General features: G+C 36.9%; 5 protein-coding genes and 1 long non-coding RNA gene across 7 annotated transcripts; 3 read left to right on the top strand and 3 right to left on the bottom strand.

Annotated features, from left to right (window-relative positions):
- Positions 1-6,840: 6,840 nt before the first annotated feature.
- LOC113335465 lies at positions 6,841-8,629 on the top strand. Its single transcript, XR_003353361.1, has 2 exons — positions 6,841-7,183; positions 7,888-8,629. It is a non-coding gene; the product is annotated as an uncharacterized LOC113335465 (long non-coding RNA).
- A 30,250-nt stretch (positions 8,630-38,879) lies between these two features.
- Positions 38,880-42,012, top strand: LOC113335428 (phospholipase A1-Igamma1, chloroplastic-like). The gene is made up of 2 exons (XM_026581479.1): positions 38,880-40,374; positions 41,539-42,012. Exons 1-2 carry the CDS (start codon positions 39,047-39,049, stop codon positions 41,807-41,809), a joined length of 1,599 nt encoding a protein of 532 aa, XP_026437264.1. The 5' UTR covers positions 38,880-39,046; the 3' UTR covers positions 41,810-42,012.
- LOC113335427 (protein transport protein SEC23-like) lies at positions 41,515-45,875 on the bottom strand. Of its 2 annotated transcripts, XR_003353325.1 has the most exons (3): positions 44,873-45,875; positions 42,332-44,078; positions 41,515-41,643 (listed from the first exon to the last, which is right to left on the bottom strand). XR_003353325.1 is itself a non-coding variant. In XM_026581478.1 (2 exons), the coding sequence occupies exons 1-2, from the start codon at positions 45,578-45,580 to the stop codon at positions 42,420-42,422; spliced, it is 2,367 nt and encodes a 788-aa protein (XP_026437263.1). In that variant the 5' UTR covers positions 45,581-45,875; the 3' UTR covers positions 42,218-42,419. The 2 variants fall into 2 exon arrangements, 1 of the variants encoding a protein (XP_026437263.1); XM_026581478.1 differs by lacking the exon at positions 41,515-41,643 and having other exon boundaries at positions 42,218-44,078.
- Positions 45,876-47,299: 1,424 nt separating this feature from the next.
- Positions 47,300-48,454, bottom strand: LOC113335462 (photosystem II reaction center W protein, chloroplastic-like). The gene is made up of 2 exons (XM_026581506.1): positions 48,227-48,454; positions 47,300-47,786 (listed from the first exon to the last, which is right to left on the bottom strand). The coding sequence occupies exons 1-2, from the start codon at positions 48,321-48,323 to the stop codon at positions 47,482-47,484; spliced, it is 402 nt and encodes a 133-aa protein (XP_026437291.1). The 5' UTR covers positions 48,324-48,454; the 3' UTR covers positions 47,300-47,481.
- A 3,452-nt stretch (positions 48,455-51,906) lies between these two features.
- LOC113335449 (dachshund homolog 1-like) lies at positions 51,907-52,392 on the top strand. Its single transcript, XM_026581494.1, has 2 exons — positions 51,907-52,123; positions 52,205-52,392. The coding sequence occupies exons 1-2, from the start codon at positions 51,907-51,909 to the stop codon at positions 52,390-52,392; spliced, it is 405 nt and encodes a 134-aa protein (XP_026437279.1).
- A 29-nt stretch (positions 52,393-52,421) lies between these two features.
- On the bottom strand, positions 52,422-56,050 carry LOC113335448 (probable galacturonosyltransferase 6). Its single transcript, XM_026581493.1, has 9 exons — positions 55,831-56,050; positions 55,718-55,752; positions 55,572-55,616; positions 55,367-55,481; positions 55,208-55,278; positions 54,432-54,661; positions 53,473-53,830; positions 52,600-53,150; positions 52,422-52,464 (listed from the first exon to the last, which is right to left on the bottom strand). Exons 1-9 carry the CDS (start codon positions 55,931-55,933, stop codon positions 52,422-52,424), a joined length of 1,551 nt encoding a protein of 516 aa, XP_026437278.1. The 5' UTR covers positions 55,934-56,050.
- Between the last annotated feature and the right edge of the window lie 16,039 nt (positions 56,051-72,089).

Here is a 72,089-nt window from a genome sequence, read left to right as displayed (position 1 = left end):
CATTACATGTATCGCAAAGCAGTCTCAACCATCCATCTTCGTAGGCATAGATGGACGGCGTAGATGTAGATTCAAAGGGCCCAGAGCATGTCAAAACAATCACCGTGGGCCCGCCTACATACATGACCAATCGGTCAGGACCAACTATAGTTGGTCGTTCCAACTCGTACGCCCAAACAAGGCATGACGCACGGCCGGTGAAACCCTAATTAGGGTTTGAACATCACGAGCGTCCATTTTCTCCTGCACGAATGAAGGGTCCAGGAATAGACTAGGCAGGTCCGGTGCGCATCAACATGATCACCGTGGGCCCATCTATCTCCACACCGATAAGCCAAGGTATATCATGCCTGGTTTCCTCGATTCGCACGCCCAAACTAGGCATGGTCACACCTCCCAATTGCAAACTAATCTCGACCACTCAACTTTGCCAGACAAATTGAGTGGCTTAGATCACGTTTCTATGGGACAATGAATACAGGCGTGTGCACCAGCCCGTCGTCTGCACACCAGACTAATCGTCCAAGACCGACCAAGCTTGGTTGCCTCGAAACGCGCGCCCAAAGTTTGCATGACGCGCGGCCTTTGCGGCACAAAACCTCTGTCGCAAATCAATCCTAGCCGCTCCTCTTTGCCGGAAAAATTGAGCGATCTATATTACACTTTCACGAGACAATGAGGTATGGGCATGTACACTGGCATGCCGTCTACACGCATGCCCAATCGGCCTTGCCAAAACCGTGTCCCAAGCTTGGATTCGACCAAGCTGAAGAGTGATGCTTGCGCACCTCTTCATAAACCCTAATTCCACTAACGGTTGCAGATGAGTGTCTCAAAGATCATCTCGTCCGTTCAACTTCACTTGCTTGGTTATACAACCCTGGTTAGGAGTTAGCTGGTCAATGAGGTGTCGTGGTGATTATCATCCGCCACTCTACCATACCATGTGGTCGGCCAAGAGAGGACTTGCTTGCGCGGCCTCCAAACCATCACATGAAGTAGGCTGGACATGATGCTATTTTGAGACGCTCAACAACGATACTTCATATATGCTGAATATATTCAATGCATTAATGCATAGAATTCACGTGATATTTTACAAGTATCAAATTCCCAAGTAACTTAGTTATTTAACCTATCATTACATGCTACTTCCTGTGGGTCCCACGATCCACACAATCGAGACATCAATCATGTCACAAACTGAGGTATTGGTCTGGCGGTTTACAGCGTGCAGCACACAACGCGCCATCACAAGAACGTGTCAGGAAGTCATGGACGGTTTGTGATGATGGGAGAAGTGGACAAGACTGATCGTGTAACACTAACACTTGCAACTCCACTACTCCATCACTCAACTTTCTCCACTTCCCATGAGAGACGTGGGTTAGGCTCAATGACTTGTATAAATAGGTTCTCCTCCTTATTTTCAAACAGGACAAGACAACAGAAACAAGTGTTGATACAACCATATCCAAACACCGGAACTGATAGCTTACATTCTGCAAGCCAGTTTAGCTTTCTGATACAAGTCATAAACAGCCAACACCTCCACATTCTCAACACCTTCTTCGCTTCCCTCCCTAAGATCATCCCCATCTCCTTCACTTTGTGACCTAAGCAAGTCTGGAACGACCATTTCTTGGTTTAGGCCAGAATTGTACAGATTGATTTCTCGAATCACAAAGCACTCCCGTGCAGTGCATTTGTTTAGGGTTTAGATTCATTCCTCATCCACATATCCCAAATTACCAAATTCGGCAGGAATATTTTTCACCCATAAACAATCTTAATATCTCGATTTGATCTTTACTCAAGCAAATAGAAATCTGCGAGTCTTTATCAAAGAGAGATAACTTGGACGGTACCAAAGACCAATGTCCAAGGATCAATCAACTACAATCAACAACCAAAGGTTGGATTAGAGAAGTTGATAGTCACGAACGCACAACCTGTATTATTTCAATTATATAAAATATAATGCGGAAAAGAAATAACACAGACACCAGGAATTTTGTTAACGAGGAAACCGCAAATGCAGAAAAACCCCGGGACCTAGTCCAGATTGAAAACACACTGTATTAAGCCGCTACAGACACTAGCCTACTGCAAACTAACTTCAGACTGGACTATAGTTGAACCCCAATCAGTCTCCCACCGATCCAAGGTACAGTTGTACTCCTACGCCTCTGATCCCAGCAGGATACTACACACTTGATTCCGTTAGATGATCTCACCCACAACCAAGAGTTGATGTAACCCAAAATCACAGACTTGATAATAAACAGATCTGTCTCACACAGAAAAGTCTATAAGAGGATAAATCTGTCTCCCACAGATAAACCCTAGGTTTTGTTCCGTCTTTAGATATAAAATCAAGGTAACATGAACCAATTGATAATCTGGTCTTATATTCCCGAAGAACAGCCTAGATTAATCAATCACCTCTCTACAATCCTTCCTGACTACACAAGCGGATTGTCGAGGAATCACAAACAGTGAGACGAAGATGTTTGTGACTTCTTTATCTTGCCTATCGGAGAACTCTCACGATCTCAAGCCAATCAATCGATTGTACTCGTACGATAGAAGATGCAAGATCAGATCACACAACTACGATAAAGTAGTATCAGTCTGGCTTCAAATGAAGTCTTTAAGTCGTTAACCTGATTTTAGAGAAGAAAATCAAAGGTTAATGGAGATCGACTCTAGCGGGCGCACTAGTAGCACACAGACGTGTGGGGATTAGTTTTGCACAATGCTAGATGTCTCCTTTATATAGCCTTCAAATCAGGGTTTTGCATTAGTTACAAAGCAATCCTTATTCACCGTTAGATGAAAACCTGATTTAGATTCAAGCTAATATTTCTCAACCGTTAGATCGAAAACTTAGCTTGTCACACACACTTGGGTAGACGTTTATTGGGTTCGTGAAAACCATGCCCAAACGTGTACGTGTATGTTGGTTCAACATAGTAACCCAAAAGGTTAACCATATGAGCATTTCATATTAACCTTGTTCTTCTTCGCCATAACTAGTTCAATTAACTCAAATGAACTAGTTAAAGAGTTGTTCAATTTCTATGAGATCTTATGTAACTACACAAGACACAATTAAAACAAAGATGATTCGATTCGATTGAATCGGCTCATGAACATTATAGCCACGGTTTGCATAAAGCATTCCTTAGTAATTTAATGTTTCATGTTCAGAGCACATCTTTAGATCATAACCTCTTAAGTTCACAAACAAGTTCGCGGACTTAAGTTAATCGGTTGAGTTTTCCAAACTCAGCAGAAATTCTCGATAAAAGAACTTCCGCCAGTTCGCGGACTGGGTTCACAAACTGAGTTCGCGGACTTAGCACACAAACGAGTTTTGGAAAATCCCAGCAGAAATTCTCGGTCGAGAACTTCCGACAGTTCGCGGACTTGGCAAGCCAATTCCACAATCCTCCCGATTTCTCTTGATCAACAAAGTTCGAGAATTTCGGTTCAAGGAATACATGGTTATGTAATCTAAACTCTCATTTCAATCATTGAGACATTCTCAGAGGACGCTATGTAGCCGTTATTCACAGACCGATTAACGTCAGAGCAATTCTCAAAGTGATTGAAACTTTTCATGACTTTCGTCACTAGGTGAAGATAAACTTGATCAAAGCGAAACGCTTTACCAACACACGATTTCGAGATAAAAGATGAGCAATGAATGCTCAACTCGAAGTGTCAAATGTGTATGATCTAGTCTATATAACATACGACTTTTGTCTCATAAGAAGTAGGAGATAGAAGAGATAGACTTTTGAGTGATAGATAAGTTCAAGTCTCCACATATCTTTTTGTTGATGAAGTTCCACGGTTCCTTGTATAGATCTTCGTCGTTGTATGATGAATCGCCATGAAGTCCTTGAGCTCAACTACACTTTTCTATCCTAGTCCGAGACTTAGCTATGTAGGCTAGAAATCAAGACTTATAGTTTTCACTAACATTGACAAACATGCTTGAGATAGCAACGCATGCGAGGTTGACCGAGCTATGCTCTAACAAAATCATCCGAGGACATGTGCTAAAGGAACCCCTACTCTGGATAGGGGTAATCCAGCTTCTTCCCCAAATTTTTGGCGGGAAAAACATGTGTTTGAAAAATAGATTAAACAATGATTTCTGAATTTGGTTTGAAGAAGATTTTTGTGGAGATATTCTAGGGGATGATTTGGTATGTCCCTGTTACATCAAAACAGGGTAGGTGATCGAGTTTGAATTGGAAAAGAAAGAAGATTCTCACGTATTTTCTATAAAACAGAACAGTAAGATACTCTCGGGATTTTGAGTTATATTTGGAAGATTTTCGTGTGGTTGCAGTGTGTTTAACTTTACCTGGGACATGTAATCAACGAGAATGGAGTGTGTTAGCTACAGAATAACACATGCAAAGAAGGAAAAGGAAATTATGTCGAGATAAAGGAAGATGATTTTGGAGTTATGCCGAGATATTTTAGCGATGTCGAATGTATTAAACGGTGTTAGAGGTGATTAGAAAACACACAAAGAGTTTGGGAGGCTTAGAATTGAGAGAAAAAATAGTTGCTGAGAATTTCTGCTACTACTGATGAAAAAGAACACGAAGAACATTTTATGTCAAGAATTTTCGCAGAAATTGTGGTCTAATCAACCATAGAAGAAGGTAGAAGTTTAGTGTTCAGTTGCAATAGTTTTTTAGTAGCAGAACTGTGTTGGTCGATGAATATCTTTTGCGACTACAAACCATTGTAAACAATTTAAATTATTTTTGAATACAATGTTTAATCAATTTTCTTCCAATTTTCGATTCAAGAGTAGATAAATTTAATTTCTAGGGTTATGAGGAAGCTATTTTTGATGTGTAATTTTTAGTAATTATTTTTTTGACATATTTATTCTCTTTTTTGTGCTATTATTTAATTAATAATTTTCTCTTCTTTAAAAGTTTCGTTTTAATTGTCTTGAATAGATTTTGAGCTATTGATCCTTGATAAGCGAAAGAAAATTATACTATTGTGTAATGATGTAAGTCATATAAATATTTTTTCACTTTATTTTCTCAGATATGGGATTGGGTTCGAAACTTCCTTAAATAATCTAAGTGTGTTAAAATTATTAAATATTGAGTTTACAAACTTCAAAAGTAGGGGAATCAATTAAAATGTTAGTGAAAAATGAATTTTCATTTGTCAATTAAATTGAATTTTCCGCCGTTACCATACGGCCCATAATAAGTCCCATAATAACAATGCAAAAGTTAATGTTGATGACATCATTTCATTTGGATAGAGAATTGACCAACCAACGCTCAAATTGTCAACTTTTATACACATAATAACTACTAGCTAGTGACGACTGAGAAACGGTAGCAAGTGACGTTCAGACACAAAGTCTTGTTAGTACATGCGAAGGACCATGGATTCCTGTACTCTTAATTAATTAGTCGGCCTGCTTAATTATTCATGCAAAAATTTTATTTTTATTTTTCTTTTCTTCTTCTTCTTGGTACCAAGCCCTGAACCCATGACCCTCCCGGTAATGTATCGAGTATAAGAAATTAAACCATGTACTAGTACCACTAGGGCCAAGGAGGTGTTGGTTTGCAAAGTTAGTGAATGGGTGATATATGGGGAAGCAGTTTTTGGGCTAAATAGACCTTGAATTTGAAATCCTGGATCTAAAAAACAAGTAAAATATCAGAACCTTTCAAATAACCACAAATCCATAATTCATGGTTTTCATATCCTCCCCGGATATTTTGCCCAGACTAATATTAATTTAGGTAGTGTTAAGTTACCCATATGTCCCTTCTCTTTATAGTCCCGTAAGAAATCATTAAATGGATCTGTGGTTTCTCTTCTTCCTCCGATATTCAATTGGTTCCATTTTCGCCGTTAGAAACAATTGTATCAGACAATTCGTCGGTATTGGAAATCAAGTTTCTCAAATTCAATTAATTATTATGGGGGTTCTAGCTGTATTCGATTGGAGTATGTTGATTATGGGGTTTTGCTTTGCGTTTGAATTTTTTGTAGGAATGATGATTTTAAGCATCAGTGAAGGTCTAAGATTAACTGGGTTTTAATTTGATTTCATAGATTTTTGGGGAAGATCTTAATACAAGAAACAACGGGGAAGGAATTGAATTGCTTCCATAAACTTGTGGTTGTGTTTGAGATGCAAAGAGACCATGTGTTCTGTTGGTGATTGATTGTTGCTGCCGTGAAGAAGCTCATTGGTGATATTGATGGAAATTTCTTGATATGAAAACTCGGATCAAAAACGTCCGGTATATGTTGGTCTTGGGTCAGAGAGAAATCAGATGGATTTAAGCTATCAATTTTCTTTTACAAATTAAGCTAGGCTATAAAAGAAATCTATCAGATGGGTATACGAAATCATGAAAGTGATAGAATTATTTAAATAGGTTGTAACCTATGCTCAATATTATGATATTTGCATCAGTATACAGTGTTACAGTAAGACCTTGTTTGTTTGCAGCTGACTCGGCGTCTGAATCTGAGTCGACCCTTGACTCGGACCGAGTCAGCAGTCAGACCGTTTGTTTTCCATTTTGAGTCAGATCTGACTCGATCTCTGATTCAGACATAACCCCTGACTCGGACTCATTTGAGTCAGGTAATAAAATACCCCTGACTCATGAGACCAAACCACTGACTCACTTATTTCCGAGTAAGATGAATCAGATCTGACTCAAAACAAACATATCGACTCAGATCCAGATGAGTCAGGTGATTTCACTCAGATCCAGATGAGTCAGGTGATTTCACTCAGATCCAGATGAGTCAGGAGTAAACAAACATGGTGTAAATCTCTTTAGCTCTACTTTTTTTAATGGAAACCTCTCGAACTCTTATTTACACCAAAAATGCTTTCGTAAATTGCGAGTGCAAAACCTCTTTTCCAATGAGAGTCGCTTTCCCTTCTCAAACCGGTTTATCTTCGAGCTTTTTCAAAACCCTAACTAGAATCTTCATGTTTCCAGCAACTTTTCTCGGCTAGATCTTTGATTCCACCGGCCCTTCAAGTTCGTCTAGGTTTTGTTTACTATATTGTTGTGATACCCTCTCCTATATCCATGAGATCTCTATTCTAATCAAGGTTTCTGCTGCCATGCTGTGTTTGGTCTCAATAGAGGTAAGCTTTTATCCTCATCAGGTTACTTATTTGGATCTTAATCATCTTTAATCCTAAATCAATCAATTTTATCCATCGATTGGCAAGTTTTCCCCTCATCTGGTTATTCATATTGATCCAATCCGGTCTTCTTTGATTAATATCAAATCAGATTTATATCCCCAAATTAACTCCAGATCTATTTTCATCGTTCTCTTAATTTTTCATATCAATACCCTTTTTATCCCTTTCTTTTGTCTGCTATTAATTCTTATTCAGGCTCTCATAATCCAAAACTGATTTCAATCCCTAAGTTCTTCTAGCTGTAATTAGCTTGCTTGTGGTTGTTGTGTTCAGGTTCTGTCTTGTTTTCTATTGCTCACCAGGGTCTTTCTCTGATCTGGTGGAATCTCTCGGCTAACCTCTTTGTCTCTTTGAACCTGTGTCTTGTGTTTGGAAAAAAAAAAAATTTGTCTGAACCACCACCAGATTTTCCTGTTTCAGTTTTTCTCGTTTGGTTTTTTCGTTTTGTTGGTGCTCTCTTGCATGTGTTTTGTATGTCGGTTTGATGGTTCATTCGGGTTATCTGTTAGGGTATCTGGTTTTTTCCCTTTTCTTTTAGATTTGAATTCTATCATATGATTTATGTCTTAAGGCATGAAGCTAGTACTGCTTTTGGTTTGGAATTGTTAGTATTGTTTCTGAGGATGATTTGGGATTTTTAGGAGGTTTCTACTTGAACTTCTTAATTCTATAACTCTATCAAAAGAAGACTGATGAAAATGCATGAGCATTACTCAAAGAAGATTCAATTTAGTTACATTGGGGGCTTCTCATACCAAATGATGCTAGACGAAATTTATATAGCCAGGGGTGAACAAACTGATGAGGAATTGATTTCTTACAGCCAAGTTGAGATTTAGGCCACTTAGATGATTACTTGCTATGGATTTCCTGTTGCTAAACGATCAAGAATAGGAATTTTGACATCGTCATTCAAGACAAAGCTCATTGCCATAATTCCTCAGCAGGCAGCAATAATTCATCTACACTGAGTTTCTCCAAGACATTGGATTCCAAGGAACCCTATGGGTATTTTCTTAAGTTTACTTTATCACAACATAGTGCAGCAAATTCTTAATTTTGCTCTATGGGCCGGTGGAATCTCACCTTTTATTTGACTACTGCTTTAGCTGTTTATTTGTTTCGTTCAAGTTGTAATTTTGCTTTTTATAGTTGTCTTAGTGTGATAGATCTTAAATTGTGTTGTTTAAGCTAGATTTTTCCTTTTGGGCTAGCTTTTCCTTTTGTGTATTAGCGCTAGCCAAGGATTTCTTTCTATAGTATTAGGTCGTTGTTAGTACAATCTTAGGGTAATTTTCTTGCTCTATCTCTGAATTGTAAAGTTATTTAGATACTCACATCTAAATAGCTCCACAAACAAGGATTTCATTTTTCCGCATGTCATATGAAGATTCAAGCACAAAAAAACAGAGATAGACCGGTAACATATGAGCTTTACATCTCAGCATCCGGATTCAAATTCCAGAACAACACTTCGGACCAATCGCATCGAAACTCACTATCAACAACCAAGTTCCACCGGGCACTATCGTGTCCTTCAAAAATACAGTTTTTCTTGTGGAAAGCTTTGAACGAGGGCCCTTCGACACTTTGACCCATATCCAACTCGCCAAGATTGACATCTACCCCGATACAGTTCTGATCCGGAGACCGTTGCTCACATTCTGCTTCACCATCAAGTTGCTGAAGATTTTAGACACTCTGATGCAATTGTAACTGATAAATCTTTTGGTATCTCATGCCCTCATATAATAGCTCTTTAGTAGTTTAATAAATTTTATGCTTCAAAAAAAAATACACCAAAAAAGAGTTTTGACAAACATTGCTTGCAATTTCCTTTTTATTTTTTATTTTACGGTCCGCGGGTTATAACCCATCTACAAAAAACCCATCCAAACAAAAGTGATACAAAAACCCCAAATATCATAAACTGTCTAAACTACCCTCCCCTAATTCAACCCAAAAGAAACTGAGAAAGAAAACGACCCACTAACGGAAAAAGTTTCTTAAAACCTCCGCTCCTGTTCGTTCAAAATCATTCTGTTCGTTCAAAAATCAATCCGCTCCTGTATTGATTCAAAATCAATCTGCTCATCCCTAAGCCAAAATCGTTCAAAATCAATCTGTATTCGTCATCATCTTCTCGATTTTACCTTCTTCTCTTATTCTAAGGTTGCGTATTTCAACCACTGCTACAAAATCTGACCTAATTTTTCAACCACAAATGGTGAAGAAACAAAATCAACAGGCGAAAAAGAAAGATGAAAAGCTAAAGAAAATAGCGAAACCATCTCCTAAAGGTAAGAAATCGAACTTGCTTTCAAGTTGATTTCGAGTTTGAATTCAAAAGATTATTAGGTTTCATTTGATTTATGGGTTGGTTTTCTGTTTGCTTTTAGGTTTCATTTCTTAGGTTAGGTTCTGTTTTCATTTGGTTACATCGTTTCTTTGGTTTAGGTTTAGGTTTCAGTTTGTTTGATGTAACCAAATGAAAACAGATTTCAATTGTTTGTATATTTGATGCAACCAGATATTTTTTTTTCTATTTGATGAAATCATATTTCATTTGTTGTTTATTTGATGAAACCAAAGTATAATCTGTTTTTTTTATGAAACAATTCTGGGTTTCATCACTTTTCATTTGTTAGGTTTAGGTCTGCAAGAATGATGTAACAGATTTGCGATGAAACCAGATATCATTTTCTGTTTCTTAATGAAACCCAAAATTGGTTTCATCATTTTTAGTTATTGGTTTACTTCTAGAGTTGTTATTGGCTGTTGATTTGAATTCAAACTGTGGAGATTGGCGCTATGTTACGTAATCTTATGGTTTCATACAAGTTTCAATTATGCTTATGGTTTCATCACTTTGTTCGTGCTTATGGTTTCATCATTACAAGTTTATGTCTTATGGTTTCATCATTATTATTTATTATTCTCTTATGGTTTAATTTTGGTTTCACAATAGGTAAAAAAAGAGATAAGGAACCATACAGGTGCTCGTTGCATCATTTGTGCGAGCTAGCAGTGAAAATTAAGGAGTTGATAAAAAATAAGCAACTGCATTTGAAAGCTCTTAAATCATGTCCTTTCTGGCGTTTCTTTGAGCCGTTCTATGATGGCGTAATGAGCAAAGATGAGCTCATCAAAAAGACAAAAGCAGTAATAATGTTTTTAAGTACAATTGAAAACAGACTTGATGGTAAGCTCCCGTATTGTTTCAAATTAGCAAGATCAAGGAAAATGATTTTGCGGACAATTCCAGAACATTTTGCTGTGACTTTTGGTTTCCAAATGGTGAATTATGTAGAAGCAGACGACATTGATGAAGATCTGGTTAAAAAGGTTAACGTCTTTGTGGCTAATTATTTTGCTGGAAATAAAAAGACAAAAAAAACCGATATTGAAAAGCGTATGCTGGAAGCCGCAAATGATGAAACCAGAGCGGATGACTTTGTCAAGTTTTTCGTAATGTTTCTGTTGGTTTCAGTATTTGTCCCTAACAAATGTGGGCAGACTCTCGCAGCAAAGTACTTGTATATGGTGTTTGATATGAACAAGGTGTGCTGGCCGGAAGTCTTCCATGACTATGTACTTGATTCGATAATGACAAACAGAACAGACGTAGAAAATGTTGTTGGTTGTGTAATATACCCTCTGGTAAGTTAAGATTTGTTCTTTTTTTCATAAGTTCAGTATTTTTTTCAATAATGGTTGTTGAATATTAAGCGACTTGTTTTTGATGATTAATTTGAATATTGGTTGTTTTTTTTTTTTGCAGTATTGGTTGGCAGAGATGACAAAGATCGCACAAAGAAAGCATGGGCTAGACAAGTATCCGAGGTTTGCTAGATGGAACCTTAGCAACATCTGTCAACAAGTATTGTCTAACTTTGAGAATCTTGAAAAAAAACAGAACTTTGGTCTAAGGTAAATATTTACTTAGAAGATTTACTTTTCTGATGGAACCAATTTTGGTTTCATCAAAAATTCTAGCTGAATTTTTGTTTCTTAGATAACTTCGAGGGTTTTATTTGATATTTTTGTTAGACAATATTCGAAATCTTCGAGGGTTTTATTAGATTATTGCTATGAGTTGTTACCATTACTTGTTACCATTAAAAATGCTATGCTTGGTATGTCGTCTGTTTTATTTTAAACGAATTTTGGTAAATATTTTCTTGTTCAGATTTACTTTTTTGATGAAACCAGTTTTGGATTCATCAAATTTTTTAGCTGAAACCAATTTTTCTTGTGTACTGCAGGAGAATATTGGTCACCGAAAGGGATCATTCTTGCTTCAGTATGACGAATCAGAAATGCGCTTGGCTGATCCCGTAGATGAAGTGGAAATTGTTGTGCCAGATGAAGAAAATGAAGTGCCGGTCAAAGTGCAAGAGAAGAAAATGTTGGTGCTAGCAGTGAAGCTAACTCCTTCAAAGCCAAATACCAATTTGCGCGATCATTGATTGAAAAGCTTAGGACCAATGCTACATATGTTCTTTCTGAAGAAGAAGAATCACTGCTAGCAAAATATGATGCCGAGGACAGGGAACAACAACTGGTACAAAGATAGATTTGATTTTTCTTAGTAACAATTGAATTACTCGCATATATTACAATTTTCTTATACATTTCATCATTTTTTTGATGAAACCAGATTTGGTTCCATCATTCTTTTGATGAAACCAGATTTGGTTTCATCATTTCAAGTTAATGTTTGTTTGATGAATTGGCCAGTTCTTTTTATTCTTTCAGAAGTTTTTGATTTTTACAGCATTAGGTTTTGACACAGGAAGATGAAAAGTAAAATAACTTAGGTATCTTAATATTGCAGGTGATAACAAGGGATGTTAACATGATAAATCAACAAGAATCTGAACAAGAGCAGGTCATATCTTCTTCGTCGAAGACAGTCACCGATGATGAACAAGAAGGAGATGGTACTGAGTTGACTCCAAATAATATCGAGGATATCAAGGTGGCAGAGCGGGTTGAATCTGAAATGGAGAAAGCTACTTCATCGATGCCAGTCACCAATGATGAACAAGAAGGAGAGGGTACTGAGTTGACTCCAAATACCGTTGAGGATATCAAGGTGGCAGAGCGGGTTGAATCTGAAATGGAGAAAGCTACTTCATCGATGCCAGTCACCAATGATGAACAAGAAGGAGAGGGTACTGAGTTGACTCCAAATACCATTGAGGATATCAAGGTGGCAGAGCGGGTGGAATCTGAAATGAGCAAAGCTTCTTCGTCGATGCCAGTCACCAATGATGAACAAGAAGGAGAGGGTACTGAGTTGACTCCAAATACCGTTGAGGATATCAAGGTGGCAGAGCGGGTAGAATCTGAAATGAAGCAAATTATTGAACAAGAAGAAAACGAAACTCAATTTGTAATTGATGAAGATGTTATCAGGAAAATGGAATATGAATACAATAAGAAAGGTTGTTCGTCGTCAAAGCCAAATGTTGGAAGCGTATACTACTACTCAGCTGTAAAGATGGCGAATGATTTACTTGAGTTAGAGAATGAACAACCTGGATTTGATTTAGGACTGTCGCAGTGTGACAGTCAAGAGAAAGGACATGGAGAACTCAGTGCTGCGCAAAGGATGAGTAACATGGTTACAAGAATGAGGGAAGACAGAAGGAATTTGGTTCCACCTATCAGAATGCAGGATTACAACACCAGTGTGAAAAAAAGAAGAAAGGTTACAGCTCGTAAGTGCAAGGAGAACAAGAAGGTGCAGGAAGTACAGGGGGTGAAGTTGAAACCAGTTGATAACTTGAAGATCTTGAAAGTACTCAACAGAAATGAGAAACCCCTCGTGACCACTTTTTTCAGAAAGAATAATGAAAGGTAATTGGGAAATAACTGATGTAACCAAGACTGGTTTCATCAAAATTTTGTTCCAAGTTATGCATTGTTTCTCCTTTTTTTATCCATCATTGACTAGCTTTTTAAAAATAAAATTAACAGGTCAACGGCGTGGGAGCATTTAAATCTTCAATTACATATATCGGGGAAGATGATGGATAATTTGATGAGAGAGGGTGACGTCGCAGGAGACATTATAGAGTTCTACATTTTGAAGCTGCAAAACAACATCAAAAAAAATAAGTTGAAACAAGATGGTTCTCCAAAGTACCAGAGAGCTGTGTTTATAAGCACATTTGCCTATGTAAGTTTACTCCGAAATTGTTTAATGTAAATTTTTTGGCATAAAAAATAGTTGTGGAAAACAAAAAATGATGTTGTTTATATGGTTAATTTTGATGGAACAAAGTTTGGTTTCATCAAACTTGCATGTTTGTAACTAATTAAGGAGCTTTTATCTGGTATTTTGTTTCAGACATGTCACTCATTAGGAAAGAAATGTGGTGCTGTAATAGAAGGCTTCATCGACAAAATGGATTATAGCGTGCGGTTTTTGTTCGTTCCGTTGCTGACATCACTTGGAGATGTAAACCATTGGACATTGCTTACTTTTGATTTTGAAACCGGGGAATTTTATCACTACAACTCCTTGGCTTCCACGGGAGAGGAATGCAGAAAAAGTGCTGAAAGCATGAAACAACGTATAGTATCAGCATTTGCACAGCACGACGCAAAGCTCCCCTGTGATCAGCAGGCAAGTCAGCCAACAACATACTCTTTGCACAACCCTACATGTTGTGAACAAATAGGGTAAGTTATGTTTGGAAGTTTATATTTCACATATGCATATGCTTGAAATCATTACATCACTTGTAACCGAATGCTTTACATATAGATACTAATATCAGAACACTCTCAGCTAGTCACTTTGTAACAATTGAGACATTGTTTTGGTTTTTCAGGAACGATTGTGGCCTGCATGTTTGCTATTACATGAAGAGCCTCTTGAAAGGAAACATGTCTAAAGATGATATACGAGAAAAGGTGCATAATATGAGACCAAAGTTGGCGTTGAAGATACTCCTTGACAATATAGAATAATACTCGCATGTCGTGCCAGTCCTATTGAACATTCAGTTTTAGTTGAATTTTAAATTACTTTTGAAATGGTTATTGTAATGATGATACTCCTTGACATACAGTTCTCCTTGCAGATTCAAGTTTTAGTTGAAGTTTAATGTACTTGTGAAATGGTTACAGTTTATATAAAAAACGATTTCGTGCTATTTCAGTTGTATTTCCTTAAAAGCTTATGTCTACAAAAATATGATGTCTCATTTTTATAAAAACTATCCATAAATGATGTGTCATATATTTGCGGCACCAATAAACAGTAGACAAAACATCATCTACTGTGTTGTCAAAAAATATAGAAGAAAAAGTGACAGTAAAACAATGGTTCCACCAAAAATAAGATAAAACCCTTTCTGGTTTCATCAAAAAAATGATGAAACCCTTTGTGGTTTCATCAAAAAAATGATGAAACCTGATTCGGTTACACCAAACTATAAAGGCCTGTAAAAATTCTGAAAAACTTAAACTTAATCAAAATTATTATTCTTAGTCAAAATATAAAATGAAAACACCTGCAGCATATTAACTTCTAAAACAAAAAATATGAAATAGTAAATGAAACACATATTGTAGTCTAGCAAACGAAACTAAGAGTAAAATTCGATGACTTGCAGGAACCACATATTGTAGTCTAGTCGAAATGGCCCCAAGTTCTCATGAAATCTGACGAGAAGGGCATGTCCGTTTATTATGGGTGGTCAAAACATTGAAGGAACCACAGGTTCTCATCTTCTTATTGGCAACTGAACCTGTATTAGGAATCCTCTTCTTCTTCGATGGACGTCCTGGTTGTGGTCCATTATTCGGACCAAAAACCATCGATTTCGGCGACACTGTCACGGGCTTTTCGACTGTGGGAACACGATTGATTGCATGTTTATACGATTCTCGGTAGAACTTTACTGTAAAATAGTGCTCAACATAATTGTAAGGATCTTCTCCATTCACCATGATGCAACGGACAACATGGGCACACGGAAAACCGTCAATACGCCAACGGTTGCAAGAACATGTTCTTCTTTTCAAATCGACAGTCTGTGTTAATGAAGCATGAACTTCAAACACATATTCCGACGACTTGGTGACTTGGTAGTTACATCCATGCATCTTGTTGTCGTGGAGTAGAGCTTCATATTCTGGACATAGAGTTTGACGCCATTTCATTAAGTTAGCAGAGTCCTCACGACGTTTACACATTTGGTCCATTAGCTTCACCCTGATCTCATCAACCATGATGGCTATAGGCTTCTCTCTCTCTCTTCAACGACCGAACCATTGAAACTCTCAGCAATATTTGAACACAACCTACCATATCGTCGACCCTTGAAGAAAAAACTTGCCCATTTATCAAGAGGAGCTCTACTTAGATAGTCTTGTAACTTCTGATTTTGAACCTTCCTCAACTTATCCCAATTCTCTGAAAATTCTTTATGAGTAGAAGCATACGCACATTTCTTAAACAGTCCCAATACATATTTGTTATAAACTTTGCAACTCTTTGGTAAGCATGTATTGATATTGCATTCCATATGCCAGTAGCACCAACCATGAAAAGCCTCAGGAAAAACAATAGGAATTTGTGTTACCAATCCAATACCTCGATCACTCACAAAAGTAAGCTTTGGTCGCAAAGGAGAAAGGACTTTCTTCAAATTATCCAAAAACCATTTCCAGTTCGCTTCATTCTTCGATGAAACCACACCATAAGCAAGAGGGAAGATTTCTGTAACATGAACAGAAAGCATAACACAAGCATAAGATGGGATGAAAACCAAACATAAAAAATGATGAAAACCAACATAAAAAAATGATGAAACCAACATAAAAAAATGATAAAAACCTTACCATCATTTCCGGTTAGACCTGTTGCTGCCATCATATGACCAAGGTACTTGCTTTTCAAGTGAGCCGCATCAACGAATAATACAGGACAACATAAATTGAATCCACGACTACAAGCTTCAAAACAGATAAACATCCTCTGAAATTTATGGATCCCTTCTTCAACTTCCAAAACCACGTGAGAACCAGGATTGGTTTCAATCAACTTGTTTTTATACCAGTTCAAGAACATAAAAGATTTCTCGTTCTCTCCCCATGAAGTATTCAGTGCATGCTTCTTACCTGCGTATGCATAATAACGACTAATGTCAAAGCCGAAGTCTCTCGTAAAAGATTCCATAATATGCTTAGTTTTCTTATTAGGATCCTGTTTAATTTCATCAATAATCAAGCTACTAACTAGTTTCTTCGATATCCGTGGCATGTTAACAAATCCACCAACACAAGTATGCTGATTATTTAGTTCCTTGATAATAAAAGGACTTCCTACAACACCATCAACAGACACAGCATATAAATGCCAGTCACATTTCTCCTCTTTGTTCTTATTAGCACAACGTGCACCAATCCTCAACTTCTCATTCCTATATACCATGTATTCATAACCAGTTGCTGCGTGATACTTCTGTAAATCACAACGAACTTGTTCAACACCTCCCGGAAACAACTGTTCAACTCCTTGAAAGAGATGTAACCAGTGAGCAGACTTCAACGGTTCCTTAATTTTATCTGGAACATCATAATCAATCCGTGGCTTCTCAAAAGGTATAATTCCAGAACTTTGTGGCTGGTCATCAAAAGCTATAATTCCTGAACTTATTGAACCAGAAATCTCAGTTTTATGACTAACGAGTAACTCCATAATCCCTTCTTTATTATACATACTAAATAGAGCCAAACATTGAAGATCAAAATCAGAATGAATGACCTTTTGCTGATCATCAACCATGTGAAAAATTTCCATAGAAGGAGGAGAGAATTCACACCAACTTGAGCATATACTAGTCTTCAAATTAGCAAAAGACTCTTGGAGGCCAATAAGAAGAGTTAAACAATCTTCTTTGTGACATACAAGTGCGAGAACAGAATCCATAATCTACAGAACAAAATGATGAAACCAAAAACAGTTTCACCAGATGTGAATATCAACAACAATTTTTTTTTTTTTTGAAAAACAGTTCCAAAGAGATGGAATCCTTCATAAGAACATCAACACAAACATAAAAAAAACATATGCTAACATCAATTCAGTTTATTCGACAAGAGTGACTAGCAAATTCACACAAACAAAATCAAAAATCAACACAAAAAAGAGAATTGAATACCTGAAAAGTTGATTGATTCTTTGAAGACGAAGATGATCAACACGAAGTTGATTGATTGTTCAGCTGGATTCTTCAATTCGAGATTCAATTTCAACTTGAAAAGCGGAAATATGATTTCAGCTAAACTGAATTGCAACCAGATCTCGAATAACGAATTGGATTCTTCTCTTCTTCGAAGAACTACGTTTATCTTCTCTTCTTCGAACAACTGAATTGGATTCTTCTACGTATCTCGAATAAACAGATCTCAAAACTTGTAGCTTCTCCTCCGGTTCTTCAATCAAACAAACCTAAAATTGCTCTCTCAATTTTTGAATTGAAATTGGGAGAAGATGATGACGAATCTTTGAATTGAAACGAAAAAAACGAAGAAAACTAGGAAAGAAGAATCACACTTTCATCTGATATGTTCGGTTCAGAGAGGAAATTTTTTTCTTTCTTGTTTCCGCCAAACTTTCCTTTGAAAGTGTTTTTATATGCGGAAGGTTAATTTTGGAATTTAGAAATCAAATAAAAACTGAATTTTAAAATTTTTATTTGAATTGGGGTTTTTGTCCCAGTTTTGTTTGAAACAGTTTTTATTTGTTAAAAATAAAATGACCGGTTTTTTCTTATCACTAGTTTGTTCACCTAGGGGTTTTGTCACTAGTTTTGTTTATTTTAATGATATCGATTTTCTTTTACAAAAATAGGCTTACTTGAACCACTAGTTCTACAGAAAAAAAAAATGTGAAGAGGCAGTGAAAATTGCCGGTTGTTGGAGGTGAAACTTGGCAACGAAATGTATGTGTTTTGAGCTGTGAATTGGATAGGGCTATACAAGATGCACCCGAGTGCATAATACATATTTTGGCACAAAAATATATTTTGGTCTGGTTGCATCTGAGTGCATAATGTATATAGTTTTAAAAAAAATTGCATTCCTCTTCTTTTTCGTTTTTAATAATTGTTTTTTGCTTGATGTTTTGGTGGTGAATACGATGGTAATGCTGGTGGATTTACGGCTCGAGATCGTGAACTAAAGATTTCGATTGTGCATAATATATTTCAGGTGATTGTGAACTAAAGATTTGATTGTGCATAATATAAACCTAGATTTATCCACGAAATACACAAGATGCACCTGAGTGCATAAGGTATGTTCTGGTAGGAAATAGGTTTTGGTCCGATTGCACCCGAATGCATAATGTGTATTTTTTTTATTCTTATAGGAAAAATGGTTTGTGCAGGTTGCACCTGGGTACATAATGGGTAGTTTTATATGAAATAAATTTTGGTCAGGCTGCACCTGGGTGCATAATGCATATTTTATAAGAAATAAATTTTGTTCAAGTTGCACCTGGGTGCATAATACATATTTTTATAGGAAATAATTTTTGACCGGGTTGCACCTGGGTGCATAATGTATTACGAATTTGATTTAAAAAAAAAATCGAATTTCATATCAACAATGGATCTTGTTTTGTAGAGATTTTCGAGCCCTTTCTAAAAATATAAATTTTATTAAAATACGACTTATATTTCGGAAGTTAAGACATTTTTCGCGATTAATTTTAAATTAGAAAGGAAAAATAAATAGGAGAGAGAAAAGGATATGATTAAGAATAAATTTTAAGTAAAAGGTATATAAGACTAAATTTCATTGTGTCTTTTTCACCCAGATCCATAATTTGCTTGTCCATTACTCCCATGCTTTATGAATTGTGGTCATATGACCCGTTTTCCGGATGGGGAAATACTACACCTACTGCAATTTATCCCGTCAAAAATCACGATATGAAGAACTAACGGTTCCCGAGTACCCAGGAGTAAGCAAAAATGGGATCGGGCAGTTGTGAGGGTTCGGATTTTTGAAGGGATTTCCGTCGGCCAAAGTAACATTTCCGGTGGTAAATCACTATCTTCGAACAAGAGGCAGTGTAACTCGAAATGGAGTTTTTGTTGATATAACAACCGCGTTATCACTACATTAAGAATATTCCTTGTCCGAATTTTTCCACCGTACTGACAAAATTTTTGAGAAAATCAATGCAGTAGTTCAGAATCTCAGATGACCCATCGCCAAATAATCTGGTGAGTTATGCATGTCTTTTCCAAAGCCTAAACATGCATCGGTCAACTGATGTTCAGGGAAAATAAAATAAAATTTGATCCATATTCCTTCTCTTCCTAGGATCCTCCTAGACCTGTTTGAATCAAAGGACTAGTTTAAATCTTGACTTTTGTTAGTTAACTAGGGTTTGGTCAAGGACCGTCAAGATCATGTTCAAGTACCAGGTACAAAGCTGGACAAATATGTGATCAACACTAACTTTGGACAAAATGTCGGTAGTAACGATTAATTAACCCCAATAGATTAATTAACCCCAACAGTATGTTTGGTTCGGGTTATCAAAAGGGTCATTTACACATATGTCCCAGTTTCTTAAGTTGTTTACAAAATAATCCCGTTTTTTTTCAAAACTTACAAATTAATCCCGTTACAAAGATTTCCATCCAGTTACAAGTTAACTGGTGTTAACTGACATGTGGCAGATTTAGGATGACCTGAGATGCCCAATATACCCTTCAGTTAAACTTGTTTCCTCATTTCTTCAGGAGGATCTCATCGACAAACTTTGTCTTCTTCACCTGTTAAAATCCAGATAGAAAAAACATAAAATCGTAAAAATAGAGCAAGGCAAGCTAACGACACTAACACTACCATTTATTGATAACATTGAATCAAATATCCAATACTCAAAACATCCAAAAACAATATCTATGGAAGATAGCTAATATCCAAACAAAGTAAAAGCTAATCTAAAACATAACCAAATAAACAGAGCAAATGCATGAAGTTTTATAGGTCTCACTTGAAAGAAAACAAAAGACATCCTAGCCAAAACTTGTTTCAAGTAAATCTTCTTGGCTTCTTCGTTGCAGGCATAGAACCACCAGCACTTCCAGCTTGTGATGATGATTGGGATTGAAATGCCAGTCCGCCTTCTTCAGATGTAGACCCATTTCTCTTTGTGTTAGAGCCAATTGCACCACCAGGACAAGTTGTCTTGTTGTGACCAGGCAGCTTGCATTTGCTGCAGCACCTGATTTTGTTCTCGGATAGGATCTCATTATAGGCCTTCCTTCTGTTCTTCCTAGGCCGACCCGGTTTCCTAATGAGCAATGGAGGAACAATAATTGTTCTTGGCTGTATAAGAGAATAACAAAGGAAGTTAATATTGCATAATACTAAAAATGATTACTTAGCCGCCGCAAAAATTAAACATCCTAAATATCTACACTATATATGTTACTGCAGGGTCTGGAATCCGGCTTCCAAACACTAAAATCCATTAAGTAGCTAGGTACAGGGTTCATACAAGAACTGAGAAGAATTGAGTTCAGATATTTCACAGAGTACTTTGAATTCATGTATCACAATTGTACTTTTAAGTAGATACACACGGATATTTAAGGTAAACCTAATAATGTAATGTAAAAGGTTGTCTAAGTTCATAGTGCAAACATAAATCAGATCCAATTAAGGACAAGTAAACATGAATAGTTGAGAGTTAGGAAAAAACCTCATCCCAGTCCTCAGGCCCTTCCAATGGCACCATATCAGGGGAATAGGTGGTCCTGTAGTTATCCACTGAGTAGTATCTGGCACAATACCTATAAAAATGCACACAAGAAAAACAAACAGGTTTAACATTTCAGATATTGGTAATAAAGAAATAATCATACATAAAATTACATGTGTTCTGCACACTTACTCAACCCAATTGGGCCTGATTTGCTGCAGAGCACAGACTGCGTGTTGACAGGGGAAACCCCTCAGCTGCCATTGCATGCAGCTGCAAGTATGTTTCTCAAGGTCAACAATGAATATTGTATTATGTATGCTTGTGACTTCATAAAGCTTGCCAGCAACCGCTCCTTCTACCTTATATTCCCCTGTTTTCTTAAACATCTTCTTCAATAATTTTTTGGCAGTAGGAACCAAATCCCCAGAATCCCATCCAACACAAGCATTTCTTCTCTTGTAAAACAGCCCCATCACTAGCTGTCCATACATCAAAACTAGCTTGCAGACAGGTTTCTCCCTAATGTTGGTTATCATGTTATTGAAACTTTCAGAAAAGTTGTTACTCAAGTGTTCACAAGCGCTCTTGTGGTCAAAAAAGGCCCTGCACCAGCTTTTAGGATCCTCGCCCATCAAATACTGACAAGCACTAACATTCTCTGACATCATACTATCCATGTGTGCCTACAGTTGAAACATATTTAGTGTTACAAGAATTTTACTTTCTAAGAATAAAAAATGTCACTCATTTCATTTACGGACTAAAACAAACCTGAAAGTGTTTAGGCTTATAAGCTCTAGCAGCATTCCAAATAGTGTGTGTACTTTAGATCCCTTGTAGTGCATTTTGAAGTTTGCATACATGTGCCTGCCATGAATATAGAACATACTTTATGTATTTTGTAACAATAAAATGATCAGGTTGGAGGTTAGTTTGTAACCTGAAGCAGAACCTATGTGGTGAAGTAGGGAACAACTTTTGGACAGCGTCTCTCAAACCCTTCTGTCTATCAGATATGAAGTTGATTGGCTCAACGGGATGATCAGCCAATCTATGCTTGAGATTATTCAAGAACAAGAACCAGTTCTCCGCACACTCGTTTCTACAAACCATGATACCCAAAGGAACCAATCCATTCTGCCCATCAAGAGCAGTGGCAGATAGTAGACAACCACCATACTTTCCCTTCAGGTGACAACCATCCAGCCCAACCACATTTCTACAACCATTTATAAAACCCCTCATTGGGGCATCAAAAGATATAGTCACAGATTCAAATCGATTGTCTCTGCACGAAGAAACAAGGAAAGTTTTAAAACTAGAACTCAAACTAATCAATTTTACGAACAATTAAAGAAATAATATTACCTTCCGTAAGTGAAAGTAGCAATTGATCCGGGATTAGTCCTTTTGATCATTTCACACAGACTTGGTATGAGTCTAAAACTCTCATCAAAGCTTCCGTTTATCCTCTCCAACACATTGTTTCTAGCCTTCCATGCAACGTGATACGGGATCAAGGTGTTGTGGCTTGTCCAAAACTCGGCAGCAATCTCAGAAGGTTTAGGTACATTCTTTCCATGTGACTCCCTTAGCTTGTTAATCACATGTTGAGCTACAAATTCTGGATTTGCACATGAATTCCTCCCATAAGGATCCCCAATACAAGTGTGGTGCAAGTGAAATCTCTTATGCTCCAAGTCGCCTCACCAGGGATCCTCCTTGCAGATATATACCACGACGGACATAGAATGGGCTCTCCAAAGCCTTTACACACAGCCTTGATTCTAATATTATCACTCTTACTAAACCTGCATTCTGTCCTAGTAGATACACAGTATTTTCTGAGATGTTCTTAAAAGCGGTCTTGTCTGGAAATTCCATCCCCTCATCAATTCTGTCATCAACTACAACTTGTATTTCATTTTCTGGTTCAGGGAATAACTCATTATCCACTGAATCAGCAGCAACAAGGAAATCTTCAAAATCACTGTCATCAAACCAATGTTGCCCATTATCAACCACTCTAACTTCATGATTAGGTAATGGCCTACCAACCATTTCAGGACCATAATGATCTTCCGATCCATTAGCAATTTCCTTCCCTTTACCCTTTTCAATCTCAAAATCAATCAGTGGTTCCTTAACTTCTTTGAAAACTTCAAGTCATGACAATCAACAAGGAAAAAGTAATTAACACATCGGGTATCATTATATCATTGTAAAAACCAATTTTAAAAGAGAAACCAACACTACCTTCAACTTCATCATCCGTCTCCAACAACTGGTCATAATGATCATCTACATGTTCAGAGGCATATACAAATACACATTAATATCAAATTGTAAACATAACATAATCGATGAATTCTAAAATTTCAAAATATGAACATTACCTTCATCGTCTTCCTCACTATCCTTACCAGCACTGCTTTTCATACTAAAATTGTGTAAAAACTCCTTCCAATCAGCATCATCTTCACCCTCACTGTATATGAGTGGTTGGCTCCATGGTTGGTCTTCCGGGTGACAATCATCTGCATTAAGATTCTGAAGGTGCAACACTGATTCCTTAGTCGCATTGACAGCTTCTTCAACAACATCTACTTTATCCGCGGCTGATTTCCAGAATTCAGTACCTAGTGAATCATCATCTAGATTCACAATTCCCTGACTGCTAGCCTGTGTCGGCTCCTCAACATGGTTCTCAAAATCCAGAACCATCTTAGTTAAACTAACACCAACCGTCCTCTTAGCTTTTTCAATCAGCCTTGGGCTTTTCCTGGGAGATAAAGTTGCCGTTGGACCTTTATGAGGTGTTGAATCCCTGTTACATAATAGAAGATTATTATCACTAAAATATATTCATCATATGCTACAAAAAAAAACCTAGTTTATGGCATGGTTTACCACAACAAAATATGATCCCTTACACAATAGGGGCTAACTATCAACTAATAGAGAAAACATCATCTTTCACTAGCATAATAAGACAAATCACCTGTCATTTTCTTTGTCCTGTCTCCAAGTATTTGCAACCATATGTCCAGAATTAGGTCTCATGTAACTGCAAGAGAACAAAAATAATAAGTCACTAGTATTCAAAATAAGTTATAACAGATTTGCACTAGAAAATTCACACACAAAATGCCAAAGAACTCTCATAAACTGATACATACATGATCAGTAGACTTCTCAAATCTCTGTGTGCATCAGCCAATTATTTCAAGACACGCAACAAAAAGAAAAGATTCGATTCAGGAACTCATTAATCAAGTGACAGATATCCCTTCCTCTATAAGCATACGAATCTCGGAATATAACTTCTCAATCAAAATCATTTCTTTGAACCTTTCCGAAAATAAGACGATTCTTTAAAAAGTATTTTGGACCAAACTACTAAAACCACAGTACACATACAACAAACAGGATATGCACATGGCTCATAGAAGTGTAACCAGAATTCTCTTATATCAATGTAAGATTCAACTCTTATGACTTATATACAAACATAATTGACTATATGAAATTGAATTTTTTTTTTCTATGAAAAACCAATTCATTTAACGACAACCCTTGCAAGAGGATCATCTTATCTGTATACATGCTTTTTTGGAGAATGGAAAAATGAGGGTTATCACACCATTTACAAAAGAAGTAGATAATTTTTTTTTTATCAAGCACAGCTTCTAGACATGATCACATTTCTGCATCCTCTGAATTTTAGTTTTAATTCAAAATCTCATACTAAGCCACAGAGGCATATTATCCATACAAAACCACCAAAGTACCATTAATAGACCAATTCAGTAACAAAATTCATGTAATGTTCATCAACAAAACACTTATCATTCCATAAACTACTGTAAAGATCTAATTGTGATTATCCCTAAATCGAAAACCCTAATTTTGAAGTCGATTTGAAAAGCCTTAAATTGAAAAAATTGAAAACCCTAATTTGAACCAGTAAGAAATCCCTAAATCGAAAACCAAAAATTCATAATAACAAAGATGAAAAGCATAGTTAGCTAATGAAAATATACCTTTTAGTATATGCAGCAGAGTTCTTGTTCAGTAACTCTTCATCAACCATTATCTCCTTCCCCATTTCTTCAAAATACAGAAATCACTCGCCTAAAATTACTTAGGTTTTCTCAATAAACTTCACTCTTATCAACTGGTTTACGGATAGAAACAAACTTAGACCTTGATTCTTTATATACCGATAGAGTAACAAAATTCTAAGAAAAACCCTAACTAATTTCTGGTGTGAAATATCTTGATAAGGATACATTAGATGCAGTTGTTTGGGATATATCCTAAATTCATGCACGTAATCTTCCCAAACCATATCTTTCTCACCACTCTCCCGCCATCTTCTCTAACAACGAAATCTACATCTGATACTAACCTATTCGATGGAGTTGAAACGAAGAAGAAAGGCTATATGCGTCTTTTCCCATTACAAGATATTAACACTTGGACTAACACCTGGACTTTCAATTGACAGCTCAACTAGGTCCCACTTATCAAACAATTTTGGCTGTTTACTTTAAACGGCAGGATAGTTTTAATAGTGTAGAAAAAAACGGGGCAAGAATGTGTATCGGCCCATATCTTTGGGATAGAAATGACTAATTCCCTTATCGAAATCTTTGTAATCAGATTACAACAGAGTCCGGAAAAATTAATTGGATTACAGGGAATCCATTTCTTACACATATTTTTAATGTTTGGTTCAGGTTTTGTAGGAAAGAAAATTAAAAATGAGATTATACAGTGTAAAATGATCTTTATCTTCCGAAAAAACTGACTTTCATATAAGCTCCAATCATCAAGGACTTCAATTTTTGTATAGAAGATTTTTTAAGAGCGAGAAAAAACAGAGGTAGAGAGAGTTTCATAGAAGTGTGAGTAAGCATTGTGAGGTTACAGAAGACAGGGGAGAAGATAAAAGAGTTTCGAACATTTTTCTCGGTTGAGATATTTGAGGGAAGAAAATATAGTTATTTCATCTGAATTACCCCTCAATTCCAGGTAATCGGATTCGTTTCCTCTCCTGAATGAGTGCAATCGGAAACCACAATTTTGAAGCAATCCGATACCTCTGAAATCCTACATGTTTGGTTCAGGTAATTGATTGGATTCCCTTGTAATCCGATTAATGGGATTCCAAATCGATGAACCAAACACGTTGTTAAATTAATCCAGCTAAAGCCTACTCATAAAAAAGACAGGGAAACTATCGGGTCCTACAGACATGTTTGGCTTCACTTTTCTTTCAATTATGTCACATATTTCTTCCATGGTCAGAAATTGTCTTTTATTTTCTCGTCGGAAATTCTTTTGAAAACACTAAAAAAAAAATGTTTATGTCTTCCAAAATAGGACTAGCAGAAAGAGCTAACAAAGTAGCCTTTCAAAAAAAAATTGTTGTATGTGATTTTAAAAATTGAACCTTTCATTCAGAGTCTGAAATATAATCAATCGTATTTTTTTTTCATCCTTTTTAGACTCTTGATGTGGAAACACATGTATTTCTTTCGCCAAGATTAACCATATTATTCCTATAAAGTTGTAATTTTCAAACTCTGAAATCTTATTAATAACCATTCCTTGAGTTACTAAGTTAAATGATATTTTAGAGAGAAGGTCTTTAGTTTGCTTTTTGGCCAACCAAAAATATTTTCTTTTATAAAAATGAGTTCATTCCCTAAAAAATTTATTTTTATCATATTTTCTTGAAGAGTATAAGATAGACGTATCCCAACAAAAACTAATTAATTCAAAGCCAATTGTCAAAGAACTTAAAAAAAAAAAAAACGCCCAAATAATCTGTTTTATCTCCAAATTTTAAGGCAAAGGAGTATAGTCGTATCCCACGGGGACCAAGACCTATAAAATTGAATCAGGTATTGATTTTGCTAATCAGCATAAGCCAGGGCCATTTCTAGTTATTCCTGAATGTTTATTCTAGCTTTCCTATGGCTATGGTTATCCTAAGTAAATTCATTTGATATATAAGCCAAAATCATCCGAACTAATTTTTTGGTAGAATTTTTATAAAAGATTCAACTTCACTTACAATGAAAACGGGTATCTGAGATTCATTTTCTACTGCTTTACTTGGCACATGCCAATAGTATCACACCTAAATATCTAATGTATATTTTCTTATATCATTAGATTTTTTTCTTTCTGAAATAAATACTGGTTAAAATAATATATTCACTTTTAAATATTCTATGTTAATTGTGGTTTGTACTCTCCTCAAATGGTACACATGGGGGATACATGGACTTCTCTGTAATTGGAAAAAATATATGGCTTATTATATTAACCTAAAATGGCTTATCGTAGAAGCCGAAATACGACTAATCGTGGAAGCCAACATGACTTATCGTAGAAGCCCATTGTGGATTATTTTTGGAACACCAATTTTGGGCATGTCTAAAACTTTCAAGGCATACAAAGGACTAGTCCTAACTTGGGTGACCTTATAAGGGGTATCCTATGTGGTGGTTCAATTACCTATATGCCCTTAAATCCATTAAATTACTACTAATCTATCCCTAACCCTAATACAAAACCTATAATCAACTACACCTAAAATCAGTTTCATTCACCTTCTTTTTCTTCCTCTCCACAGCCGAACTCCACCCTTCCCTTTCTTTTTTTTTTCATCGCGGAAATTTAATTGTCGATTTGTGAAACTATATAATGGATCGTCGTAAGGCAGTATCTCGTTCAAATCGATCGATTGAACAACCTATTCATGAAGAAGAAGATTTAGAGAGTGAAGAACAAACTCAAAATCAACCACAAAATCAATCGGAAGAAGAGATTGAAAAAGAACCAACGCCGGAAATGAAAATAAGAAGGTTAGTTCTACAAACCCATCTCATATTTGATGTTTTTGATTGTTTTGGTCGATTTAATTCGTCAAAATCATGTGTTCTGCGGCGGTTACAGGGTATGGTTCGGCGTAAAACAAATGTTTGATGTGCGCCGAGCTGTTCTTGAAACTGAACTCTGAAAGTGCATATGAACGGCTCGGCGTATATCTGAAATCTGTTTTGAGCCGAACTTAGTAAAACATAGACTTATATTTAGGATCGGCTTATTCGATGGTGTTAGTTTTGTGCCGAATATGTTTTGTGAATTTCAGAAATTTTGCATGTGCGTAGGATCGGCTTGTATGGTAGTATTAGTTTTGTGCCGAATAAATGTTGTTTGAAATTCAGAAATTTTGCATGTGCTTAGGATCGGCTTGTATGGTAGTATTAGTTTTGTGCCGAATAAATGTTGTTTGAAATTCAGAAATTTTGCATGTGCTTAGGATCGGCTTGTATGGTAGTATTAGTTTTGTGCCGAATAAATATTGTTTGAATTTCAGAATTTTTGCATGTGCTTAGGATCGGCTTGTATGGTAGTATTAGTTTTGCGCCAAATAAATGTTTCAATTCATAAGTCTACATTCGGCTTATTCGATAGTATTAGGGCTGCGCCGAATATCATTGTTAAAATTTCATAAATTTTACAAGTGTGTAGGATCGGCTTATTTATATGATATCATGTTGCGCCGAATACATGTTTGAGTTCATAATCATAGGTTCGGCTTATTCGACAATATCGGTTGTGAGCCGAATACAGGGTTCGGCTTACTCGACAATATAGGTTTTGAGCTGAATATTTAGGATCGGCGTATAATTATTTTTTGGTATGAGCCGATCCAATCTCTGTGTAAGCTAATAAAAATTTCAAGACATGATTCATACTTGCGCCGAATTAGTCTTATAACTTTCATACTTGTGTCAGGACCAATGCCGCGGGTAGGGAGATGTTGAAAAAAATGAAGGACAAAATTGATTCCAAAACACCAATGACCGTGGAAGAACAAAACTACCTCTACAAAAAGTGGGATGCAATCATCAACAAAGGAGAAGGACCCGAGGAACCCGGACAAAAGCATACCACTAAGAAGAGGGGTCGTGGTTAAATGTCCTTTTATGTTTCCAATTTCCTTTTAATGTTTTTCTTAAGTTTTAAGTACACTTTTATGGTGTTGCAAACACCTTTGCTTTTAGGTGCTCAACTTTGTTTTTAATTGTGCTGGGTTTGGTTATGGACACCTTCAATTTCATGTTTTAATGAATAGATTAACGGTTATGCGCCGAATTTATAGAGTTCGGCTTATCCTCTAATGTTACTTTTTTCACGAAAATCTAGGAACGACTCTTTTTTTGAAAGATATAGCCGTTGTAAAACTATATTCTATATATACCTACATGTTTTTTCATATTCTTATCCACATATGCTCAACAAATGGCACCCCCAACTCCTAAGTTTACTCTAGAAGAAGATTTATCTCTTTGCACTAATTATGTAGCATAATATCCAAAGAAGGGTGAAGAACGACGAGTAAATGGTCTGATGAGTATGTACTACTTGGTTAGAATTCATGAAGCCTTCAGCACGGAAACAGGTAATCCTCACAACTGGGATAGTGCGTCCTTGTTTTACCGAATTATAAGTATTAAGAAAAAAGTCTCAGACTTCATAGCTTTAGTTCGGATTGTGAGTCGATATCGACTCAAAGGTGAAAAAAACTCTGAGATTGAAGTTCGAGCTCTAGAGGAATGGCGACGATGGAAGGGAAAGAATTTCAAATACAAAGATCACTACCACATTCTTAGAAGGTTTCTCATTACCCGTTTAGGATATTAGAAATTAATTGCAAGCCTACTATGTAGCAGGGATGTAATCCATAATTTCTATGAATTTGAAAAGTCTATTTGGAATGATATGATAATTCTTGTTTTCATGAATTTGAAAAGTCTATTTGCATAGTCGACTTGTTATTGTTGTTGTCCGCCTTCAATTTGCTAAGAATCCTAGAAGGTGGCAAACGTGCTCGTGTCATTTTATCCATTTCTAGCATCTCGTCGGGTTTGAGTCGCGCTACTTTCTCATGTCCATGAAGGTCTTTGGGACGTGGGTGGTTATGACGACAATCCATATCTTTATTCATTATCCAATATTGATCTTCTTTGTTCATGGACTTATTCTTGAGGTTGAAAACGATCTTGAAAGGGAAATTTCTTTTCTTCGTCTTCGTCCTATTCTTTCTCCCGGTCTTCCCAACGTATACAGTACCCTTTTTAACCTTGCTAGCGCCGGTTCCACTACGCTCACAAATTATTTCAAACCGATCCCATCGGCTTTGTTGTCCTTTAACTAGTACACAATTTATCTTCATCGCGTGTTCCTCAAGCCAATCCAGAACTTCTGGTTTAGTTTTCCATATCTACGTTCATTCCAAAACAAGTAATTAGTAAGCAAAACTTTGGAATATTCCGACAACATTAAGGTAAGTAAAAGGTTCTTACATTCCAAATCATTTTGGAAGTGATCCTTGGTATCCTCGTGAATTATGTCTACTGGATCAGGTTGATTTTCCATGGGTCCAAGCACGATCTACAAAGAATATCACAAGGTTAAACACTAGAAAGGGAATATAATAACAAGGTTCGGCGCATTCGATAATCACATTATGTGCCGAACTATAAACATTTAGAGGTTTCAGCTTGTACGATATCCTCAATATGTGCCGAACCACAAACAATATTTTAACCCAAAAATTAACAAATGCATGTTCGGCTCAGAAGATAATCATATTATGTGCCGAACCTTGGACATAAGAGATTTCGGCTTGTACGATATCCTCAATATGTGCCGAACCTCGAACAATATTTTAACCCAAAAATTTACAAATTTATGTTCGGCTCAGAAGATAATCATATTATGTGCCGAACCTTGGACATAAGAGGTTTCGGCTTATACGATATCCTCAATATGTGCCGAACCTCGAACAATATTTTAACCCAAAAATTTACAAATTTATGTTCGGCTCATACTATAATCAAATTATGTGCCGAACCTTGAACATAAGAGGTTTCGGCTGATATGATATTCTCCATATGTGCCGAACCAGTAACAATATTTCAACCCAGAAATTAAAAAATTATGTTCGGCACATACGATTTTGGATATGTAAGCCGAATTAGTAATGATTTTATTCCGGGCTATTCAGGATGTTGTTCGGCTTACTATGAAACTTTCATATAAGCCGAACTAGTGTCTAGCAAAAGGGTTGGAATTGGAAATTATAGGTTCGGCGCATGCAGTAAACAGATTCAGTAAGCCGAACCGTTCATCAATGGTAGATTCGGCTCATAGATGTGAGCCGAACCTCAACCTGTTTCGCCGAACCATGATTCAAAAAACCTAACTTTTGATAATTGAGAGCTATAGAAGTGAGATTAAGTATAGGATATAAGTGTAACTGTGTATTAGAAGAATTGGGTTCCTCATCAATGTATTCATCATCAGGATTTGGCTCATAAAAATCATCATCTTGAGTTTGTGTTTGAGTTTGAGCTTGAGTTTGAGTGGGTGTAAAATCATTCTCATAATCTAAGAAATCAGCCATTTCTGGATCATTGTTGTAGTTGATGTGTATTTTCCTAGGTTTTTTAGATGAATGATGACCCTCCTCATCCTCCATTGAATCAAAAATTATAATTTTCTCACTTTCTCCATCTCTTTCTCTCCTTCTTAACCAAACCAAAACTTTGATTTTTTTTTCCTCAAATTTTTCATCTAAACAACTCTTATAATTCTGAAAATTATCTTAATCACTAAACAAAATATTTAATCACTAATCAAGATTATTAACACTAATACGTAAAGGGCAGATTTTCCATTAAAAAAATTTGGGTTAAGGGGTTATCCGATTTTGCTATTCAACAACCTTTTTTATCTTCATTCAGTATGCCTTGAAAGATTTTGGTATGTCCAATATTATGGTTCTATTTTTGAAGACCAAATATGGTTTATCATCGCTGCCCAAAATGATTTACTATATCAGTCCAAACATGGGTTTATCTTAGAATCCCAACAAGGCTTATCATAGAAGCCCGAACTTGGTGCATTTCCCGAAAGGACTTTTGGCTACCGATAGACCCATTGGTTAATGTTTATACCCATGGCCCGGTTTACTAATCCCAACTTGTCCTCTAACAAAAATGCAAAATTGGGTGAGGGTTATTTGTTAGGACGGGGACTAAAACTATTAAGACGTATCGAAAATATTGGTGGCTTCGCTTAATATAACAACAAATCCTAACATAGAGAGGATATATAGATATGGATCGTTGGTAGTTATCTATGCATGAATATCGATAGTTATTTAAGAGGACTAAAATACTGTATGGTATACATGAATTTTGAATCTTGGTAGTTATTTAAGACAACTATAAGTCCCAACATATTGAGGATAAGATGGACATGGATTTTAGGTAGTTATTCAGGATGACTACAAATTTCAACTAAAAAGGATGTTGTGATATAGACTCTACCGATCGATAGAGAATCCACCGCTCGATAGTTAGCATGGCGCCAGTGATATCGATTTTACTGCTCGAAGTTATGATCGTCGCTCAATGGTTCGTCATCCAATACTCAGAAATCAACCCTTTATAAATATCCAGCTTCAAATTCATTTCAATTAACACCAGAATTTATCAATCACTCGATCATATTTCTTCTAATCTAAAACAAAATACACTAATCATACCTTCTGTACGCTTTATGATTTCCTAATATTTTGTTATATGGTTCCTCAATCTCAATTTGGAAAAACGTACCAAAGTTCCGGGTTCAAAATTCACTGTCGCAGAAGATGAATGTATTTGTCGGAATTATGTTTTTTTTATACCCAAGATTGTATCAATGGTGCACAACAACAACGTAACACTATGTAGGAAAACATATTTCACAAATATGAATATCAATTATCGTGATGCAAATGGGTTGTGATGAGTGCCAAATATTGTATATATTTATCCCTTTTTGTTGGCATTTAACTCATCTTTTGATCATTAATTCTACATTTTATCCCATATTCTGTATTTTCATTGTTTTCAAGAATAAATATTTTTCTTACTTAATTTTGCATTTTTAGGTAATAAATAAAGTCTGGATGACTTGCGGAGCGGAAAAGAGCCGAAGAGTGGTGAAAAGCCGCAAAGAATGGAGCACAAGACCAAAAAGTTAGGAATGGGCTCAAGAAGGAAGAATTGTTCTTAAAGAAGATATGGGCTTGGCATACCCAAGATCCAAAATCCCTACCCAAACTCATTTCCAATATCCAAACCCGCTTCCCTCTCCAGCCGTCCGATCCGATCATCTCAACAATCCAATGGTCGCTGCATTTTAGGTCATCAAGATCCGAAGCTCCCGACACACATTACAACAACTAACTCCATCTGGATCCGTCTATTTAGTTGTACCAAAAAAATCCTACGGTCGCTTCCATCCCCTTCCTTAAAGTCGTTCGATTCCATCTGAACTTAATGATCCGATGGCCCAGCTCGTGAAACATCATCTCTTGATGAACCCGACTCACACCAGAACATCCCATACCCTAAAAAACCCATCGAGAACTACCCATTCCATTTCTCTTCTTCTCTTTCTTCTTCTTCCCATCTTCACCGACAGTTGCAGAGCTGCAACTGCAACTCCTGCCTCCACCGTACCAGCCTTCACTTCACCTCCATTTCCACTGCCACCACCACCTTCCCAAAACCGACCGCCTCGACCATAACCTCAACTTCTCTCTTCCTCGGTTATAGCTTCTCCATCAGACGCTAAAACCTAGAAAGACAGAACTAGGGTTCCATCAGAAGACAACATTGAGGCGTGTTTCAAGAGCGCATATGCAAGTGGAAGCATGGGTATGAGCTTAATCGCAGAGGGGACAACGAAATCAGAAGAGTATGGTAATTTTCTCCCAAGTCTGAAAACCCTAATTTTTCTTTATAATTTAGGGTTTTTCTAGAAAACCCCAATTGATGTAATAGAACTGCTTAGGAGAGGATGAGAGTAGGGTTATGGGAAAAATTAGACCCAGAACACTAGAAAAAGGGGAAACCCTAATTGTACTGTCGATTGGAGATTTTTGGGGAAAATGGGTGTAAACCCTAATTTGATAATTTGGGTATAAAAGGGGAACTATTAGGTGAAGAGAGATTCATGCTGGACTAGCCAGTGTCCAGAACTTTGTTCTGTTAATGTTCATTTTTTTTTGCTGTTCATATTATGTTCTGTTAATGTGTATGTTCTCTGTTAATGTGTATGTTCTGTTATGTCTTGTAATGTTCTCATGTTGTTCATGTCATTCTTAGATGTGTGAAATGTTCTAGGATAGAATTGAATCAAGGTAAACCACATTTTACTCTCACAGTGCATATCATGTATGCTTTGTAGTTAGGATAAAACTATGTGATATTACCACAACTCATACCTTATTGACATTGTCAAATTCTCTGACTAATTGTGCTTTAGTCAGACATTTAGTGCTTAGGATTGACACTTTAGTTGTGATTCAACTATCCATTGGTGAAACACCTTAGGTAAAAGGCAGGCTTGAACCTTTACCTTTACCTGCTGTAAGGAAGAATTGGCATGATCAGTTGAGTTCATCCTCTTGTCTTCACTGTTTTGTTTTGCTCTTTTTCATGTTTAGACTCATTCCATTGTTTACTGTTTTCTTTCTTTCATTTGCTATTTTCTTCATATCACTGCCCTTGGCTTAGGCCTTGGTGTGCAACTGTCTCCTTGGCACTTTTCTTCAGTATCTTAATCCATTTTCCTGTTTTGGTTCACTGGTTTAAGCCCATTGCACACTGTTAGGGTTGAAACCAAAGGCTAAAAGCCCAAGCTCAGTACTAAGCCAAGCCCAGATCACAGCTACTGCTAGGGAAAGGCAAAAGCCCACTTCAAAAGCCAAGCTCGGTTCACTGCTACATTTGAAGTTCAGTCCCTCAAAGGCCCAAAGGCCCAGTTCACATCAAAATACTACCAAGCCCATTGTTATCAAAACCCATTAGTACTCAAAGCCCATTGACCATTCAAAGCCCAACAGCAATTTAGAAACCCAAAATAGCTAGAAACTCCAAACACACCCAGTCTCTGTGGATCGACCCGTACTTGCACGGACTACAACCAACGACCGTGCACTTGCGGTATTACTGTAGGCCCGCGTTTCATTTCACTTCAATTTTATACACATTTCCGGGCCCACCAGGTTGTCAGGTCGCTTAGTTGCAATCAATAAGGAAACAACTTTATAAGTTGCTGCAATAAGGCAAGTCAAGAGATGTCGGGAGAGTGGTGATATTGATGTGGAAAGAAAGTGTCGTGCAGCTTGGCAACACCAATAAAAAAATAATTTCACATTCGAAAGTTGTTACCATATTTTAAAAATATTGCCCAAATATAATCCAGAATTGGTAGCAGCTAATCAAAAAATACCTGTCAGATCACCATACACTTCTTCTCCTTCAACACCAAATCCTTCACCATTTTCACCACATCTATCAAATCATTTTTCTTCACCATATACCATATCTAAGAGAAGGAGGAAACTCTAAAGGTTTTAACATAAGGGAGTTTATGGAACATCAGAAGACCGTCGAGAAGCAAAGAGCGGTTGACCAGAAATTTTAAAATAAAGAGATGAAAAAAAGTTGGCCTTCCCAAGACAAATTTGTCGATGAATATGACAAGTATAAGATTCTTAGTATAGACTCTTTAATAATCAACAACCGAAAAAAACATGTATGTTAACTGGGCTTTGATAAAATACAAAACGAGATGGAACAACATTCGACATTTAACAACCTAGCTGGTGACGATGATGAATCCAATGTATTAGAACCTCTTAATTAGATAATTTATGTATTAAGTGGAATTTTAATATATTTTCTTATTCTACTGAATTTTAACTTGAAACGATGATGTTTTCCTAATTTTACCTAATTCTACTTTATAAGTTTTACTTAATTATAAAACCACATTAACCTCATTACATCGTATTAAAATCCCACACGAAAAATGAGAAACTCCTTAAGGATGTGAATATGAGATAACGTTCAAAATTATTTCTTTTCAATCTTTAGCATTCCTCTCGTGATCGTACAATAATTCCAACGTAGGTTTCACACAATGCGAACTGAAGCTATAAATTCTTTAATTTTTTTTTCTAATTACAAAAAAAATAGACAAAGCAATGCTACACGACATCGGTTGTGAGGGTTACTTGTGTCATTGAAGAAGATTTCACGAGATTTACCCCAATAAGTCTGATTGACTAAACAATCTTGCCTTCGTTCTTCACCAGTATACGCAGTTTCTTCAACAACAAAAAAATCGTCTAGAATAAAGTTATGATTAGTTATATTTTTGGAGATTATGGAGTGAGAGTAGAATATTTTTGTATAAGTTTGGTGTAGAAGGTGTGATTTTGAAATGGGGACGGGTAGGTACATATAGAGAATTAATTAAAGGATGGCGAAAACTAGCCATTTGCAATAGAGTGTTTGTCCCCATATCAACTGAAAACAGACAAGTCATAATTGAATATTTTTTTTTATAAAAGTTAATATTGAATAACAAACTACAAAAAAACTAACAGTTAAATGCTTAGACTAATAATTAAAAACTTAAAAATCATGTCAGCGGGTTCTTCCAAACTCGGCCCAAAGATTCACTTTCAGATCTTCTTTTAACCTGTTAATCAGATTCTGGTTCTGAATATAACTAGTTATTTGTGCATAGTTCTTTGCAGCTATCCCTCTTTCTTGTTGAATCTCATGCCTCAGATCCACATCATCATGGTTAGTCTAATCCTTATTACGACGGGTTTTCTGAATTACCATGTTATGCATAATCATGCAAGTGAGCATAGTCTCGTACATTTCACGAGCACTTAAATCATGTGTCCTATAAATAACAACGAACTTCCTCTCCAGAACTCCAAAATCCCCTTGTACATCCTTCCTCAAATCCATTCGTCTATTGTTAAAATTCTGTTATGAACGACCCAATTTTCCGTTAGACATTGAACCAAGGTTGATCATTTTGTATAGATATCATTCGCAAGATAATACCCTGATGGTCGTTGATCATGAAATAGGCTTGGGGACAAATTACATACTATAGATCTTCAAGCAAAGATGATTTGTGCAAAACATTAATGTCATTTTTGTGAACCCGGAAGACCAAAAAAAGCGTGCCATATCCAACAATCATAAGAAGCAGCAACTTCAAGGATAACAGTTGGTTTCGGGTAATAAACCTTATGTTGACCGACCCAAAAAGTAAGGCATCACATCTGTATCCAATGTGTACAGTCACGACTACCTAGCATCATCAGAACCCTATATCCTCGCTTTGTTTTAATATATCTCTAACATCTTCCTTGGTTGGTTTTCATAAATACTTTGGACCAAAATGATTAATTATTACTTCGGAAAACAATGAAAGATAGTTGCATGAAGTTGTTTTGCCCATATGAAGGCGCTCATTGTTCGAATCCGCTGGATACATGTAATCTAGAATCCTCAGGGCCGAAGTAACCTTTTGTTCAGGACTATGACCTCTAGTATTCAGTGTATCAAAGATAATTAAAAAGAGGTTCTGTCTGAAAAAGCTCATCAATAATCTTTATCACGGTGCGAGGCATTGTGGAATCCACGTTGGAAATCTTGATCAGGGTACACACAACTGGGAAGAAAATAATCGTTTATCAGCTTCTAGTGGAACCATTCTCTCACTCGATACATACATCTTCTTGTAAATACTTCTTTTGGTTCTGGAGGTCTGGGTATTTGGCCCGAATGTATCAGCGTCATAGTGTTGTTTAGTTCTTTATCTTCATCTGCCTCCTCATCAAATTGTCGTAATATCTGAATATGTTTTTCTTGTTGTGATTTAAACCGATCCATATGAATTACATCTCTTCAATAAAATAAGCCATTGATTAAGAAACTAAAAGTAAGTAAATTGAGAATACAACTAAAAGAAATAGGTAAATAGTGTAAAAATTATGTTCAAACAGATGTGCGTAAATTGATAAAATAGAGGGCGTGTATACATGATTGAAGTATGGGAACACAACCGTTACAAAATAGTAGTTAATGACAGAAAAACCATGGAGCGATGAAAAGTCGATCACTTGTGCCATCCAAATGATCGCTCGACAGAAAGTCTATCAGTATACACTTTTTTCATTGCGCTAGTTTGCCACCGCGTCTGGTATAGCAATTGGAAATTCATATCATGGTACATGGGAACCGACCTTAATAAAAGTTGAAATCCAAAATCAGGGGATATACAGTTTTTATTCTTTTTCTTCCTACTCACCTGCTTAAAGTTGTACCCTACTTACTTGAGCATCCGAATGTCTTTGTATGTACCACTCGCTCTACATCAACAATTTCTGGACAGCTTGATCAACGACTAGAGTGGAGACCAATAATCCACCACACTAACAATTAGTAGGAATTATCCTACACCGTGTGAAATGTACATGTCCCTATTATTATTCTCGTGAAACATGAGTTTTTTTTCTTTTTTTTTTTTTTGAGCATGAGTTAGCCTATCACCAATGATGGGTCTGGCTAAATTCCTCTGTATACTTCTTTTTAAATTTAAATATAAAAGAAACAGAAGAAAAAAAAACACCTTGCCGCGCGCTATAATCTTAGTTTCCCACCAGTCCCCGCACAATGATATCCACGATTGGCCAGAAGGAGCACTGCGATTGATCAAATGGACGCCGCTCCAAATATTATATAATACACAAGCATATGTAATATACAAAGTTATCATTTGTTTCGTTTGAAGTAAAACTAAACCCAAATATGACAACATACATTATTATGCAGCTTATTCACACTATTAAAAGTATTCAAAACTTTAAATATTGTCCAAAGCTCTAATTCTGTTTTTATATCAATTCTTTACATCATGTTGGTGACCAGTAAGCTATATGTACTAGTCATTGTTTTCATTTAATAATCATTCATCACCTTCATTTCTTCATCCTTTCTTCATCCCCATCCCCCAAGTCTCCCACTTTTCCATAAATATTAATCTACAGTTTCACATCTTTGTATATCAAGATATCTCAAACCTATTTCATGGCTTTCTCGCTCAACAAGATAGTCGTCTTTCCGTCTAGACACGGGCACCATCCGTTGTTACTGCAAACCAACTCATCGGTAAAATCCCTTACATCGGCACTATTTTTATCCCAACGATCCTGCCCATGTCCGTTATCATCATCTTCGAGATTGATACGACCCGTAAAAGTGACAACAGATGATCGTGCTCTTTCCTCCATTATTACAGCTTTAGAGAAGCAAGACAACATATTAAAAGAAGACGATCAAGATGAAGAACAAGAACAAGCCCAAGAACAACCCAGCTCGAGATTCGCTGAAACATGGCGTGAAATCCACGGTGAAGATGATTGGGCAGGTTTATTAGATCCGATTGATCCAATTCTACGTACCCAACTTATAAGATACGGAGATATGGCACAAGCTTGTTACGATGCATTTGATCATGACCAGTTTTCTAAACACTGTGGAAGTTGTAAATATATTCCCAAAAATTTCTTTCCGTCACTAGGAATGCAAGATTTTGGCTACGACGTATCTCGATATCTTTACGCAACTTCCCACATTAATCTTCCAAATTTTTTCAAGAAATCCAGATGGTCTAAAGTATGGAGTCGGAATGCAAATTGGATTGGGTACGTATCGGTATCAAATGATGAAACGTCCAAAATGTTAGGGCGCAGAGATATCACGGTAGCTTGGAGAGGTACGGTGACACATCTAGAATGGGTTGCCGATTTGATGGATTACTTGAAACCCGTATCAGCCGATAAGATTCCATGTTCCGATCCATCTGTTAAAGTCGAATCAGGGTTTTTGGATCTCTATACGAATAAGGATGACGAAAGTTGCAGATTCGGGAAATATTCAGCGAGGGAACAGATTTTGACGGAAATTCGACGGTTAATACATAAATATTCCGGTGAGGAACTGAGCATAACAATGACCGGTCATAGTCTGGGTAGTGCTTTAGCAATATTGAGTGCTTATGATATAGCCGAAACGGGTATAAATGTGGCAGATGATGGGAATGCTGTACCGGTATCCGTTTTCTCATTCTCGGGTCCTCGTGTCGGAAACGCGAGGTTTAAGAACAGGTTGGAAGGTCTTGGTGTGAAGGTGTTGAGGGTTGTGAATGTCCACGACACCGTGCCGAAAGTACCCGGTATATTTTTCAATGAGCACGTGCCAGCTGTCCTGCAGAAGATGTCGGAAGTTACTCCTTGGAGTTATTCGCACGTGGGAGTCGAGTTGGCTCTTGACCATAGGAACTCGCCCTTTTTAAAGGACACAAATGACCCTGGTAATGCACACAATCTCGAGGCTCATTTGCATCTACTCGATGGGTAAGTAGTCTTTCTCTTCTTCTCTCCTTTTGCTTGATGGCATTTTAGAAAAAATCTTGATTGTTTGTATTTAAGATTGCGGGAATGGCTCATGGTCTTTAGGTTGCATTATTATATGATGACTCGTTGGTTTATACATAATGCATCACATGATAATCTTAACTTAGATCCTATCGAATCTGTATCCTTACTGTACCATAGCAAAAAAAACATTGAAAATCGACGAAAACCTCGAGTCATACACATAAATAACAATTCTTAGTGAACAAGACAACTCACAGACAGTGTTGGGGACCTTGAAGTAACATAAAATATATTTTATGAATTTTTTAAATCTAATTTTCTTGAAAGCAGATGTTTTATGATTTTGATAGATCAATTCTACTGTTTGATAAGATCTCTGCATATCACTTTCAAGAAGAATAGTTTTTTTCGTTTTTTTATTTTTCATGAGAGGTACCGTACCAAACAATAGAAAATGCTAAAAATATCCCAAGTGCTTAGCGTTCAAAATGGACGTTAAGTCGTTGACCTTGCACCTTTCACTTGTTAGTCGTGGTTCCAATGTTCTTGTAAGGTGATAAAGTAGCTTTCTTGACCCGGTCGTATAATATTGTACGTGCCCAATTGCATTTTTGCAAAATTTATTTTTAACTGGTTTTTTTGGCTGGTTATTAGTGACGCCAAGTAGAATAGGTCAAGGAGCCTGCTTATATCTTTACAAGGTCACCACAGGTCAATAGCAATTTTGGAGTTGGTCTTCGTAGTCTAATATTATCGCTATTCTGCAAATATTGATTCAGCCTTGGTTTGCGTTTAGATTCCATGCAAGTTCCCAGAGTTACAATCCCATCCCATTATTGCCTGTTGATGATAACTATTGTTTAAGGCGGTCCATAGTGTGTACAAAAATTTCCAACTGTCTTTCAAAATATAAAAGGGAAACCCATGAAACTATGTGCTGGTTGGTATGTTGCATTTGTCATGCATTTAAGGCGCTGTTTGTTGTCGTAATCGCTTACTGCAGCATCCTTTTCCGCAATAGATCACCTAACGTGCTGGCGGTCGCAATCTCTCAGGATTTAGTTCTGTTTGGATGTCACAGCAACAGTGCTACAAAGAACATTACAATTTCTCATGTTTTCAATTGTGGTAAATGTTTAGGTACCATGGAAAGGGGCATAAATTTGTACTATCAAGTGGAAGAGATCCGGCATTGGTGAACAAGGCTTCTGATTTCTTGAAGGATCATTACCTAGTTCCGCCCTTCTGGAGACAAGACGAGAATAAAGGGATGATCAGAAATCACGACGGACGCTGGATACAGCCTGAACGACCTAAACATGATGATCATCCACCAGACACTCATCACCACCTTAAACAGTTAGGGTTAATTACTGATGACGATCATTTCTATCATCGTCCAACATCATGAAGAGTAATAAGGAAGACTAAGTCGTCCCTGCTGTATAACAAACTATTTACAAGTGAGCTGATATAAGTTCTCATGTGAATTCATAGTAAAACTCATTCATATAATTGGCCTACGTATTTGACTACCCTCTGCGGCTCACTCTTAAAAATCTGAAAATGGCCACTAATAATGTACTGTTTTTGTGATACTTAAAAATTTAAGAACTTGACACATTTTCACTCGCCTTACTTTTAATGTATCCAGAATAGATCTATATCAACAACTCAGTTATCCAATAATTTGGCTCATCTATACATGGTACCAACTTCTAATTGTGTGAATCTAGCCTAAACAACTCAGTTTTTGTAAAGATGAGTAAGGCAAAATAAAAATAAAAATAAAGCAAAACGCCTAATGATAAATCACAAATGAAGAAAAGAAAAGTAGTAGACTGAAATTGAATGAATCGAATGAACATCATAACCAAAACCCTGCAAATAAATTAGAGAACATACTAGTTTCGGAAAAGCAGATATTCCATACCTTCGCTCTCAGAAATAATTGTACAGCAATCTCACGGAGGGAATGGAAAAATTTGAAGAACAACCCTTTGTACAATACAAACAACCCTTTAGCCCTGTACTGCTAATTCTTGCAAATGCTCTATAAATGTTTGTAAACTCACATCATCCGTGAATATAATTTCAGACCCTTCTGTATGAGTTGAATTCTGAGTAATAGATGGGTTTAGCTTAGCTAGCAGAAATCTTGCTTGGCTACCGTGCTGATCACATTTCACAAGCTTCGGCAATGGAACTCGTTCGGCCACCAGTTGTTCAGCATCTATCTCTGGGGCCTCTAGAAGCTTCCGAAAGCTCTCATGATTTGGATCCTTATCATATCCTAGCTTCTTCCACTGTGCAATTTTAGATCCATAGTGAATCACCACACAAAAGTAAGAATCGAACAGCAAAATAACATCTGGAGAGATAGAGCTAATGTCGAGAAGAACAGGAACGGGAGGACCGTCGAATGAATACTGAAAAAGGGTAGGTTGAATCATGATCAGAGAACCAGCTACCCCTTCTTGATTCAGCATCAAGCGAAAGAATGCAGTCTCATCAGGACTGCTATTAAAAACGTCGATGAACTGCGACCTCCTCAAATAATACATGAACTGTGGGAAAAGGGAGAAATTCGGCGCGAGACGAAAAGAAGATGGATCTTCCGGCACGTAATCACCAAATTTAGAAGCAAACTTGATCAGCATATTATCTACCCATCTGATGACATCTCTCGCAAAACACCGTTCAGCTCGGTGGATAGCAAGTCTGGCCATGACAGATGCAGCGGCTTCTTGATCAAATCCAGCAGGAATTTCCTGGGAACGTGGTCCAACCCATCTTCTTGCGGCAGTTGTCACCCTTTGCCGAATTCCACCACTCCCATATCTATACCGTGTAATGAGCTGTACAAGAAATGCAGACCCTGGTTGAATGCTCTGTTCATTACCCAATTCAAATAAGAAAGCTATACATGTCTTATTTGTGAGTGTACACAACTTCCAACAGCAGGTACCACCCTGACCCATTTCATTCTCACTGACTGAACTACTCTTTCTCTTCAGAGATACACAAGGGCCAAATGCCCCACATATCTGTACCTCCTTTGTCATCACTATCTCAACTGTTGCATCAAAGTACATCTTTAGATTGCCATCAGCGTCTTGTTCAAAAATGTGCCTTAAACATTTTCTGAACTGGTCGGACTCAAATGATTCCCCAAGCATCAAGAAGCCACCAGAGTTCTCTATTGTCACTTTAAGCTCGGCCACACCAACCTGATCTAGAGAACAAGCAAACAAATCAAGAACAATGGACGCTTCACATAATCTCACTGCCAATTGCTTGTAGAAGTTGCACGACTTGCCGTAATGTGGAGCTTGGCCACTAATTAGATCACGGTGGGTCCTAATGGATTTACTTCGATCCGTATCCACAACTATCCCCGGTCCCATGGTTGCAGGACCAGATGTGAAAACCATGATGCGAGATCCTGTATTTGTGATGCATCCTTCTAGAAGTCCAATGGAAATTGATATAGCAACTCCTGTGGACCTTTGAGGGCGCTGACCAGACACGGACTGAAATGATGATCGAATCTCTTCGGTTGCGGTTGTAATGTTAAATTCACACTCAGATATTGGAAGTAGAAAACCCTGCTTATGCATAACTGATGTCTTCCCATGTATGTGGTGCTTTGGCCGACAAATACCCAAAAACTCCTGGACCTGTAAGGTGGGAAACAACACAGGTTTCTTAACTGTCACATATTTTAAGCCATTTATAGAGAAACCAAATTATATAATCCGAACATCTAAGTGGGACAAGAATGATTGGTTACAAAAAGGGTAAGTTAGCTGTCGATGCATAAAGACACCTATTATCTCCAGAAGCAAAATTAAACACTTGATTATGTGCCTAGGAAAACAACTCGGTATTTCAGCCAATGGATGCACTGGATACAGAGATTAGGTGGAGTCAATTGGTCATTTTATCAAGCGTGTTCAGTTTTTCGGGGTATAATCAATTCAACTGACATTTCATTGTGCTCTTCGTTTTATAGACCTGAAATTACCATCAAAGCACTTGGCTACCTTCTTCACTTCCCAACTTCCATATGTATCTATTTCCTGCATGTGTAGGCTACCCTCTGCTATCCCAATGCACATAGACTATACAGTAAGCCAAATATCAAATTGAAGGTCTCAAAAATGAATAGGAGGATATCACTACTCATACAGCACCTCCGGTGAACAAATTATTGGTGTGTCTGGTGAAAACAAATTTGGTACTTTCAGATGTGCCAAACCTGAAAGACTTCATATTGTATCGACATTTGACTGTGAGGAACTAGTTGTTCTAAATCATATATGTAACATTTTCTGGAACAAGTTCAGAGCTACCAGTTGAACATCACTTAACTGAACTCACAGCCAATTTCCACTCTTCATCTATCACTACAACTCTAGTTCAACTTATAAAAAAAGAGTAAAATATAGGATTACGTAACAAAAGAGAGTACCTGATCCGACGAGAGTGCACGTTCACCGTGGAAAAGAACAACCTTAGAACACTCCATAAACCCCAAGTCATGAACAGCCACCATCGAACCAAATGTCACCAACCCAACAAGCGTGTTCTCCGGTAATTGTGCAATAACAAGTAATAATTCATTTTTAAGTGCTTGTAATTCATCTTCAGGTGAACAAGTATCAACGGCAAACACAATCCCAGGACCATTTCCCTTTACATCCAAACAATTCAACGAAGAGGAAGAAGAAAAAGTAGACGTCATTGGAGAAGAAACTACAGATTGGAACGAATTTGTTCTGCCCCAACTCGGACTCGAATTAACAACTGAACTCACATTTGAGGTTTTTCTTCCTTGTTGTTGGTATTCAACAGTAGTATAAGTAGGGAAAAGTTCAGCAGGTATATTATTTTCACCAATTCCAGCATAACCTATAGGAAATGGATTTCTCTGATAACAAAACGGACAAACCCAAATTCTAGATTGATAATCAACACGAGCATAAGGATTTAATACAGCACCGCATCGATTACAAATTAATGGATCATAAGAAAGTAAAGGGAGATCAGTATATTTCATCAGTGGAGTATATAATATACTTAAAGGAATTACCAGTGCTGATACTTCTGATTTTGATGCTGGCCATGAATTCCAAGACCATCTTAATCCTTCTATTGCTTCTAATTCGTTGAAATCCATTTGGCCCTTTACAGATTAAACCCTATCCCGAACCCTAATTGAGAGGGAAAGAGTAAAGAGTAGTGAAAGGGGGAAGATGAAGGAGAAGGAAGACGTGATAAACAAAGTAAAGGAAACAAGTCCATCAAAAAGGGTTGAAGAAGAAGAATCATCACTTTACTTAAAATAAGAAACGATCCCTAAGTTTGATTCTGGTTTTCTCTGTTCCATTTGATTTGTTTAAGAATTTGGAGAATTCAAAGTGTATCATTTTGTTTTAGAAAAAAGAGTAAATGTCAGGAGAAAACAGCCAAATCATATGCGATGCGTGTATGGTTATGGCCCTATGACTCATGGGGTTGTCTCATCAGATCTCCCTTTCACACTCCTCTTTCTTTGCTTCGTGCAACCCTTTCACTCATGGGGTGGTTCTGTTGGATGCCTCTGGCTTTGAGGCCCGTTGACCGTTATCTCAGTCGCCGGGAGTTCAAGTCTCTAATGTGTGACTGCGTCCATGGCATGTCACGGATTATTTACTTAGGTGTGAGGTTAACGGTTCAAATTGATAAAAGAAAAACACACACAATGGAGAAAACAGACGGTAGTGGAGTAAAAAACTATGCATTTCTTCGTTGATCTGTAACCGGTACGCGGTTGAGCCAGGCTTTGGCCTATGTCGCTGGGTGTTTTCTTTTTTGGTGCAAGAGTTTGTTCCATGGAGTTGAGAACATATTCACATCTCTAAGGCTAACCCCTATGGGCTAGATTGGTCAAAAAATGTTGCAAATCAAGAAAAAAGTGTTGGAAAAAAGTTAATACTACTTCTGTCTACTTCTCTCTCCTAACAAGTGCTCGCAGTTCAACTAGCAACGAGATTGAAACGCTGAATGATTCAGCGCTCAAAAAGTGGTCCCAAAGGTGAATGGTTCAACGCTCAAAAAAATCACAAAAATCACACGGATCACAAAAATCATAAAATTTGATATGATGGCTGAAATTTAAAGCGCTGAATGATTCAGCGCTAAAAGTGGTCCCAACGCTGAATGGTTCAGCGCTCACAAAAATCACACGGATCACAAAAACCATAAAATTTGATCTGACGGCTGAAATTTAAAACGCTGAACCAAACAGCGCTGGACAGTGATCCCGGATAACATGGACTGCTAATCTAACTGCTAGAGTAGCAATATCATAGAACTTAAGAGATTGCCCTAGCTAACGTGGATGGCCAATCTAGCTGCTAGATTAGAAGACCATAGGGGTTAGCCTAAGAAAGGAAATCAATCTCACCATTATAAAAATTAACGTCCCCTGGAGTGGAACTGCTAAGATTATGGCATTGCAAGTCGGAACTAAGCACACTACCTCATTACTACAGACCTTGACCAAGGACAAAGCCAAGCTATCCTATCAAGCTGGGCAGCGAACTGGTTTCAAGCATACCGGTTAGATTGTGATACTAAGCTTGTAATGAATTTTATTACTAAAAAGTCTAACCAAATTAGAAAAACATTAATGTTTTGGCTGATACTTAGTAGCTGGAAGCCATGAGCTCTCCACCATTTGAGATCACAGTCCTCTTAATTAATCATTTAGAGAACATCATGTAATTGTTTCTAAGCGTCTGGCTTGGAGGACGACATCAATATCTGATTGACATGATTTATAGAAATGACATATTGTACCAGTATGCCTGATGACTCCGATGAGACAGATTTAGACGAGACCGGGGGAAATAGAGGAGGAAACTAGAAAACAATGCTCACAATATAAGTAGGTTCATAAACTACATACACCACATTAAGAATGGTTTTTAACCAGAACAAACAAGCATGTCTATATATAAACAACCAACCAATAACTTAAATAAGTTTTCTGTTCTTCATCATTAATTCTAATTGAAGATTACACATTGCAGCAATTTAGAGAGATAAACCAGACTCTTCATCCTCTTCTAGGGTAGCGGTGTAAACAAAGTAGTTAGCCCAGATGAGAGCAAAAACACCCAAAAGAATCCATCCTAGAAGGTTGTTGCTCAAACCAAAAGGAAGTCCAGTTCCTTCTCCGCTCAATCTTTCATCAACTAAAGCCAAAGCTGGGTTTGACATCATCATGCTCGATGCTGCTGCCATTAGTGATGCACTCATGCCAACGATGCTTTCACTGCTTGATGACTTCTTCTCCGCGGAGCAGGTCAAACGTCCTCTTCCGGACATTGCAGGCAATCCTGAAACGAACACAGCCACACAAACATTGTTCAACTCCATGTGAAACTCATACTCTAAATCATGTTACACTAACAACACTCACACTCCTTGTCCGGACCATAGTTAAACTGGCTTATGGATTTACATGCATGGAGACGATCCAAGGGTTTATTGTTTTTCCTGATAATAACTGGCTCCTCATATATGAGTAGTTCCCATAAGTGTAACCATGGTGTACACAGACCTAGGCACTCTTTACAGCAAACTATCATGCATTGTTATTTACTTCTGACATCTATGCATATTTTTTCTGTAAGCACTTTTTTGAATTAAAAACATTTCTTTACTCTTAAGATTAAAATTAGAGATGAACTGACATCTGTAACAAAACTAAATTCAACTAAAAAATGAATCACAGGGAAGACTTTACTGATCAAAAGAAATTTTCGAGTATACTTACCAAAGACAGGTGAAGATGAAACGCCAAAGGCATTCTTGCGGACAAGGCTGGTGCGTGCCACCAAGGCAGCGGAAGTGCTAGCTGAGATTGTTGCCATTTTCAGACAAGTAAGAGTAAAAGAAGTATTGGGAATTTCTGAGTTACAAGAAAATAGATTTGAGATCAGAGTAGTTTTGGATTGTTTGTTGTGGGATTCTAACAAATTATAGTATTGGTCTAAGAACTAAATCTGTGAGCACCACATAAGTTGGATAATGTAATAAGATAGCCTCTCATTTCATATCCTCATCTGTGATATAGCCAATAATATCATTACATGTGTCGTATCATAATCCTAATGCTACAATTATATGTTGCATCTGACAAAAGGAAAATCCATTTTTTCCTTGTGGACTGTAACATCAATGAAACTGTAAAATCATAAGAACTGTTATTTACTGCTAGTGATCAAATGGTTTAAGTTTTTTCGGTTTAGGTTCGGTTTAAATGGTATTTTGGTGACTTGGTTCCATATTGATGTCTGTTTGCATCAAAGCATAAATGGGACTGACAGAACTATGAGAAGATACAAAGGGACATATTTCTGGCTATCTTCCTTTTATCGGTGTCGGTTTCTAATCAAATTGAAGAAACACACATACTGAACCCTGAAACCGACTGGCAGAGCTGAATCAAGAAACACACGTACTGAAGTATGGGATAGACAAAAAATCAAGGCACTCCATAAGAACCAAATTAGTAGAATCAAGGGAGAACAGATTTTAGAATGGCTTTATAATCTGTACAAACAACATAATAATCGTAAAGCATTACAGTGAAAAATCCACCCAAGAATTTCTTATTTCAATCTCTGTAAGCACCAATAAACTCAACTCGGTAGTTATGGCCGCAAAAAGGAAAATTGTACTTTACATTATGCAGCTATGAGAACAGGAAAAAATGAATGTGTTGCTATCCATTTGGCTCAAAAATGAATCTGTTAGTTTTAAGGGGGGGAATAGTTAGTGTTGCTCAATAAGGAAAAAATGTGTTGGGTATACCTAAGCATGAATGTTGCATTTTTCCAAGTGTGGATGATCGTACTTAATATACTTGTTCCAGTAGGATTTATACTTCGCAATTCCAATTTCGAGCCATGGTTTCATATGTCCATCATAGTGAATAATAGCTGCTCATTCAATCTCAGATCGTCCAACACCTGATTCATAACCAAGACCGAGAAGGTGCCATCTCTGGTCTAGAGCTATTGTATGGTTATAAAATGTAAGTAGCCCTAATGGTAAACTCCTATCCTTCCACAACCGCTTTTCCTCTCCCTGCAACAGAAAAAGAAAATCCGACCAGAAAGCAAGAATTTAGAATAATCTCCAGAATTTTTACACATATATCTACAAATTCTTGAAGTCAATTTCATGCACTCAAAGACTCCTTTCAGGTATCAAGTTGCTTCAAAAACAGAAGCATGCTGCGGAACCATGGCAATTAGGAAACTGTTCGTCTCTAATCAGCTAATTGATATCAAACATTAACTATAACTGTGCTTTATTAGCAGCTTTATAAACCACAACATTACCCAAGACCTGGGATCCTAATTGCATAATTCATGATTAGCTTGGCAATATTTTAAACCATTTTTGACTCCTATGACAGCCCAGACTGAACCAAAAACCACATGAAAGTTCATTATGTTGCTCAAAATAACGAAGTCTCTTGTTAAATGAATGAATATGCGGATGTGTAGAATAACAAGAGATATGCTATGGCATAAACTTATGAGCATGCAGTAGACAATAGTTCATTACCAATTTCAAGTACTGATGATAGATGGCAGTCAAATTTAGGGTGCACATACCCTACCCATACCCGCCAATCCTACCCTACCCGCCAGTTTTTTAACCGTATCCTACCCTATCCACTATTTGGCGGGTAGGGTGGCGGGTAAAAAATTTCTTAACCGCCGCTAGATGGGTAGGGTGGCGGGTAAAGCTCGAAATTATCCTACCCTACCCGCCTACCCGCCTGTTTATACTATTGATCTCTGCCGTTGGTTCTCGTTTAATCTCTGCCGTTGATCTTTCAACTATTGATCTCTGCCGTTGCTTTATATTTTCCTACAACACTAAAAACTAAAAAACTGGATTCAGTTTTCGTTTTATCTCTGCAGAGAAACTCCCAGAACTGAATTCATTGCTAAGAAAAAAATCTAGAGAAGAGAAGATCATGAAAAGAAAAACCCTATTCTTGTGAATCCACAACGCAAAAGAAGAACTGGCCAGGGGAGTTTTTGAGAACGGAAGAAACATAAAACCAGTACCTCTGATTTACCAGTACCTCTCACATCTCGTTTAGAACTTCAAATCTGTTAACAGATCTCGTTTAGAACCTTTTAATAGGTTGATTCAAGGTAAGATCTAACTTCAAAGTTCATTTTGTTTCATTTTTTTTTGTGTTAAATTGATTGAAAAATCATAAGGTTTCATGCATGTTGCTGGATATGAGGAATTTGAGTTTGGAAAGCTAATGAAGGGTTTAGAGAGTGGTTCTTCCTCCTAATTTGAAATCCAAACTAATTTTCAGGTGAAAATTTGAATAATTTTTTTAATAATTTGAATGGGTTTTTCTTTTATATGTTGTATTGCTTGGTGATTTTATTTGTATTTGAAGAAATTAGTTGAAATCAGTTGAGTAATATGATTGCCATCGTGAAAAATTGACATGCATGTTAACTGATTGATGAAATTTCTCATAGAAATTTAGTTTGTTCCTCATGAATGACGAGTTTCAATGCGATTCTGTTAGGAGATGGGAAAAGGCAATTGAATGGGATTTAAAATCTGTGGTCATATGTAAACTGATTGATAAATTGTCTCTTCATGATTTCTATCTAAAACCCATGTCTTTAAATGTTTAGATTATCAATATTTCAAACAATTTCAGTGAGATTTTGATTATGTGACACCCATGTCTTTAAAGGTTTATCTAAAGCAATTGAATTAGCTTTAGATTCTGCTCACAGCAATAGTAATATTAATGAAAATCATTGGTTTGATTGAACATTAGCATCATGTCAGGTGAGTGAGTACATTTAAGACCTTTGCTAGGTGGGTGAGAAAAGGAAAGATTTGTTTTGTAGTTTAAATAGACAGTTGACACTGGAGTCCAGTATATATGTTTTCTCGCAAATAACTTGTCTCCACAATGCTTGTATGTCTGCAGAATATCTCGAATGCCACTTTCCCAATAAAGATCTATACATGAGTCTCAAATTCCTTATTCCAAGTCAATACAACGCAGAATAGCACTATCATCGATACCAATAGAACCCTCTAATTCTCCAAGGGTATCTTAACCAACAAACGCATATAACTACTGTCTAATTCTAGATTTCAGTGCTGTTCTCTAGATTTCAGTGCTGTTATTAGGACCCTTTGAAGTCTGTTAACTTTTTTTGCTTTCTATTCATATCACTTGTTCTTTCTAGTGAGGAAGCATGGTTGAGATTACAGAATTGATGTCAACGAGACCTCCTATTCCCTCTCAAGATGCATCTCAATCCGTGCAACAAAGGGTCAGGGTTGTTATATCTCCGCCACCTCCACCATCTTCTCAACCTGAGGTCAGGGAAAGTATGAAGCGGAACAGAACATCTTCGGTGTGGGAGCATTTCCAAAAGAGTGTTGATGAAGCTTGTATTAAATGGGGGAAATGTAACTGGAGGTCGTGGTGGTGGTGTAACTGGAGGTCTTGGAGGCGGTGAAACTGGAGATCGTGTTGGTGAAACTGGAGATCGTGGTGGTGGTGGTGGTATTTGTGTTTGGGGAAGAGGAAGAGGAAGAGGAACACCAACAGCAGCACCCATATCTTCGACTCCTTCTCCTCCTTCAATTTCTGAAGTTTGTTCATCTACTGGATCACCAAACGTGGATTGACTTGCTGGTCGTGGTGTAACTGGAGATCATGGTGCTGGTGGTGGTGTAGCTGGAGGTCATGGCGGTGGTGGTGTTTGGGGTAGAGGTACAACACCAGCAGCACCCGTTTATTCGACTCCTCCTCCTTCAATTTCTGAAGTAGGTTCATCTTCTGGATCACCAAACGTAGATTTACTTGCTCAAGAAGTGCAGAAAACTCTTAACTGTACAACAAGAACCAGCAGTTTCTCTTGTTAGTTTAGTTCCTGTAATTCACTTTCATCATCTCAAACATAGCCCATTCTGTTGTACTTGATGATGTATCTGTTCCTGCAGAAAAAAAAAAAAAACGGTTATACCCGCCACCCTACCCTACCCTACCCGATCCGCCAGAGAATGGGTTGGGTAGGATCTTACCCGTTTAATGGCGGGTAGGGTGGCGGGTGAAATTTTTCTTAACCGCCAATAAACGGGTAGGGTGGCGGGTATAGGCCATATCTTACCCACCCTACCCGTTGTGCAGCCCTAGTCAAATTATGTCTCCTCCACTCTCGCAGATCAAACACGTTCATGCCAAATGCCCAGGTGCATGACTTGACATCAAAGCTCTTGGCAATAAATGGATCTCTGAAATTGATTAACATATCCATCCTACGGTAAGAAAATTGATCTTTCTGACAAGTCTCCACAGCTCCATTCACCATACCCTTCATGTTTACATCCCATAATCCCCTGAGATCCCTCTGCACCACTACATCATGGTCAAGGAACACAACTTTGTTCAATGCAGGAAAGATCTCTGGTAAATAGAAGCGAAGGTGATTTAATGGAGAAAAGTATCTGGGGTCGAGGGAATATTTCTTCTTCAACACTGACTTTGAAGGGAGAGAGTCAATATTGGCAATGCTTTCAATCTCAATGGTAGCTTGGCCAGGTGGGTTTAGCAAGAACCACATTCTCATCGATAGGAAGTTGAGATCGTCAGTCACCAAATGGAAGACCATCTTCCCTGGTTCCTGCAAATAGGTCTACACAGTAAATTCCAGTTTTACCAAAATATAATTAGTGAACACAAACTCTATGTTCTAACCAAGGCAGTGTGAGAGAATTTTGTCTTCAACCTGACAATCAAACTTTTAGAGGTAAGATTTGAAGATTGAAGTTCATCCCCAACACTTGTGACCCCATAAAAAGTTTGTTCAAGATTATTAAAAACTTTGCCAGTAAATCTGACTCTTTCAAGAAGAGGCTAACATACAAGTATGTCAAAAATACTTTAGGTCACATAGTGAAACCGGGAGGACCGAATCCAGAAAGAAAGAAAGGAAGTGTTCTTACAGAAGAAGTCGAGACAGTGGAATTGACTACAGCTGCAGAGGCAAGGATGTTGTCAGAAAAGAGAACATAGTGATAGAGATCTGGGTCATGCAAATTTTGTTGGTTTTGGAATTCACGTTCCTCGGGCTGCAGTTCAAAGTAATCAGCTACAAGCTGCAAAGAGAGGCAGTGAAGACCCTTTGGCGTAGTCCTTGCAGCAAGCTCAACGAGATAATTGGCCTGATTCCTCGAAGCTCGGAGCTCTTCTTCAGTGTTGTAAGTCATTGCCCGAAATTTTGTTGCCATGGCAGGGCAGTCAGTGTAAATCTTGCCGGCCTTATACAGGGTAGCCTCCATGGATTTCATTTTCTGCAAAGCACTACACAGTTTCTGATCTTAGATCACTAGACTACATTAGCAGACATGAAATTCATATATCCTTGTCAGTAGAATGTCGTTACAGGAGTTTTGTGGGGACAGTGTGGAGACAATCTGGGTATTAAAATGAACTCTGACCATGTAGTCATCCTCATATCACATCAGACCATTCTAAAACTTAGAACCCCATATCACAATAACATGGATATAGTTACTAAAATGGCATGCCTAATGTCCTGCTGACAGTGCCGAGGGTCGGAAGTAGAATACCACTTACCATAACCAGTAATCAGGTATTCCAGGTAACATTGGTTATAAGTATACAAAATTATGAACTGTTCAGTAAGGATGATCTATGTGTGGAGTGAAAAGTCCTCACTGCAAACAAGGTCTTGGATGGAATCCATGTGTGAGCCGTAAGCATAATTTCTAGTAACGACCTTACATTAAGAATAGTATATGAGTGTGCTGCCAATTCTATATATTATGGTGACAATTCATGTTGCACAGCTTTTGGTATATGGGTATAACTCGCACATCTTTGTCTTTTTAAATACCAAATCCATACTGGGTAAGGTGAGAAACCTATTTAATCTCATTTCCTCCTTGACAAGTCTGAATCCTTCAAAGCTTCACCCACAGCTCGGTCTAGCTCTCTAATTCGTGTCTTCAGCTCTTTGGTTAATTGTGAATTTTTGTCTTGTGATGAGAATTTCAAGTATGCCTTCGCCATGATCACCTGATCTTTTATCTCTCTCACCTTCTCGTCCCTTGCTCCCAGAGTCTGGGACTGGACATCTCTTTCTCCAGCAATTAATTTCCTAGAATTTCCCTGCGGAACCATTACATATATTAGCAAGAAACAACACAACTTATTTATCCATCTTCAAAAAAATACTGTTTCCAAGAGAAAAAAGCATAAATATATCTAAGTAATCATTGCGTTAATCTGTATTACTAGACCAGTTGCTTTGACAGACATTTCCAAGTATAGACAATCACCAGTGCTGGACCAAATCATATCACAATCGTAGTATCTTCAAAGTACAGGATGTAACATAAGTTGTCAATATGTTACAGATTAAAGCCATCAAAAAGTCCTGAACAAAAGAAAGTACAGAAGACGGAAAGTGGATGAAAATGAGTGAAGCCATCAGTCCTTAATCAGACTCCTAATCACGCTCCTCTAACTCCTACACTTTTTCTTGTCCCTCTTACACACTGAATCTTACGCTACCTAGCATCTTAAAATGTTGTTCTGAGTAAAAAGTAACAGAACTAAATTCTTGAACTAATCGTCTCCATGATATGTGATATAGCAAGGTTTAAACAAGACCAACAAAATTATAACGTTTATGTGAATACACCAAGAACATACCTTTCCAAAAGGCCAAAAGGATGCACTCTGTACCCTAGTTTGATTTTTATCCAGTCCCCCACCATCAGTCCCTAACATTTAAAAAAACCTACGAAATTTTTATCAAAACAAAATCCATAGATCCCTAAATTCAATACAAGACAACAAGATAAAACCCACCTCTTGCATTGCCAAACGTCTCGTTTATTTCAAACGACTTGACGTTTTCATCACTAACAAAAGTCTCATTTTTGTATAAAGCTAATGTAGGCTCTTTCAACTCTTTTTCTATTTCCTACAACACAATATACATCAACCCACATTCAACAATCAAAATGTAAATAAAGACAGCAGAGAAGAAACCATTTCACTTGCATATTATTACCTGTTCGATTGAATTCATCATTTGTAGTGTTTCTGTTTTGTATTTCTGCATGGATAGACAAAAACATCTTCAATCACTCCCCAATAACCATACATAACAGGTATGCACATATGATTAAGAATGTTTCAAAAAGGGTAGAATCTTACAATGGTAGTTAAATCCTCAACCAACCCTTTGTGTACTGCACAAACAAATCAAAGTTTAAGAAACAAAACAAATATCCAAACTTAATTAAAATGGAAGAGGAGAAATAAGTTACCATGAGAAGAAGTGAAAATGGAGAAAAGAATAACTGGAACAAATATAGAGATGGATAGTAATGAGAGGATGAGAATCCTCTGACGTCTAACACGCTTCTTCATCAAAGAATATATAATGAAAAAATTCTAGGGTTTATTAAACAATCTAGAGATCTATCATTCCCTGTTAGCTAACTAATAGTAACTGTTTCTTCTTTTTTTAATTATGTGTATACTTTGTTCTAGAGACACCTGTTTTTGTTTTGTTTTATGTTTCTTTTAAAGATCTTGTTTGTCAGTTCGAGTTCTAACATAAAAAATTGTGTGCAGAGATTCAATGAAAGATTTGATTTCTCTGACTTTCTTGTAATTTTCTGGATGCGAATGAATTGGGAAACAGTGCTCACGCGTTCGATATTTCGAGCCAGGTCCTCCGAAAAAAAAAAAAAAAACGAGTTAGGCCTGAAGGTGCAGGAGTGTCAACAGACCGGTCCACTCTACTCAGGTACCACAGTGACCAGAGCCGGTTACAATGGTCGATTCTAGTGCTTAACGAATATGTTTTTTTTTTTTTTTCCTGAAGCATATGGATCAAAGACAAACACCCGGTCTTTGCTCTGCTCATAGACAGACACCAGGCCTCCGTAGGGGTGGGACTTGGGTTGGGTTGACCCGTCCAATCCATGCTCAACCCGAACGTTGGGCGGACATGGGCAACTATTTCAGAACTTTGGGCAAGTTTGGGCATAAATTTTTATAAATCCGAGTTAAATTTGGGCAAGCATAGACACAAATATTTCTAACCTAAGTAACCCGTCCAACCCGAAGAACTATGGCATAGTCATATAAAATTAGTTTTTATAATTGGTATTATTATTTATTTAGAGTAATTTTAGTATTTATCTTCAAATCTAATAATGAAAATATAAAGGAAAATTTGTTGGTTGGTCTTAGGCCCATATAGTTATTTATAGTAAGGTCCAACCGGATTTTTCTTTTATTTGGAGGTCCAAAATTAATTAAAAACATTGAAATGACCATAATACCCCATACTGCCAAACGTGTGTGCCTACACCATCATTATATCGAGTACATATCTGCTGCACTGCTTACAAATTTGAGTACATATTTCTATACTACATTGCTCACAAATTCGAGTACATATCTGCTGCACTGCTTAAAATTTTGATTACATATCTTCTATACTACACTGCTCACGAATTCGAGTACGTATCTGCTGCACTGCTTACAAATTTAAGTACATATTTCTATACTACACTGCTCACAAATTCGGGTACATATCTGTTGCACTGCTTACAAATTTGAGTACATATCTTCTATACTACACTGCTTACAAATTCGAGTATATATCTGTTGCTTACAAATTCGAGTATATATCTGCTGCACTGCTTATAGGTAGAGTATATGTCCGTTAGAATCAATGTAAAATAAATTAGAAAACATATTACATCACATATATTGTAGGATCATACCAAATTAATTTCTAATATTTTTACAATACAGTATTAAATCATAGAAAAAATAAAGAAAAACCTATATATGCACAGTAAACACAAAATAAGCTATACAAAACTAGCACATATTTCAGTATTTCGCATACGTACTCATGGATCAAACAAAAAATGGTGGCAAAATCTGAATAAAATAGAATCGGGAGAAGTTTTTATCAGTACGACGTATACGTACTGCATATTCATGAACCAAAAATCAACTACATGTAAAGATGAATTGATGCATCTATGAATATAACATAATCAAAGCACATATTTCAGTATTTTGCATACGTACTCATGAATCACTTTTATTTCGGTATTCCATATATGTACTGCCAAAATCATAAGAATTAACTGACTAAAATCTATGTATAAAACATATTCAAAAAGCAGTTTTTCAGTATTCAATATCTGTACTGCTAATTCACTATCTAAAACAGCTCCTTGAAGAAAAATAACAGAATCGAGAGAGTCTTATTTCAGTATCTCATATATGTAGTATGGATGAAACAATAACAAATGATAAAATTAAGAATAAAACATAATCAAAAGCAGTTCGTATTAGTATGCCATATATGTACTGCTGATTCATGAACTAAAAAACAAACCGCATGTAATGAATCTATCAAAAAAACATAATGGAGAGTCTTATTTTAGTATCGAAGATATGTACTTATGGATCAAACCACAACAAGTGATAAAACTAAGAATAAAACAAAATCAAAAGCAGTTCAAATTAGTATGCAACATATGTACTGCCGGATAATACCCGTGAAACAACAAACAAACATGATTTTGAGAAAATAAAGAAACGAAAATAACAAGATAATCAAATTGAATGTTAAAATAAGCTAAAAAAATCATAATCTAACCCAAAAAAATCGAATAATTACGATCAAGATTCATAAAAACAGTATGTCATATACGAACTGATGGTTAATACACAACCAAAACTGAAACCAAACCTATAGATGCATAGGAAACACAGAAAAAACAGTACGTCATATATGTAATGATGGTTAATACACAAAAGCAAACTGAAACCAAACCAAAAGCCAACAAAATTGAAACTAAAAATATCAGATCTAGTAACGAAATGAACATAAAACATGATTTTTTAACTAGATCTGTACTGATGATTAATATACAAAATCAAACTAAAAACAAATCAAAGACCAACAAAATGAAATTAAGATATCAGATCTAATGAAGCACGAAGACCGAAAAACATAATCAAACATCAACTAATTAATGATTAGATCAACTTACCAAAAGCTCCATATAAAGAATCGATGTTGGATTCGTGAATCGATCAAGACCTTATAAAAATCTTCATCACCAGAACTTTTTCATAATTCACAAACGAGAGAGGATGAAGAATACGAATTGGATTTCATCAAAATCCAGCAGCAGCAGTGAGAGGAAAGAGAAAAGAAAAAACAAATCTGGAAAAAATAATCAATCCCGTGTTTATATATTTATTGCACTACGGTTAATGTGGGTATTATAAATATGTACGCCAATAGTCTCGCACGTGTCTAGAACCTGGGAATAAAATTTTGGGTCCAATTTTTTTTCTTCTTTAAAATTATGGACCTCCGATTACTGGGCTTTAATGGGTGGACCTGCCACTAACTAATACCACTATACTAGTATCTATAGGTAATTCCTACAAATATAAATTATATCTATCTTATTAATCATTCAATATAGAAAAAGAATTATATTATTGTAAATATTATGTAGTTATTTGGAAATGTAAAATAAATGAAGCAATTAAATCTTATTATTACTAAAAATTGTTATTATCATATTAACAAATTCGTATGTCTGGCGAAACTTGGGCCAACCCGAGGAATCCGAGGAACCCGACGAACATAACTTGGGAATACTTGGGAAGTACCTCCATGGATTCCACGGGTTCGATGGGCAATCTGGGCAAAGGATTTCTAGCGCGGATCTACCTCGGCCAAGCCTTCTAACCCGCCCAACCAACCCAAGTCCCACACTAGACGGACCGTTATGCCCTCGCTCCTCTAAATCGATGTACGACCTGCCTTGCTCCTCTAAATGCGCAACGGTCAGGCCTTATCCTCCTCTCATGGACGGCCCATACTCCCATCATTGACAGACGACCATGCTAGGGCGATGTTTGACCTCACCCAACTCAGATATTGGTTCCTCTCTGGTCCGGCCTGGCCTCCGTTCCTCACCGATGAAAGGCCATTTTGTCAGGTCAACACTTCACCTCATCCTTTAGATATGTTCATCTAATTGACAGATGACCATGTGCCAAGGACTCGCAGAATCGAAATAGCGAAATTCTCAATGTTTGACCTTAGTCAAATCATGCTTGGGTTACTCTAAAGCTGGCCTTGCTCCTCATTCTCGGACGGATGACCATACTAGGTTGGCTCGACCTCAGCTAAGTTGTTGCCACACACAATGCACACGACTATCCTATACTACCTCACCTCACGCTTTCCACATGACTCGGGTAGCTACAACGTACAAACATAAGTATTCCTCTTCCTTAGCAAATATCAACTACGTAGATATCACCACATCATATATGATGGCTGACTAAGTCACAATGCAGGGTATATATTTAGAGTTTTCGTTTGGCGGTTTACGGCATAAGTGTATATTTATCCTACTCAGACAAGGAAGCGAATAGTCGGGAGGACTTGAGAATAAAAAGATTAAGATTTTGCTAATGATTGTCGGTTACTCTCGCAGGATAAAAAGCTACATGAACAATAGCCAAGAGGAATTGGTTCTGATCAAATTATTCAACGTAAAACACAAATAGGTTAGAAATAGGAATCCTGTGGCTTGTGAATATATATACCACCGGAAGAGGACATCCTAATGTTGTGTTGTGACGGTACTTCTAGGAAGAATCCTGGCCCAGTTGGGTCTGGATGCATTATGTGTGATGCAAAGAATACTTGTTTGGGGGCCTTGGCAGTAGGGTTGGCCACAACAACGAATTATGATGTAGAAATTGAAGTTATAGTCGGGGGATTGAATTGTCCTTATAATGGGTTGTTTTATGGTTGATAGACAGCATTGTGGCTGCTTTGGACTCGAAGATGTGCAATATGTACTTTTATAAGTAGTAAGCTTCCATGGCGTATTATGGGAAGATGAACCAGATTAAAGACGATGTATGCGAGAATTATGTTTAGGAATGTCTTTCGGAAAATTAACTTTTTAGCTGATACCATGTCGAAACACGCTGCAAATTTAGACAAGAGAACAACTTCTTCTTTTCAAGGAAGGCCATATCTCTTAACTAATATTGAGAGTGTTGGCATTAGTTACTTTAGATCTAAATTGTTCTGTTTAAGGGCTTGCATGCCCATCTGTTTTTGCTTGGTTTGTAAAGGCTTCTTCCCATGTTATTACTCTTGAAATATCTTTAGCTATTAACATACTTTTATGACTTAGCTATACAAAAGAAGGAGAATAATCGGTGGAGGTTATATGAATCGAAGGGGTAAAGGAGGTTATTCTTGGAGGATAGACTCAACTCTCAATTTATCCTTAGATATCCCTATATAATCACGAATGAGATGTTTATCGTATTTTTCATCCTTATAACTGTAAATAGTCCAACAGTCGGTCATTCTGAAGGAATTTCGCAACAAAAAGACAATAAATTTAGCTATAAATTTCGATCTCTCTCAGCGTCTTATTTCTACAAGTCTCTACAACAAAGAACCCTGATTTCATCTGTTTGATCTTCCCCCCAAGGAGAAAACCCGACTTATCTCATGTGACTGAAGCAATCTTCAAATTGTCATTTTCTTTGTTTAGGCGAGGGTTGTTCATCATCAACTGTAAGAGCACTGCTCGGTTGAACCCACCAAGCGTTGGTATGTCAAGTTTGATTGTCATATTTTAGTGAATCAAAACTCATGTTAAGAATCGCTTGATTATGTACTAGAGTCAACTTCGTATAGGTTAGATTGAAAGTATTAGGATATGAGACATTACAAGTATTGCGAAGTCTTGAAGATGTGAAGAAGCAAGGAGATACAATGAAAACAATCATCCTTCCACTTGAGGTTAGTGATATTTGACTTGAAATGTTTCATTCCCTAACGTATCTTTCAAGTCGTGCATATTGAAAACAAAACTGCGAAGCATATTTGAACTCAAGATAAACATAATATTAAGGAATACAATACGAGGTTTATTGCTTAACCATTAAACTTTGTAGATAAGACATCGCCATAATCATTTGAATGCTATTGTGATTATGTATGGGTATGAGGTGAGGATTTCTTCCTAGGGAACAATGTTTTACATGTGTTCTAAGGAAGTAAGTTCATAAACTTGTTTGTGAACCGAAAAGGAAATTGTCAGGCGTTATTGGTTTTGTTATTCATTGCATATCTTATGAACAACTAATATGTGTGATTGAGTATAACCGTTCACGACTTGTTGTGTTCTTGGTAGAACTATTCACAAAGGCCTGACTTATGTATTGGTATGACTTTTATTAGTGAAACCGATCTTAAGTAATCACCTGAGATGGTATGATCGGGTTTGTGATTTTTTGTCTGACCAAATATGGGAGAGGGGAACCGATCCTAGTAAGAGGTACAATATATCACAAAGGGGAACCGATCCTTGTATGATGTGCATCAAGGTTTATAGCAGAAAGGGGAACCGATCCTATGAACATGTGCAACACGTTTTTAGGAAAAGGGGAACCGATCCTATGGACATGTGCAACACATATAAGTTAGATAACATATATATGTGGGGAACCGATCCTAGTACCTAGTCAACCGAATTTTGGAAATCTAGTGTGACTATGCACAGTATTCACATGGAAGGTAGAACCGAAACTTGTTTTGGTAGAACCGATAAACCCATGATTGTGATTGAATGTTATTTGATCAATCACATAGTTCTTGAAAGTCAAATGAACCAATTCTAAACTTGTTTGGAAGTGTGGCAAATCGGTTTCAAGGTTGTAAGTGTGAAAGAGAACTTACAAAATAAGGATGTTGACATACTTTGAACAGTGCTACGAATGTTTATTATTTAATTGTTCAAAGTTATTCCTTAATATCTAAGGGAAGAGAATCCCAGGATCGAAACATGAATAACTTAAGAATCTTTTAATTAAGGTATTTAACTTCATTTTGTAGGGAAATAAGAATTAGTAATGTGAATTTACTAATTAGAGATTTTCCGAGAGATTTCGATCATTATTTTTGGACAGAGCATTTCCAGGAATTATGAAAACCGAATTTGTGCTTTAATGAATATCTTGAGAATATTTTCGGTTTTGGAAATTCCTTGGTGTCCAAACTTCCTTGTCTATAAATACTTGAAATTTTCCTTTCTAGCAAACTAATCCTTCGTAACAACAAACTTCCTCTTTGTTGTGTTGTTACTGGTGTAGCCGCCTATTCGGAGAGGAGAGTAACCTAATTAGGCGAAATCTCTTACGGCCGCGCAGTTTAAAGTCTTCTTTGGGATTGAGAAGCTCTAGCGTGTACTGTTGGTGGGAAACTAGATAATTGCGGTTTATCTTTTGTTTTCATTGATTTAATTGACTAACGGTGGTTGAACTTTGATTGCACCTAATTTGTTTATACTTGAGAATCTTCTCTTCTGATATAAGATTCACTCAAACTAGTTCAAAGTTTCGACATGGATCTTTAGATTGTTGTTAGTTCTAAAGACGATCTTGTGATAATCCATTGTTAACAGACTCCGTTATGTGCATGATTGATCACAAGAGATTCAAGTGATTGTGTGTAGGTTATTATTGAAGATCTAAGAATGAAGACGAAGAAGATATTGAAGATTTCTGATTTGTGGGTTCATAATCTTTGGTGTGCACAATACTTGTTTCGGTAAAAGAGGATCCAATTAATAATCGGTTTATCCTTGTGATAGTTTGGATTGATTAATTGAGTAGATCAGCATCAACACAATTCTTTGGATTAGTAGTGTTGTTGGCTTAATCTTAAATGATTACTTCAGTAATTGAAAATATAAGATAGATCTAATAACCTGAAGAAGGAGTTTATGTTAAGATAAACAGAAGAGCCTTTGTCCGACTCATATCACTTGGTTGAATAGAGTTGATACCAAACATATTTGTTGTTCCTTTACTATTTGGAATACGAACCAAAGGAATTTTTCCAAGTACGTGACTAAGATCGGAGGCGTGGGAATACAGACAGAACTAGGTGAGCTATAGGCTTAGTTGCTTGGTCTAAACTATACGAAGTTAGGTGTAATTTTGTGTAGCGGCTTAATCCTGAGAGTATTCAGTTCTGGACAAGGTCCCGGGGTTTTTCTGCATTTGTGGTTTCCTCGTTAAAAAAATCTTGCTGTGTCATTTACTTTATATTTCCGCATTATAATTATTTTTTTATAATTAAAGTAAATTACACAAACGTTAATTCGTATTTACTTGATAAGTGAATCCTATTGTGTTTGGTTAAGTCCGAACCTTTTTATCAATTAACATACTTCGTTGTTATATTGTCTCGATCTCGTATCCATAGACGATCACACGAAGTGTGAACCTATTAGTTGTATTGTCTCGACTCAGTCCATAGACAATCACTTTCGGAGAAAGGACTTATAGGTAGGAAAAGTTTTATCTTGAGGTATATTTGGGTACCCTCGCCTTTTCATCAACCTTCCGCACTCATCATAAATTCAAACAACCTTCATCTCAAATTACCTAACCTACTTATATGTATATACTTCAATGGGAATCCACCGGCCAATGAATAGGTTGAGAATCTGCACTCTAGTTTTAAAGGAACAATACAAATTGCACTAAACCAAATTGGTTTTTATTGTAACTTTATTATAATTTCTATTTAACATGCTTCCTCCTAAAGTCTAAATAACTAACTTGCCACGATTATTCAGACACATTACTTGAATAATTTGAAATTTGGATTCTCTAATTTTGTTTTCATGCAAGATTAACACTTTGGATAAAAATTTAGTTTATAACACATCGTGATTAATTTCATACCCCAATACGATAGACAAAAAATAGCTACACAAGTAGAATAAAAGAACTAACATATTGCAATAGAAACGTTTTATATTCATTGCTTGATGGAAAGAATATTACAACGTTTTTCTTCAAGGAATTTTACTCCCTAGGAGTTGTACCCTTTGAAAAGGAGAGGGTACCAAGTACACCACCAAACTTTTCGTTCGACAACCTGTAAGGACAAAACCTAATACCATCACAAGTAGGTCAAAGTAAAGTCCCTTGTAGAAGATTGTATATAATTCGTTCACAATCAATATGTATAGAAATAAGGTCTGTGATCCTAATTGAAAAAACGGGGGTCTAACAACCATACCAAATATTTAGTTGGAAATCAGTATGGACTAACTCCAATATAATTCCAAGAGAATCAACTAGACAATCAGACTCAATCAAGGAAACACATTCAAGAGTTATATCTCTCAATTTCTCAATACAATCTGCATTCGAACAGATAGAAATCTGTGAGCCTGATTGATATGAGAAATAACTTGGACGATACCAAAGACCAATGTTCAAGTGTCAATCAATTTCAATCAACAACCAAAGGTCGGATTTACCAATTGATTGAACTATGCACAACCTGTGGTATTTAAATTATATAAACAAATATAATGCGGAAAAGAAATAACACAGACACCAGAAGTTTTGTTAACGAGGAAACCGCAAATGCAGAGAAAACCCGGGACCTAGTCCATATTTGAACACCACACTGTATTAAGCCGCTACAGACACTAGCCTACTACAAGTTAACTTCGAACTGGAAGGTACTTGAGCCATAACCAAGTCTCACACCGATCAAGGTACAGTCGCGTTCCTTACATATCTGAATCCAGTAGGACACTACGCACTTGATTCACTTAGCTGATCTCACACACAACTAAGAGTTGCTACGACCCAAAGTCGAAGACTTATAAAAAAATCTGTCTCTCATAGAAAAGTCTATTTTTATAGATAAATCTATCTCCCACAGAAATACCTATGAAGTTTTGTTCCGTTTTTTGATAAATCAAGGTGAACAGAAACCAATTGATAATCCGGTCTTATATTCCCGAAGAACACGCCTAGAAATATCAATCACCTCACAATAACTTAATTATATGGTAGTAGAAGAAGTTATTGTGGAATCACAAAGAATTAGACGAAGAGCTTTATGATAAACACGCCTAGAAATATCAATCACCTCACGATACTTTTTATATCTTAACTATCGGAGATAAATCTCGAGCAAATCTTAGAGAATATAGTACTCAATACGATAGAACAAGTAAGATCGGAACTTGCAACTATAGAGAATATAGTTGGGTCTGGCTTCAGAATCCCAATGAAGTCTTTAAGGAGAATCGACTCTAGTCGCAACTAGTATCGCACAGAAGGTGTGGGGATTAGGTTTTCCAGTTGCTAGAGTTCTCCCTTATATAGTCTTTGAAAAAGCGGGGGTACAACAACCACACCCAATATTTCGCTTAGCAATCTGTATGGACAAACTCCAATATACTTTCTAGAGAATCAACTAGACAGTCATACTCAATCTAGATAAAAAGTATATCAAAGAGTTTATATCTCAATCTCTCAATTTGATATATACTCAAGCAAATAGAAATCTGCGAGTCTTTATCAAATACTAGAGAGATAACTTGGATGGTACCAAAGACCAATATCCAAGTGTCAGTCAATCTAAATCAACAACCAAAAGATCGGATATTCTAATTGATTGAACAACATACAACCTGTGATATTTCAATTATTTAACAAAATATAATGCGGAAAAGAAATAACACAGACACTAGAATTTTGTTAATGAGGAAACCGCAAATGCAGAAAATCCCTGGGACCTAGTCCAGATTGAACACACACTGTATTAAGCCGCTACAGACACTAGCCTACTCCAAATTAACTTCGGTCTGGACTGTAGTTGAACCCCAATCAATCTCACACTGATCCAAGGTACAGTTATGCTCCTACGTCTCTGATCCCAGCAGGATACTACGTACTTGATTCCCTTAGCTGATATCAACCACAACTAAGAGTTGTTACGACCCAAAGTCGAAGACTTTAATAAACAAATCTGTATCACACAGAAAAGTGTACGGTAATAGATAACTCCGTCTCCCACGAATATACCTATGAGTTTTGTTCCGTCTTTTGATAAATCAAAGTGAACATGAACCAATTGGTAAACCGGACTTATATTCCCGAAGAACAGCTTAGCATTATCAATCACCTCACAATAATCCTAATCGACGCACCGAAAAAGATATTGTGGAATCACAAACGATGAGACGAAGTATTTGTGATTACTTTTATATCTTGCCTGTCAGAGATATCAATCTCAAGCCAATTATTACTGTTAGAGCATAGCTCGCTCGACCTCGCATGCGTTGCTAACTCAAGCATGTTTGTCAATGTTAGTGATCAAAACTATAAGTCTTGATTTCTAGCCTACATAGCTAAGTCTCAGACTAGGATAGAAAAGTGTAGTTGAGCTCAAGGACTTCATGGAGATTCATCGTACAACGACAAAGATCTACTCAAGGAACCGTGGAACTTCATCAACAAAAAGGTATGTGGAGACTTGAACTTATCTATCACTCAAAATTCTATCTCTTCTATCTCCTACTTCTTATGAGACAAAAGTCATATGCTATATAGACTGGATCATACACATTTGATATTTCGAGCTGAGTATATCTCGCCTATCTATATCTCGAAATCATGTGTTGGTAAAGCGCTTCGCTTTGATCAAGTTTATCTTCACTTAGTGATAAAAGTCATGAAAAGTTTCAATTACTTTGAGAAGTGCTCTGACGCGAAACGGTCTGTGAATAACGTCTATATAACATCCTCTGAGAATGTCTCAATGATTGGAATGAGAGTTTAGATTACATAACCATGTATTCCTTAATCCGAAGTTTTCGAACCTTGTTGATTGAGAGAAATCGGAGGAATTGGCTTTGACAAGTCCGCGAACTTTCGGAAGTTCTCGACCGAGAATTTCTGTTGGGATTTTCCGAAACTCGTTTGTGTGTTAAGTCCGCGAACTCAGTCCGTGAAACCAGTCCGCGAACTGGCGGAAGTTCTCTTCCCGAGAATTTCTGCTGAGTTTAGAAAAATCCGCCGGTTTACTTAAGTCCGCGAACTTGTTTGTGAGCTTAAGTGGTTATGATCTAAAGATGTGCTCTGAACATGAAACTTAAATTACTAAGGAATGTTTTATGCAAACCGTGGCTATAAAGTTCATGAGCCGATTCAATCAAATCGAATCACATTTGTTTCAATTGTGTCTTGGGTAGTTACATAAGATCTCATAGCAATTGAACAACTCTTTAACTAGTTCATTTGAGTCAATTGAACAAGTTATGGTGAAGAAGAACAAGGTTAATATGAAATGCTCATATGGTTAACCTTTTGGGTTACTATGTTGAACCAACATACACGTACACGTTTGGGCATGGTTTTCACAAACCCAGTAAACGTCTACCCAAGTGTGTGTGACAAGCTAAGTTTTCGATCTAACGGTTGAGAAATATTAGCTTGAATCTAAATCAGGTTTTTATCTAACGGTGAATATGGATTGCTTTGTAACTAAGGAAAAACCCTGATTTGAAAACTATATAAAGGAGACATCTAGCATTGTGCAAAACTAATCCCCACACGTCTGTGTGATACTAGTGCGCTCGCTAGAGTCGATTCTCCTTTAACCTTTGGTTTTCTTCTCTAAAACCAGGTTAACGACTTAAAGACTTCATTGGGATTGTGAAGCCAGACCGATACTACTTTTATCATAGTTGTGTGATCTGATCTTGCATCTTCTATCGTACGAGTATAATCTTTGATTGTCTTGAGATCGTGAGAGTTCTCTGATAGGAAAGATAAAGAAGTCACAAACATCTTCGTCTCACTGTTTGTGATTCCTCGACAAACCGCCTGTGTAGTCAGGAAGGATTGTAGAGAGGTGATTTCATATCTTAAGACGGAACAAAACCTAAGGTTTATCTGTGGGAGACAGATTTATCCTTTGATAGACTTTTCTGTGTGAGACAGATTTGTTTATTATCAAGTCTGCGATTTTGGGTTGCAGCAACTCTTGGTTGTGGGTGAGATCATCTATGGGAATCAAGTGCGTAGTATCCTGCTGGGATCAGAGGCGTAGGAGTAAAACTGTACCTTGGATCGGTGGGAGACTGATTGGGGTTCAGCTATAGTCCAGTCCGAAGTTAGCTTGGAGTAGGCTAGTGTCTGTAGCGGCTTAATACAGCGTGTATTCAATCTGGACTAGGTCCCGGGGTTTTTCTGCATTTTTGGTTTCCTCGTTAACAAAACTTCTGGTTTTTGTGTTATTTCTTTTCGCATTATATTTTATATAATTGAAATAATATAGGTTGTGCATTCGTGATTATCAATTGGAAATCCAACCTTTGGTTGTTGATTGATATTGGTTGATCCTTGGACATTGGTCTTTGGTACCGTCCAAGTATTCCTTGTGTTTGATTAGGACTCGATGATTTCTATTAGCTTGAGTAATATCAAAAACAAGAGAGAGAGATATTATCTCCTTGAGATACTTTTATCTAGATTGAGTATGACTGTCTAGTTGATTCTCTAGCAAAGTATTTCGGAGTTAGTCCATACAGATTGCTAAGCGAAATATTGGGTGGTGTTGTTAGACCCCCGCTTTTTTAATTGGTATCAGAGTAGGAAAACACGCTAAGAACTCATCAGTCTGTGTTTGTAGCGATATGACTCTATGGACAAAGGTGCTATCTCTATTAACGTACCACCAGTCTTCGATGGCTCCAACTACTTATGGTGGAAAATTTCTATGCGATCTTTTCTCAATCGCGTGATTTTCAATCATGGGTATATGTGGTTAATGGCTATGATGCTCCCGTTGTGGCAGTCGGTGATGTAAACGTTCCCAAACCTATTGGTGAATACTTCACTGTTGAGATAACTGCTGCAAAGAAAAATTCCGACGGTTTGAATGCTATCATACATGCCATTACCCCAAATCTTCAGCATCATGTGACAAACTGCACTAGATATAAAGATGCTTTGGATATCTTAGAAACCGTATTTGAAGGCAACTCCAGTGAAAAGGATGCTAGGCTTCAAAACCTTAATTCCGATTGGGAGAACCTTCGTATGGCAGATGAAGAAACATTTGATGAGTTTAATCACAAAGTGTCTGAAATTGTTAATGCATCTTTTGCATTGGGTAAGACTATTCCTGAAAAGGACATTGTGATGAAAATTCTCAGATCGCTGCCATCTAGATACGAGTCTAAGAAGCATGCCATCGTTGAGGGGAATAACCTCAATAATCTTTCCAGAAACACCTTGTTTGGAAAGATTAAGATCTTTGACCATGAGCATACATCCAAAGTCGGTAAGGATGTTGCCTTTAAAGCATAGAAGAACACTAAATTACTGGTCAAAGGTAAGAGTGTTCATGTCTCTGAGGATGATCAGTCTGAGGATGATTTTTCGGATGAAGATCTTGACAAATTAGTCTCCTTGATCACAAGACAATTTAGGGATCTTCTATTGAAGAGAAGTAAACGGTTTTCAAGAGACAAACCTAAGTCATCAGACAAACCTCACGGTCGCATACCTCCTAAAAACAGGGATGCTGACGAAGCTGATGACGAGGACATGCCTCAGTGCTTTAAGTGTAAGGGTTTTGGTCATTTTGCTAACGAATGCCCAAATCGTAGAAAATACACTGGGAACAAAGGTCTAGCTGTAACACTTGATGAAATGTCTGAAACCTATGATTCCGATGAAGATAGGAAATCAAGTGTAGGGCTTCTTTGTGAAAACATCGATTTTGATACTTGTAGCAATACATATATCAACCTCAATGAGTTCGGAGAAAAGGGAAACCCAATCAAGCTGGAAGATTCTTTGAATACGATAACTGGAAACCCTTTCAGTGATGTTTCAGGATCAACTGTATGTCTGTATGCTTGCACATCTCAGATGCCTGAATACTATCCAAGTTTGACGTGCTCTTTTTGTTCGATGAAGGGACACGAACTATCAATGTGTTACAAATACAAGCACCAAATAAGGCACGCCAGCAAACTTCAACGAAGAGCATATCGATTAGCAAGGAAGCTGAAACTTGTTCAGAAGACCTCCGAGGTATGTAGGATCTTATCTTCGTCTAAGAAGTTGGTTTCCAAGGATAGAATAAGACCATTTGAAAAGAAAATATTGTCAAATCGTTTTGATAGACAAAGATCAAAGGATTCCTCCCATGAGGAAAAAGATGGAAAAATCGTTGTTCATCGCAACACAACTTGATTGTGTTGTTGGGAATATCTTTTCTCATGTGCCTGTTCGAAAAGAGACAAGATTGAGTGTCGATCCAGGCTTCAGAAGAGTTTTTCCTTCTTTTCTTAGTTTTGTAAAAAAAAATTGTCTATCAAATAAAAGAAAGGGTTATTATCGATAATTCTACTCTTTATAAGGTTTTAGAGTTGGGCGTATACGAACCTGTCAATAGGTTTCGAACCCTACATTCTTTTTTCCTCTTGACATCCTATATAAGACTGCTTGTTGAGTTAAGTGATTCAATCACACAAATCCAGTTGTTTATAACTGTTCTCAAAGCACTATGTCGTCAGATGGAAAGGATGTCAACATGATTGTTAAGTCTTCAATCAAGGAAAAAGAAAAATCTCTTGTTTCTAAGTCCCTGAAAAGAAAAAGAAGGAATACAAGAAAACCCAGGGTTTTTTCTTCTAACTATCAGAAGTTTTCCGATGTTCTTGATGAGTTAAAGGAAATAAGAAGGGAGATTTATGAAATAAAGACGTTCGTGTCTAAATCTTTGGAAATTCAGAGGACCCTGATTCGACCTCTTCAGCCAAGACAGTTCATGGGTATTGACACTTGTCTCCGTGAACCTTATGTCCCGATGGTTCTCGATAACAAGTAGTTCGGGAATGATAAAAAATTTCTCAAAGGAATTATTGCCTAGTATATCTTCTTTTTGGTTTAGTTGGAAGAATAACTAGTGCTTTGAATAGCGATGATTGTGACTACAATATCTATTTTTGTTTTCATCTTCTTATGTTATTTTTTAGGTTTATTGGTGTTTAAATTCTACAAATATTTGGAGGATGATGTTATTGCAGTATTGATCATTATGATTTTATGATATTACAATTTGATTATGGGATATGTATTGTTTGCGTCTGTGAACTTGAAAGTCCCATATGCTATCAAAAGTAAAGTCGTTCATGAATTGGTATTCGTATTAATGAAAGGACGAATGGACTTTTGACAATTACAAAAGTTATGCCTATGCAGTCATGTATGTGATGGAAAATAGGATAAAATATTTTGTTTGACAAAGATAAAGTCTATTATGTCGTTATGATGGAAAATAGAATAGATCTTTGTATGTTATCCACGGTATTGATCTTCATTGATCCATTTTGTTATGTTTTACCGTGAAGGCTCCATTGTGTGTCTTATGTTGAGCACGATACAACTAAGTCGATTTTTCTTATTGGCTTTGTTGGTTGTTCCATAAGATGCTATATGTTGAGCATTATGAACTAAATTAATCATCTTGGTTGGTTATTTAGTTATTTGCTCCGAAAGTCTTCTTTTGTCGAGCAAATCCTTTGACAATTAAATTGATTACTTTTGTGATTAGTTTGGTTGTTTGTATTCCAATTAGATTAATTATAAGTTCTCT

This window comes from Papaver somniferum, unplaced genomic scaffold (genome assembly GCF_003573695.1).
Source record: "Papaver somniferum cultivar HN1 unplaced genomic scaffold, ASM357369v1 unplaced-scaffold_148, whole genome shotgun sequence".
Lineage (NCBI taxonomy): Eukaryota > Viridiplantae > Streptophyta > Magnoliopsida > Ranunculales > Papaveraceae > Papaver > Papaver somniferum.
Note: the sequence above shows the minus strand (reverse complement) of the source record. Positions and strands in the feature narration are given on the sequence as shown.

Bases quoted from the DNA above. Each gene is read 5' to 3' on its own strand.
- LOC113335448 (XM_026581493.1), bottom strand. From the start codon at position 55,933: ATGAAGAAGCGTGTTAGACGTCAGAGGATTCTCATCCTCTCATTACTA. The intron at 55,617-55,717 runs GTAAGATTCTAC...CTATCCATGCAG, and splicing joins TTGAGGATTTAACTACCATT to AAATACAAAACAGAAACACT. The intron at 55,279-55,366 runs GTGGGTTTTATC...TTTAAATGTTAG, and splicing joins GACGTTTGGCAATGCAAGAG to GGACTGATGGTGGGGGACTG.
- LOC113335462 (XM_026581506.1), bottom strand. From the start codon at position 48,323: ATGGCAACAATCTCAGCTAGCACTTCCGCTGCCTTGGTGGCACGCACC. The intron at 47,787-48,226 runs GTAAGTATACTC...TGTTCGTTTCAG, and splicing joins TTCATCTTCACCTGTCTTTG to GATTGCCTGCAATGTCCGGA.
- LOC113335449 (XM_026581494.1), top strand. From the start codon at position 51,907: ATGAAGCTTGTATTAAATGGGGGAAATGTAACTGGAGGTCGTGGTGGT. The intron at 52,124-52,204 runs GTTCATCTACTG...GTGGTGGTGTAG, and splicing joins TCCTTCAATTTCTGAAGTTT to CTGGAGGTCATGGCGGTGGT.
- LOC113335428 (XM_026581479.1), top strand. From the start codon at position 39,047: ATGGCTTTCTCGCTCAACAAGATAGTCGTCTTTCCGTCTAGACACGGG. The intron at 40,375-41,538 runs GTAAGTAGTCTT...GTAAATGTTTAG, and splicing joins CATTTGCATCTACTCGATGG to GTACCATGGAAAGGGGCATA.
- LOC113335427 (XM_026581478.1), bottom strand. From the start codon at position 45,580: ATGGATTTCAACGAATTAGAAGCAATAGAAGGATTAAGATGGTCTTGG. The intron at 44,079-44,872 runs GTACTCTCTTTT...CCCACCTTACAG, and splicing joins GTGCACTCTCGTCGGATCAG to GTCCAGGAGTTTTTGGGTAT.